This window comes from Parasteatoda tepidariorum, chromosome 9 (genome assembly GCF_043381705.1).
Source record: "Parasteatoda tepidariorum isolate YZ-2023 chromosome 9, CAS_Ptep_4.0, whole genome shotgun sequence".
Taxonomy (NCBI): Eukaryota; Metazoa; Arthropoda; class Arachnida; order Araneae; family Theridiidae; genus Parasteatoda; species Parasteatoda tepidariorum.
The window spans coordinates 15,129,865-15,195,170 of NC_092212.1; the positions used below are offsets into that span (position 1 = coordinate 15,129,865).

At 32.0% G+C, this 65,306-nt stretch overlaps 1 protein-coding gene, 2 long non-coding RNA genes and 1 other non-coding gene across 4 annotated transcripts in view; 2 read left to right on the forward strand and 2 right to left on the reverse strand.

Moving 5' to 3' along the window:
• Window positions 1-4,482: 4,482 nt before the first annotated feature.
• LOC122270121 (U4 spliceosomal RNA) lies at window positions 4,483-4,623 on the reverse strand. Its single transcript, XR_006225615.1, has one exon. It is a non-coding gene; the product is annotated as a U4 spliceosomal RNA (small nuclear RNA).
• A 3,107-nt stretch (window positions 4,624-7,730) lies between these two features.
• On the reverse strand, window positions 7,731-16,097 carry LOC122270118 (uncharacterized). The gene is made up of 2 exons (XR_006225612.2): window positions 15,979-16,097; window positions 7,731-7,958 (listed from the first exon to the last, which is right to left on the reverse strand). It is a non-coding gene; the product is annotated as an uncharacterized lncRNA (long non-coding RNA).
• On the forward strand, window positions 13,077-54,479 carry LOC139426405 (uncharacterized). Its single transcript, XR_011637676.1, has 2 exons — window positions 13,077-13,243; window positions 54,146-54,479. It is a non-coding gene; the product is annotated as an uncharacterized lncRNA (long non-coding RNA).
• Window positions 54,480-60,901: 6,422 nt separating this feature from the next.
• Window positions 60,902-65,306, forward strand: part of LOC107438758 (epidermal growth factor receptor) — a 94,648-nt gene continuing 90,243 nt past the window's right edge. Inside the window, exon 1 of the mRNA XM_071185189.1 lies at window positions 60,902-60,985. The gene's annotated coding sequence lies outside the window, so the exon portion shown is untranslated. The remainder of the gene's footprint in view (window positions 60,986-65,306) is intronic.

Sequence of the window (65,306 nt, forward strand, 5' to 3'; positions counted from 1 at the left end):
TTTTGGAGGGTTACCCGGAGAGTCAGAACTGTCGATGAAATCTGCGAGTTTGGCGAAATTTCGGCTGGAGAATAACGTTTCGCACTAAACTCGTGATTTTACTCTTACCCATAGATTACCCGGAGGTAATCCGTGTTGGTGAATACTGGCGTTAGACTTGGATATAAATTTGGCCGAAGTACCTGCTACATAAGTGAGGTGCCCGCGAATGCGGGCACCTCACTTCTTCATCTGTAATTCGCCCTAAGGTAACGGTGACTATTGGCATAACAAAAGTAGCATTTTCCACAAGGGGGCTGTGGACGTCTTGAAAAAACAGGTTTGGCTTGAGGGAGATCTCTGGGTCTAAGGCTTATCTGGCAGCAGAGATCGGAGTGAATTCTGCAGATCTGGATCCTTGAGTAGCTCTTGCATTTCCTTGAATGACAACAGAAATCTGGTAGCTTTGTCTGAGGCTTTGCTGGGCTGGGTGGATCTTCCTTTTGGTCTTCTTTTAAGTCTTGCACCACAGCCCGAAAAACAAGCTGGGTGCTCACCTAGGCAGTTTACACACTTAGCAGGCTCGCTTGTTGGTTTTGTACATGTGTACGCGAAGTGTGCATTGGCACACTTCATACAAGCAGGCTCAGCAGTGCAAGTCTTTTGTGTGTGTCCGTATTTTTGACATCGGTAGCACTGTATGTCGTGGCTCCCGCCACGAAATTTCTCAATCTTAACAGGAGTGTCTAACAGTCTCTTGTCTAACAGTCTCCATTTTGACAACTCACAAATCAGCTAGAACTTGCCACACTTTACTGGAATCGGAAATGTACTTAGAAAATTTAATTATACCTCGAAAACACTGAAACACTGCACACACAGGAATCGATATACACACACTATTTATTTTCTCAAAGGTCAAAGGACAATTAAATTGGGATGAACAAAGCGCCATCTGTGGGCTTTAGAATTAAACATACCACCCCCTTGAGACACAGAGGGGTTTCAAAATTAATGAATTTAGTTAAGCATAATAAGTAACTTCAATTGACGCTAAAGTACACTTTTAAGTTAATCAAATTAAGCAACTGGATTTACAGATGAATAGATGACTTCTACAATGATTAAATAGGACATAAATTAGGCATAATTACAAATGTTCAAGTGTTCCTCTTCCTAGCCATTCTCAGAGTTACCACCAAACATCGAGAGATCTTTAACATTGAACAGCTCCTGACTACACCAGTTCGGAAGGAAAGATTTCGTGGCGGCCACCACGAGATTCAACAGATGTCAGCAGTTCGGCCACACGTAAAAGTCTTGGAATGCCGATGCACGTTTTACGTAATTATGTACGAAACCGATATGCGAGCCGGCAAAATGTATCAATTGCCCTGGTTTGCACCCAGCCTATTTTTCAGGCTGCTGTGCAAGACCCAAAAGAAAGCTGAGAGGAAATCCAGCCAAGCCAGTGAAACCCACTGATTCAGCTCCTAGATTCCTGTTGATCTTCAAGGAGATGCGGCAGTTACTCAAAGATCAGGAACTGGTCTCCCTACTATGATCCCTACTCACCGGAAAACCTTTAGAAGTAGAGATAAACCTCCAAGCCTTTACTTTCAACAAGACGTTCACAGCCCTCCTGTGGAAAATTATTTACTTTTAAAGCTAATGGGTTACCGTTGTACTATATCAATTACAGATCGTCGTCGTCGTATAGTTAAGTCATGTTAAACCTTTTAAAAAGTAAACATAATTAACCAAATATCTGCAAATTTTAGTTTGTAGTTATTTACCGTTTTATAAATTATTTTGCCGTATCCGAAGCAGTTGTCCTCTCTGTATTTATTCAAAATAAATGCATGACGACTCTCGCTCGTCAAATGATACCAGATGGATAAAAGCTTTAAAACGAGAGATCACTTTAAAATCATTTGAATGTAATGAAGTGGAAAATAAGTTTAAATTAATAAAATTAATACATTAAAACAGTAACTTAGCTACCAGCAAATTAAATGACTAAGGAAGGCAGAGAAACTTATTAAATTTTCACTTCGTTCTTAACTTGATGCTTAATATGAGTGGAATCTCGGCATTAAGCGCGAAGCACTTCTAACCGATTCATCGATTCTGTTTTGGCATAAAACTAGTAGGTCATATGCAGTTCAAAGTTCTAAGTTAGGAGTTCAAATAAAAGTCCATGATGAGGTGAGGCAAGAGTTGATTGCAGTAGTACATCAGTTGGATGGGTATTCCCTGTATTAATGTCGTCGTGAGCAGATGTAGCACTTCTTGATCTTTCAGCAAATCTTTAAGTTCACTGATGAGGCTAACAAGTCTATGGGCACTGGATGTTGGAGTAGAGTTCCTTTTACTGGGGCGTGCCTCGCACCCAGTAAAGTTTGCAGTATGATTTTCCAGGAAGTTGCATCTCCGGTCATACAAGGTCATTTCCTCTCTCTGCGAGCATCCATATATGTAAAAAGGGGGGCCACTTTTTATAGTACTTTGATGGTATGCAATCTAAGAGCAGGAATGCAGTTATGGGGTTCTTCATATCCACAATTAGTTCTTTATTTAGCAGGGTGTTAAAACCACCTGGGTCTTTGTTTTTTGACTTTGGTGAATCCTTTGTCACAGAAGGGCGATCCTCGACTCGCGAGCATGCCACCCCTAGCTTTATACCTAACTTTTATATTGTCACTTATTTCGCATCGTAACTTTGTTTTTTTCACCTCTATCATATCAGTATTTCACTCCCGTGAAGAAATTGAGGAATTGTATACATCCCCACTATATATTAGGTCCTTTCACTATTAGTATATAAAAACTAACATTTAATCTGTTTATAAAATTCATGATTGGGTCTATTTTTAAGTCGTTTTTAATGTTAATATTTGGTAGATAGCGAGGTGCACTAGTGATGCGTCACAATATTTTGTTTTGGACTTTTTCAAATTTATTTATCTGGGTATTGTTAATTATATTAACCCAAGGGGGGCATGCATAAGTAAGGATAGGCCTTAGACATTGTAAGTACAGCAAGCGTTTTAGGTCTATCGGGAGGGATGAATTAGCATTAAGGCAGTTGTATGCTGCATAACTAGAAACCAAAATAAAAATACAAAATTATTAGAATTTTTTTTTTATTTGCTGGTACGAATATTTTCTTCTGGTTGCTCATGTTTCTTTTTACATAATTACACTCGGGAACAAATTTTTAGTTGCATTTCTAGAAGTACTTGATCTTACTTACTTCGTTTGTGAATATAGTGAGTTTAACACTAATTTCGTTCGGAAAAATACAAATGTATATTAAAATTATTTTAGTTTAGTTTTTTGGATGAATATTTAAAAACATATGACGTTAAAATATCGCGACATAAATTAAAATATAATATCGCCCTTTTCCTTACCCACCCTACGTACTACAAAAATGGAGACACTTTTGTAGTACGTATATCACTCGAATGAATTAAAACAACAAAAAAATCTGGTTTAAAATTGAATATGCTTCACTTAACAAGTGGTTCATACACATAAAAAAAAATTACATCATTTGTACGTAAATGGTTTAAAAATATATACTCATTGAATAAGATAATCTCTATTCATTTCTTCCCTAAAGAAAATATTGTGAACAATAAAAAAAATTATTGGGATTGTTTAAATATATTTACCAATCTACTGATGCTACTTTCGGACCATGATTAAAGCAAAATATCGAAATTGTTTTGAATGATCTAAACAGACAACATATGGATTCTTTATATTTTATACATTTACAGTGAAACAGTATTTTACACGAATCTGCTGTTCTCAGAAATGTCAACTTACTCCATTTTGTAAAAACATATACAAATTTTTCAGCGTTTTTAATGGTTTAATTATATCGTCTTCACTTTTTTTTTGTAATAACACATAAAATAAAAAATATTGGCTCATACATTAAATAGATATTGACATTTTTAACATTCGCATCGCCATATGTAGTTACGCCCTTTTCTTAAGTCGAGTCAAATTTCGTAATCCGAAAATTGTGAAAGAATTAATTTAACTTTTTTTTCTTTCGATCAAAAACTTTTCCACAAAAATTTTCTTCAAGAGAAATCGGTGACTTGAACTCAAAGAGTTTTGATTTACTACGAAACGCAACTCTCACTTTCTCAGAATACTAAATAATCGTGCTATGAAACGTAACGCCTACTAATCTCTGCTAAATTTCAAAGAGCATCAATTAGTAAATTATTACACAGTGGAACCATTTTTTTGTTCAATTTTACAACTCTATCTCATGTTTGCATTTTCGCTCACGACGTCGAATGCCTCTTCATGTTTAGTGAGCTTCTGCGATATAATATAACGATGAAATCAGACAAGATATAAAGTGGGCGGATCCTTAACTTACGATCCCAAGCCATCAAGTAAAATATTTGAGCCGAGAGGAATTGCGGCAGTCAGCATCAACCTTCCAACTAACTTCCCTAGTTTTATTAGTATAAACCTCCGAAGAGGTTCCCAAAAATTGCCTCTGCCGACGGTTTTTCACGTCGACATGGCGGGGTATTGGGAAAAGTTTTCAACTAGCAATAGTCACGCCTCGGTAGAACCTCATTGGCTATGACACTGCCTCTGCGCAAAGCTGACGATCCTTGTTCAGTGCAATACTTCAATAATAAATTAATCATTAAAAAGTGGTATTGCTTTCAGTTATAAATTTTTAGATTTGATTTTTTTCTCAATTTTTCTTATTATCTATATCCTACTAGTTAATTGATAGGAGAAACCTCATTTGAACATGATGAGCTATTTGTTAAAGATCACAATAGATCTTACAAATGATGCTTTGTTCATTAAATACAATTTTTACTGACTTTTTCCTTCCTTCTTTCCGAATATGGTGCCAAAGTTTATTTATAATTTTTAATATAATTGCAATTATAAAAAAGAATTTTTAGATTAATTTACAGCTTTTTCTTTCGATTATGATATCGAAATTTATTTATAATTTCAACAAGATTGTAATTATAAAAAAAGATTTATTTTTAGATTATTTGATAGCTTTACCCTTCCTTTTTAATCGAATATAATGTCAAAATGTATTTATAATTTTAACTTAACTGTAATTATAAAAAAAGATTTTTTGATTAATTCATAGCTTTTTCATTCTTTTTTTTTTTCAAATATAATGTCGAAATTTATTTAAAATATCAACATAATAGCAATTTTTAATAAAAATTGCTGGATTAGGTAATAAATAAAATAAGGAGTCGCAAATAAGAAAGAAATTTTTTAACGTTATTTTTGCATTGTATAGATATTTGAAACTAATTATATAACACTGTAATTTGACATATTTTAAAAAAAATTTGCTTTAAATATACAAAATAAAAAAAAAAGAATTTTAAAATACTGAGGTAAAAAAAATATGCGTTAAGTTTATTACCTCATTGAATGCCAATTTCTTTAATAAAGCAGAAAAATGCAACAAGACAAAATTTAATGATATTTTAAGCAAAGATTTAAATGAAAATTTTACACATAGCATACCTGCCAATTTTTAATCCCTTCCATTATGATTTTTCCCAGTGGTATAATAAAGGAATTAAAATTTTAATTTTGAGCAAAAAAATACGTTGTTTTTGAAAAAGCTTAAGCTGACAACTATGATAGTAACACAGATTAATATATGTGCTTAATTTTCTTAAAAACATTGGTGATCAAAATCATTTAAAAATTAAGTTTATAAAAGAACAAATAGTATACATTTTCTACCACTTTAAATATGAAAATAAAATTTTACGCCAAATGCGTAAGAGTTGGCAGCCTTTTTCTTATCGAAGGGTATTCTATCCAAGAAATAATGTAAATATTTTATCTAATTTTGTATCCGTCGTTGAACAGCCGACCCAATTTTGGGTTCACTACTACTAATCTTCAACTCCGTAGCCTTGTAATTTTGAACCAATCCAGAAGGTAAGGAAACTCCTGGATCAGTACACCCAGAGGTATTGGGAACATGGAGGACTTTGCGACTCGACAGATTTAACGTGCATCAGTCACCATTTACTACACGGGGAGTCTTCGGCCGGCTGGAATCGAACCATATTGTAAATATTATACTTAACCCTTTTTTTCATTTTATTACCAATCATATATAACAGACTGGTGTAATCGGTGAGCAACTCACCAGAAACTGCGCACAGTCACGGGGAAGTTGGGCCATCCAAATACACTATACCAGACAATATGCCTAGCACAGAGATGTCAACTTGCTCCGGACAGAAATTATATATATTTTCAAACGGTAGTTTATCAATTGTGATTCTTGGTTTAATAAATTCAATTCAGTAGATTTTTATCCACCACTATTTCTAAATAATTCGTAGGCTTATACAATTCACCACTTTATAATAATTATGTCATGCTATACCTTTTAAAAAGCAAGCAAAAATTGTCAAATATTTTCAAAATTTACTTTGTAGTTATTTACCGTTTTTTTTAATTATTTTGGCGTGTCCGGAGCAGTTAGCATCTCGGCTAGCATATTATGTTTTTGAGTCATGTCAGATCCGATGAATCAGAGAGTGTCTACCAGGGTTGATAGTAAGTAACCAGAACAATTCTAAGTCTAGATAAATATGACTCAAATTAATATTCTAAGAGAATGAAATATTTTATTTCATAACCGTCATTGAACGGTCGATCCAAATTTGATTTAACGGCTACCAATGTTCAACTCCATATCCTTGTAATTTTGAACCCAATCCAGGAGGCAGTAGAACTCCTGGTTCAGTACCCCCTGTTGAGAAATGTAGTAGTAAATTAGGTTAATTTGAAATGTCCCCACTAGAGCGCTGATATTCTGTGCAATAGAATCAGTCTACCATTGAACCATCAAATGCTAATCATCAGCTTGTATTGGTTGTATTGTAATGTTTAATATTTAAATAATCTGAACTAGAAAACATGAAACTTGTTTTGTTTAAATAAAAACTTGTTTTGTTTTCGTTATTGATTACCCTTCCCTTTTTGTTACCCCCAGAGGTATTTATTTGAAATTGGAACTTGGAGGACTTTTTCACCACGTCAGATTTAATATGCACCAGTCACGATTTAAAGCACGGGGATTCTTTGACTAGCTGGATTCGAACTCCCGTTCTTTCGAACCAACCAACCAGGCTATCTCGGTCATTAGAATAAAATATTAAGAAGAATTACAAATTCGAGATGATTCGTTAAAAATGAAACTATACACAGAGACTTCAGAATTGAAGCAATAGACCGGCATATAGCTGAACTCAACGTAAAATTCAAAGAAAAAAACATCTGTAATTTCAAAGAAATATTTTCCTTTTAAAATCTATATATAACAGAACAATGCGGACAATTGGATACCTGCAACTTACGTAGTGAGGATATCTCAATCTTGATTGGTTGTTGAAACATGGCTTTGTTTACGTTAGCAACTGTTCTTTCCATTATATTGTGAGTAGGTAAAGCCCGTTTAGGATTAGTTCTCTTAAGTGACACATTCTATATTCTTTCACAAAGATTTCAATTCTTTCACTTTATATTTCTTATTTAACACAAAAACAGACGCAAAGCTGTCTAGAACATAAATAAATAAATTATGCTACGAAGATGCCAGTTACACAAGACAGAAATACACCCCGGTTACAATAAAATACGTAAAACAAATAATTAGTTAAGTAAAAGACGTACACTAGAAAAAAATATATTTCAACAAATTTGCAGGGCGATATGGCACTCTATTTAATTGACTTCAAGTTAATTAACATTATAATTAATGTGGAGAAAGTTAGTTCGAGTTTAACATACCACTTAACTTATAAATAATCAGCTGCCGCTGTAGTTATAGGTCACACGTGTGGATATCCGTTATCTTCTTCTCCTTGATATGCAAGTACCCAATTACAGCATACTACTACAGTGATGATGCATCTGATATAAAACATCTGTAACATATAAAAATAAAAATCTTTCTTTCATCATACAAGTTGTATCTTGATTGAAGTCGAACTCTTTATTCAATTAGAATTTTTATATTATATTATGTATTACCTTATAATTTTAACACCACATGTATATTATCACATGTATCATCACTCATTTTTCTCTATTCCTTTGCATCACCATCGAACTGCCATATTGGATGAGTAAAGGGCCGCATCGGCAGCAAATAGTCTCAAGCACCCAGACAGATTTGCACAGTTTAGTTTAGTAATTTAAGAATCTCATACGAATCTGAAAGTGAATCTGAATTCGTGAACTAAAGCAACAGAAAGATTTGATTTTTTCCCCCTTGATGTCATTTTATTAATATTCTTCTGTATGCACAAGTATAACATGCAAATTAATTTGCTAATATTGCTATATTCACCATACTCCTTCAACTTAATGTGTTCATTATTATGCAATTTAATGTGCACTTTTTCTGCAATTACTACATTGTGCAGATATTCCATATACTTTTATATTCTAGTCTTGCCACGTTACTACACTTCTGTCAACACAAACATCACCTTTGATATTATTGGTGATGTCATTTTTTAATGTTAATACTACTCTGTATGTACAAATGTAACTTCTTACTCCATTGACAATGTCGGCAAAGCAGTGGCCCAATATTATTTTTTCTACCCAAAATATTTTCAGATACTCCATTGACTTCACCTCAATAATACAACTTCAAGATGAGCAGGATATAGGCCTCTTCTAGACGCTTAGTACCCAGTTAAATATAAATCATGGTCCCATTCTTATAGATTAATTAGGTCAAAAAATCTCAAATACCATTGAATTTGGAATAGAGGACAGGAAAATTTTTGTGACTGAAGCAGCCTTGATACTCAAAAAAGTAACGCCTACTTTTGTTAAAAGCTTAACTTGATGTACAAATAGCATATGACAATCCTGCGTTCGAAACGAATTGTAGTATGCGTTATTGCTACTTTATTTAAATGAATTCACTAGTAGAAAGACTAAATAGCACCGCAACAAAATTATTATTTAAAGCAGTAAAGAAAATTAAATAAAAAATTTGAGATCCATTCTGAGTAAGCCCCATTCAGTTAAGACACGATCAGTCTTGCTTGCATAGCTTAGCTGTAACAATTTCCCACTCCTTTTAAAGCTCCTCCCACTCAGGCATAAGCCTTCTCAGTTAGAGAGAGAGCGAGAGTGGGACAATGCCGATTGCGACACGATCACTCTCTGTCACGGGTTCGGGGACTTTCCCCAGAGCATAGTATGTCACGATGGACACTTACGTAGCTCCGATGACAAGCCTTGAACGAATCTCATAAACACTCCCTTAAATTTTACATTTATATATATGGGTTTTTCAGAGACTACGTATTGACTGGTAGATACAAAATTTTCATATTAATAATTATGTTTCGATTATGTACTATATTGCTTCGTATGATTCTTTTTGTTCGTTCAGAAGTTTGAACGAACGTAGTTCAATGCAACACACTGAAAATTTCATTATTATTTATATTAATTGAATTTTAAATAAACATAACAATGTTCACACTTTATTATCTGGTATGAAAAAAATAAGCGCATAATATAATCTTTTTAATCCGGAGCGGGGGACGAAAGGGTGGAACGTAATATATTATATTCTTTCTGCATGAAATATTCTAGTAGAAAAAGAAAATAATCAAATTATTTGAACATGATTAGCCAGATCTAGATTTTTTTTTTTCAAGACGGTTTATCTAAATCACTGTACTATACATGGCTCAAGCTATCTTTAAAACTTTCTAAAAACACCGATTCAATTTCAGTTATCACCGATACATTCATTGCATCGAAACAAAAACTCGTTTCATCTAGACAATTTTTTCAGCTCATAATTTAATTAATTTTATTCCTCACATAACCTTTTTCACAATGTCGTTATTTCTATTTTAATGACATTCTATTGTTCTATTTCATATTAAAGATGAACTACAGGGCAGTGTAAAAAGTTTTAGAATGTATAAAATAAATTCCTCTTAGCAGTCCCCTTGAAAATAAATTAATAACTTTAAAATTAATAATAAATTCTATGTTTTTTCAAAATTAAGATAAATCCTTATCAAGAAAATGAGTTACATTGAGGTTTAATATAGTAGTACGTGATCTAGTTCAGTTCAAGTTTATTGAATAAATTCATTCTCAATTGGTTAGTCTGCGCAATTTTATTTGACATATGAAGGAAGTTTTAATCCTGAAATCTCTCACATAGAAACAATTATCGTCTATCATATTAACTGAAAAATAAATTTTATTTTTGTCCTTAACTGTATGCAATCATTAAGGATAGATGGCAGCACTATTTCGGAATCGTGCAGCAGAAATTCAACATAAGCGATAAAAAAAAAAATATTCGGAATAGAAATTTTATATAAAATGTATTTATGAATTACAAGCTACATTTTGCAACAAAAGCATTTTTCAGAATTCCTGTTTTCTTATCAGTTATCTAAAATTATTTTTTAATAGGGGGAGGGTAGTATAGTAGCAAGGAAAAGTGCTTTTTTTTCGCTGTAAGCAGGAAAAAAATTTATCCAGAATTTAAAATTGAAGAATCCTTATTATCTTTTTTTCGCTCACAGCATATTTGTTTTAAAAAATTTAAATGCTATTAAAAAAGTCAGTTTTTAACTAAAGAGAAGGAAAAAAAAGAGTTGGCTTAGAAGCTTTAATTAAATTATTGGAGTTTTTATGGTATTTATATCTGCCGGTTAAGAACTAATTCAATGTCTAATTTTTCTTTATGTAAACTTTACTTGTTCTATGGTAATTTCTTCTCATTTCATTCATTTTATTTCATATTTATAGCGTACATAAGATCAGTTTCTGTATATATTAATGGCATTAATTAAGAAGGAATATGTTAAATAGAGGAATAATAACAATCATATTTAGAACAATTACCTTGTAAAAAAGGAAAAGAGTAATATTCCCAGAAAATTTTCCTATTTCTATATACCTGCACACGAATTGTTTTAAGAAATTCTTAATAAGAATAGTTAAATATACTTAAATTTATACATTAATCTGTCAATAGCTCCAATTTTTCTGGTCTGTTTTTTTTTTTTTTTTTTTNTTTTTTTTTTTTTTTTTTTTTTTTTTTTTTTTTTTTTTTTTTTTTTTTTTTTTTTTTTTTTTTTTTAACATATTTGTATTACTTTACACTGCATTCCGCCACTGCTTTGGATAGTTTAATGTTCTAAATCAGCCGGGTTATTAACAAAATAAAACTTGTTTACAATTACAATAAATATAAATTTTGGTACCATATTTGCAATAAATTAAAAAATTATTTTTAATTTATTTTTAAAAGCGAATTAAAAAGTTATTTTTAATTCGCTTTTAAACTAACTTAAAAGAAAAATTAGTTTTTTTTATTAAATTATTTTTTTACTTCTTACTAAAATTGGATTGTTGATTTTTCTTTATTTATCTGCCTGGTAATCAGCAAGATGACGAACTTTCTTTATTGTTTTTATTAAAACAAACTGAAAGATAAATAGCTTCATAGTCAGATTTTCATGGAGATGCGAAGCGTACTAGTACTTTTGTCCACCATATGATAGTAGAAAGAATATTAATCTTAAAGACGATATTAGTAAATGATTTTTTTAATACTTGATGTTTAGATAACTTAAAACTTATAGCTAAAAATAATGTAAATACAAACATACCGTATATAAAAACAGGGTGCGTAGTCAAATTATTCAACAAAAAATAAGCACCTTTTAAGTACTTTTTAAGCACTCAAAAATATTTTTAAGCATTATATACATTAACAAAATGCAAAATAATTTTCAAAGACTTTACACGATCGTGATATAATAATTAGTTTTTGACAAAGAACTCTTTCCTTGATTATACTAGTCATTAAAAAATGATCAAGAGATTTTTCGGTTCGATTTCAGAGGGTGGAAAATGAAGCTTAAAATTGAGAATATCTTGCAAAATGCAGCAGAGTTACACGTGAGAGTGCAATAATCTCACCAAACCCAGCTCACTATACGCACATGCAGATTCGCATGTATTTTATCAAATCTGTAAAATGATTTGGAGCTTTCATACGCTATGAACCGACGGTAAGCTGAAATAGATTGTGGTTGAATGAATTGTGAAAGCTTTGAATAGAGCACTTTTGCGAAATACATGGCGAAAATTCGAAAAGAAAAAAATTTCATTTTCGAAAAGGGAAAATTAAGCACTTTTTAAAACATCCAAAGAAAAAAGCACGTTTAATGGCTTTTTAAAAAACGAAAATAAGCACCGATAAGCATTTTTTAAAAACGCTACACACCATGAAAAAGTTTAAATATCGCTTTATTAGTGCTTGAAAATTCGCAATATCTAAGTTGCACGAATTGTTTTATAATGTTATTTGTTAATAAACGTACATTTCTGCTCGTTTTTTTAAAATTTAGTTTATGATATTTAATTTATTTTATCAAGTAGGTTGCGCCCTTTAAAAAAAAATTTCTGCAGACGATTAAAGACAAAAAAAGAACGAAGCAAGAGCCAATAAATCCTTTCTTTCTAAACAGATAAAATATCAAGCGTCATACAATAGCTTTCTTAAAAAGTAAAATCGGTTTACTCTAGATGTAGATTTTATTCGGAATCTAGGAAAAAGAAAATCGATCTATTCCGAGATAACCGCCAAATGAAAATAAAGAGAGCTTTGCAATTTTCGTCAAGCATAACGCGTGGACAAAACAATGAAACAGGGTATCTCTGGAATGAATTATAAACTTTTTGTTCTTTTTTTTCGAAAGGTGTATAAATCATCTGCAACATCACAATCGCAGCAGTTGAATATCGTTTGGCGCTAACGTTCGTTTTATATATACAGGTTTTTTTTGGAAGCAATAAGTGAAAACCTTGAAGATTCGACGACTGCTGCAGGTGTTGGTTAGAAAAACGTTCGAAATTCGCCAAAGTAGCGAGAGAAAGCTTCTTTTTTCATTCTCATTGCACCTGCCTTCCCCCCCCGTTAAAACAGTTTCACCCCTCCCCCTTTCACCTGTCCTCGTCGAACTTGCGAAATGCCTATTGATTCTGACGAAGTCAGAGAACGGTAAACAAGTAAAAAGCTTCTTTGAAAGGAAAACAAGCAGCTCGTTTCGGAATCATTGCCTTTTTTTCACTTACTTGTGTGATCAGGTGATCCAATAGTTTTCTTTTTTTTTCTTCACCCCCATGGAGATAGATTTTATTTCATGTAAGTGTTCACTTTGTTTTAAATACAGTAAATTTAATGTTTACAAAAAAAAAGAGAGAATTCTTCCAATTGTACCACCCATAAACATTTAAATTGTAGTAACAAATGCAGTTTAACCTCGCTATAAAGAAACTCGGGATATAGTGAACACTTAGTTAAAGCAAACATTTTCAGTTGTCCCATCGTCCCATCCGAACTGTTATTTAATTAATCAGGGTGCGTAACCAAATTATTCAACAAAAATAAGCACCTTTTAAGCACTCAAAAACTATTTTTAAACACTTTAAAAAAATATCATAATTAATAGGGTTGTGAAGTTTTTGATAATTGACGGTTTTCTCTTGTTTTAACCGCCATGTCAAAAGAAAAAACAAAAAAAAAACAAAAAAAAAAAAAAAAACTTTTGGCATTGTTTTTGACATTTGTCAAAAATCATGAAATTTTGAATCATGGTAAACGAATGACGTTTTCATACGCTACGGATTGACAATACGCCGAAAAAGATTGAGGTTGAATTAATTGAGAAAGCGTTGAATAGAACAATGTGAACTCCGTCATTCTGTATAATTCGTAGCGAAAATCAACATAATAAAGGAAGAATCTCATTTTGAAAAAGGGAAAATTAAGCACTTTTTAAAAACACCCAATGAATAAAGCACCTTTAAGGGCTTTTAAAAAAGGAAAATCGAAAATAAGCACCTTTAAGCACTTTTTAGAACATCCTGTAACAAATACAGTTTAACTTCGCTATAAAGAAACTCGGGATATAGTGAACACTTGGTCGAAGCAAACATTTTCAATTGTCCCATCCGAACAATTATTTAATTAATGTCATTTCATATGTTTATAGGGAACAGATTAGAAATTGGCAATTTATTTATGGTGAACACAAATTTTCTTTTTTCCAAGTATTTAAATATATGTTACACAATTTTTTAGTCTATAAGTTAATTTGTAAAGTTAAAAAATGAAGTATTTTACGTTGAACAGATAAGCGAATTGGTTTGCACAAAAATTCCAATTTTAAGCGGCAACTTTGTTCAAAAATGAAAGAAATAAGAAATATGAATATCTAAGTAATTCCAAAAACGGCGAAAATTGAACAGATAAGCACTTAAAAAATTTGTTACAAGGAAACTTCTACTTCGTTATACGGAGAATATTTTGAATGCTATTTACTAGGCCGATTAAAAATTCCGTTATAGGAATTCGCTGTAAAGGAACTTCTTTGAAGAGGGGTTTAACATAAATAGTTATTAATTCATTTATAAAGCATATTATATGCATATTATTTCCAACAATATTACCACAAAATTCTAAAATTATCTTTTTTTAAATTTTGGATATATTAAACCATTGTTAATGATTAATTTATTACTGGTTCTACAAAGGATTATCTATGTATATAATTTACTATGGATATAATTTNAATTTTTTTTGGCTACAAAAAATAAGAAATTGGGCCCTTAATTTCAGTCATTTGGGGGCCCCCCTAGAATTTAAAAGGGGAAGCACTTGCTTCCTGTGCCTTTTCGGTAATCAGGCCCTGGTGCTACAGACGGTTATCTATGTATATAATTTACTATGGATATAATTTACAAATATCAGTTGATAGAGTCTTGTTTTAGCTATCGAATTTATGTCAAAAGAACTTGAAACTGTGATGGGTATTTTGTTTCTTAATTTTAATATATTCTAATAACCACTGTTTTATTACACACCATGTAGTGTTATATTGTTTCCATTTTATTGCTCTTTCAGAACCCAATTTAAAGAGTGTACATTTTACAGCATTTTTTTTTTCCAGAATGACAAAAATATCAGAATTTTTGTAATTCAAATTAGGGCTCTCAGGTACTAGTGATAAGGATAAAATATTTCTATTTTCATTACAAGGGAAGCATCATATCAAAGGTTCCAGCCAGGCCCGTAGCCAGGGGATGAACCGTCGGGACAAATCCCCCCCCCCCGAAATTCTGGGATTCAAACTATTTAGTAAAAAGAAAAACAAAAACTGTGGAATCAAACCTTTTATTAAACTAACTTTATTAAGCATATTTCGGAATATTCCGGTTTGTCCTAAAAGAGAAATCGAAAAATTTTCTTCAAATCCCTGTCGCATGTCTTTGTAAACTTTGTTTACAAATTGATTATAATTATTATGTAATACTTTTTAATTACTAGTTTAACTTTTGCAAACAACAGAATAAACAATATTTGTTACAATGTTTTTCCCCTACTTTGCATGTCTGAAACCGTCCTTGCTTCTTACCATATCCCCCCCCCCGAAAAAAAATCCTGGATACGGCCTTGGTTCCAGCTATAGCGGATTCTCCGTACTTTTGGAAAATATTTTTCATAATGGTAGCAAGGGTAATGCATTTATATATTTAATTAGAATCAAAAGAATTTTGTCCACAACTAAATTTAAAAAGTAATTTAAACAGATACATATAAGGTCATAAAGACAAAAGCTTAAGTTTCAAGAAGTGAATATTTTTAAAACAGTTTATTTCAAAAAAATTCTGCTTCAGTTCACAACCGCTGAAAAATAAATTCACAAAAACCTCAAATAGTTTGATTAAACGGTCAACATGTTCAGCGATCCAAATAAAACTCTGGTAGTAGAGTTTTTAAAAGGATATTCGAAAACTCATCATTTTGTATATTTTGTATTAGTAATATTTATGTTTTAATGTAAAATTCATGATTTATTAAACCTAATTTAAACTTACTTTGTTTTCCACTACGTAACGTGTTTGAGAAGTTCACGTGAGACGCTACATTATTCTATACTCCATTGCAAATTAAGAAAAGATCATTGCGGTGTAGGATTTAAGTAATCATTCGCGACCGACTGCATGTAGTTCCGTTTTATTTCGTAATCAAATTAAACGAATATGCTTTCAAAACAATTTAAAAAGATTTTAAAAGTTAAACACGTCAAAAAAATTTAATTCTTGCTATCTTTTACGATATATATCATAGAATTATTTTTTTAAAAAATGGTCAGTTGTTTCGAAATCTTATTGGAATCCTAGACTTGGCGACATATTTTCATAAACAATTAGAACATTCGTTCTTGAAAAAGAAACATCTATATGACGTTGCAAGAGCGTTTGAGAGATTTGATTGGTGCACTAAAAATTGCGCGTCTTATGATGCTGACATGTTCACATGCTCAATGACAAATCAGATGCGAGTTAAAGAATTTAAACTTTTGATTCGCTGTTGAAGAAAATCGTCTGCAAGAAACATATATATAATTCTTCCATCAGTTTCTTTAAATGCTAACAGAAAGGCGAATATTTATTACGATTTTTAGATAACATTTTTATTAATTCTCATTACTTTCTAATTGATTATTGTTGAAAAAAAGAAAGCAAGCAGAAAGGACACTGTGCAACGTCGTTTCAAGATTTTGCGACGTTGATATTCGTTAGCGCTGCGAGCTTGGGATCTATTTGACTTGAGCTTTGATGAGGGAAATGGCGCTTTCCATAGGGATAATTGTATTTTTTCTTAACTTGCAACAGAGTAAGTTATCTCTGGGTGAGTCTTTTAAAGAAGTAACAAAATTAACCATAATTTGACAACCTTTTCTAGAACAGCAAATTACGGTTGAAACTTTTAATCAGGGTATTAGCAAGCACGATCTTAGACAGTACTTTCTAAGTGAAACGACATACAATAGCTCTTTGTTGTTTAACATGTTGAACGCCATGTGGGTCACCGGTGACAGGCACTGAGTTTGTTCGTAGCACCACGGCGGTTACCGGTGACCGGCGAAGCCAAGATTATTAGAAACACATAATTCGAGTAAATTTTTAATTTTTTATATTATTATCGTTACTAAAATGGTTTGAAGAAATTAATGAAATATAGAACACGCAAAAATAGTTCTATTTATATACACAGAAATGCCAACTTTCTCCGGACAGCGAATAAATATTTTCAAGTGGTAGTTTATTAATTGTGATTTTTGGTTTCATAAATTCAATTTAGTAGATTTTTATTCACCACTAATTCTAACCAATTCGTAGGCTGATATAATTCACCACTTTTTTATATATGCCATGTTAAACTCCTAATACTAAAAAAGATTCAGTGGTTTTAATATATTTTTGTTTTAAAACAGCTTGATTACGTTAACTTAAAGTGCATAACAGTACATACATTTTTATTTTATAACCGTTGTTGAGCAGCCAACCCAATTTTTTGGGTTTACGATTGCTAATGTAAAATCCATAATGTAAAATCCATAATGTTTAGCCGTGTAATTTTGAACTCAATCCAGAAGACAAGGGAACTCCTGGATCAAGCATTGAAAGAAAATTGCGTTCTTGGAGGACTTCTTACGTTACAGATATTGGTGATTTGAAGAAAAAAATTAGGTTGCCAGATCAGATTTCGCCCACCGTTTATTTGTACCACATATTTATTCAAACAGCAGCAAAAAAATGCTTGGAGAAATTTTAAGTTAAGTCACGTCTTCAAATTCACCATTATTGGGTTTACGTCTGCCAATGTTCAACGTCGTAGCCCGCATTCGTGTTACATATAGAGGAAAAGCCTTAGCCTTGCAATTTTGAAACCATCACAAAATCCATAATGTTTGGAACAAGCAGTGAGACAAACTAGCTTTCGTGGAGGTCATTTTGATAGAACTAACGCATTTACGCTTCATGGAAAGGAAAACCACGAAAACCTCCCACAATCTGATGGCAAGGGGGATTCTAATCCATTATTCATCGAGCAATGGGGATATTTTGAGTCAGCACTGTTGTCGTTGCGAGCTGGAAGCAGAAGTTCGTACCGACCAACCGTCTCTCGGATTCGTACCTGAACTTTCTGTGAATTGATTTTTATCTAGTAGTAATTCCAAACACTTAAAAAGAACATCTGTAAATAATTCTAAGCCACAGCTTGAAACAAAACCTTTAGAAAGAGTGTGGCTTATCATTGCATTGCTACTTAACCTTAAGCCTCTTTTTCGGAAAAGATTCAATCCAAACATGAAGGTAATAGTGACCACGTGTTCATGGAACTCTGTTTAGCATAAACATTCAAAATGATTGCGTAGGCGACCAAAATTAACTGGACAATGATCTGCAGTAAATGATCGAATCTTGATAGGAAGCCCACGCTTGCTGTAAAACAAATTTGGTTGTAATAGTCTTATTATCATAATCATACACACATCCCACTTAAGTTTTATTTTTGACAAAAAACGTGGGAAAAAATCGTTTCAGATATATGCATTGCTTAAAACAATTAAAGGATAATGTAAGTCTTGTACAAAATAATGGTATAAGCAGTTTTTTTTCCCCTACATAAAATGGAAGAAGAGAGCCATAAATACAAATTTTTTATATATTTTTAAACTTTGCAGTTTGCAAATTTTGTGTTTGACGTCGAAGACGACGCTTTAGCGACTGAGAATTTATTTTGGCTTTCAATTTAATCTAAAAACAGAGCCTAAAATTCGACATTCAGTAAGCGTGTTGTTTCCATGAGTGCGATGTCTCAACGAAGTCATTTAGCCAAATCAAAAGTTTGGAGAATTGTTGGCCGGTTAGAGGGGGGCCAAACCCAAATCTAAGTAGCAGAAGCCATTGAGGTTTCACAAAGAGTCATTTCCAGGATTTGGAACCCTTTTTTGGAAACTGGAGATGCAGGCCCCAGATCAAGGCAAGGGAGTAGACGTGCAAGAACGCCCAACGAAGATCGTTATTTAACGCTAACGGCACGAGGACGCCGAAATATGTTGTTGTAGTTCATTTACGTCACACTAGAGCTGCACAATGGGATATTGACGACGGTCTGGGAAACATCCCTGAGGATAATCCGAAGACATGCCATCATAGTTATGATCCTCTGCAGAGGGGATTTCACCTCCGTTTCGGTGCCCCGACAACCTGCAAGCGAAGTCGTGCACTTTACGGTAGAACAGTTTAACGAGAACCAATACCGCACAACCTCGGTCCCTACGCAGACTAATCCAAGTGATCACCCACCCGCNTTTTTTTTTTTTTTTTTTTTTTTTTTTTTTTTTTTTTTTTTTTTTTTTTTTTTTTTTTTTTTTTTTTTTTTTTTGTGGTTTTTTTTTGCATAAAATGGAAGAAGAGAGCCATGAATGCAAATTTTTTCTGATTTTTAAACTTTGCAGTCTGCAAATTTTGAGCAAATTTGTCGCTTTAGCGACAGCAAATTTAATTTGGCTTTCAATTTAATGTAAAACAAAGCAGAAAAGTCGACATCAGTAAGTGCGTTATTTAATGAGTGCGATGTCTCAACTAAGTCATTTAACCAAATCAGAAGCTTGGAGCCGACTAGCCTCCTCAACTTCTGTGACGCCACACGGCTAGAGAGGGGAGCCAAACACAAATCAAGGTAGCAGAAGCCATTGGAGTTTCACGAAGTGTCATTTCCAGGATCTGGAACCGTTTTTTGGAAACTGGAAATGCAGACCGAAGATTAGGGCAAGGGCGTAGACGTGCAACAACGCCTAGTAAAGATCGTTATTTAACGCTAACGGCACGGGGACGCCGAAATATGTTGTGGTTGTTGTTCATTTACGTCACAATAGAGCTGCACAATGGGCTATTGGCGACGGTCTGGGAAACATCCCTGAGGATAATCCGAAGACAAGCCATCACAATTTTGATCCTCTGTAGAGAGAATGGTACCCCCGTTTCGGTAGCCCGACGACCTGCAACGAAGTCGTGCACTTTACAGTAGAACAGTTTAACGAGGACCAATACCGCAGACCCTCGGTCCCTACGCAGACTAATCCAAGTGGTCACCCACCTGCACACTGACTGCAGCCAGTGATGCTTGGCTTCGGTGATCTGCTGGAAACCGTGTCTTAACGATCAGTCCTCTGCGGGACTACGCCGAAATATGAAAGCCACTCTTCTCCAACAACGCCTTCGTTCGGCTACTGGCACCATAGTTTCGACACTAACTGTCCGAAACCGCTTTCACCCTGTAGGTCTGTATGCTCGCCGACCATAGGTGTGTGTCATGTTAACAACAAGACATTGTCGTGCCCGCTGGGAATGGGCAACGGAGAATGTGAACTGGTGGGGAAATAAATGGCGCAATATTCTTTTTCTGTTCATCCTGATAATAGGCGTATTTCCATCTGGAGGGAACGCGTTACTAGAAACAACCTTGCGTTTGAGCACGAAAGAGTAAGATTTGACGGTTGGAGAGTGATGGTCTATACTGGGATCTCCATTGATGGGTGTACCGATCTCCATATCATTCAAAATGGAGCTCTGACCGGTCGCGGATATAGAAATGAGATCCTAAGTACATATCCTAAACATATTGTAGTCCTTTACATTGCAGTAATTGTATATGACTTCATGCTAATGGATGGCAATTGCAGGCTACATCATGCTAACTTGATCAATGATTTTTTGGAGGAAAGGATCATACGAATGGATTGGCCAGCTTGTTTTCCGGACATGAATTCAATCAAGCATGTTAGGAACATTCTAGGTAGAAGAATTGCTGAACGCCTACTACCCCCCCAAACTCTCCAAAAACTGGAAAAAGCTCTTCTGGAGGAGTGGGACATAATGCCCCATCCCCTCATTGATATCCTCATTGACTCGATGCCTTAAAGGGGTTCAACGTTGCTGGTCATCTAGGGAAACCATACCCTCTCTTAAAAACGATTTTCTTTTAAGGAAACACCTTTTTTTATTTGTTTTTCTCGCATGCAGAAATTGTGTTGTTTTTTTCCTGACCGAATGCACAATAAAGCGCTTTTCTTCCTGGTTTAATTATCTTTTTACAATCACTTTCTAAAAACAAAAATTCAATAACAGTACAAGATAGTAGTTATGCAATTACTTTTTTATCTTCCTGCATAATGTTTAGAGAAATAAACTAAAGAACCTTTGTTGAAAACCTAAAGATATGGTATAAACAAAACTGTTTAGCACACAATGACAGATCTTAACTCAAACATTAGTTTATAAAAATCCATTAGTTCGTCATCTATGCCTGAGGGATATCGAATTAGATTAATGTTTTAAAAATTCTTCTAGTTTTAATTATCTTCCCGTAGGAAAATTTGCCATAGGTTTGCTATAAAAAAATGCCATAGGATATTCCTATGGGATTTTGCCTATGGTAAAATTTTGCCACACGCGTATGGCAAAAATTACCATATACGTATGGCAAAATCCATCACGTATATGGCAAAATTTTACCACAGGCAAAACCCCATAGGAATATCCTATGGCATCTTGTTATATGGCAAATTTTTGCCATAAAACTAAGGTGTGGTACAACTTATGAAGAAATTTTTCTATAGGCTATGGTACACCTTTACCATACAGCCATGGCAACATTTCCAAACTGGTATTTTATCATAGAGTTATGCATCAAAAAATAGTTACCATTTAATTGCAACAATCTTTTGCATCAACCACTTTCTAAAATTTTTTCCAATAACCGTATAACAGCCGCGATGGCTCAGGGGATAGAGCATTCACCTTCCAAAGAGGTGAACCGGGGTTCGATACCGGCGATGGCTGGTCGATACGAATTCCGCCTCCGGCTTACACCGACCACAGTGCTGACTGTGAAATATCCTGAGTGGTATACGGATCATGTGTTAGAGTCCCCTTGCCGCCAGGCTAACCGTGGGAAGTTCTCGTGGTCTTCCTCTTCATGTAACGCAAATGCGGGTTAGTTCCATCAAAAAATCCTCCACGAAGGCAAATTTCTCTCAATATTTGATCTAGGAGTCCCCTTGCCTTTTGGATTGGGTTCAAAATTGCAAGGCTAAGGAGTTGAACATTAGTAGTCGTAAACCCAAAAATTGGGTCGGCTGTTCAACAACTGTTATTAAAAAAAATTTTTAAAAAATAATAATAAACGTACAAGATGGCAGCTCTGCAATTGCACTAAAATCCTTCTAAATAATGTTTAGAAAAATAAATTAAAGAGGAAAACGTTAAAGATATTGTATATTAATTAGAGTTGAATAGATAGCTTCAGTTGATTTATTCAGCAGAAAAGAAGGTAAATTAGTTCACCTGTTTCAACGTAGAAGCGCTTAAAATCGACATTTATGACAATGGCAACGAGAAAGAATGTTTGACTGCTGCGGTAGATAATCTTTAAAGATTAACTGCAGATTTTTATCTTTTATTGTGTAGAATTACCTAAAATTTATTTTCAAATGATATTCTTTCAATCTTCTGTTAAGATAAGGAAATGCTACATTTCATTCAAGGATTTTAATTGGATATTGTCGATTAAAAGCAGGGCCTAATCAGGAAATGAGGGGGCCCTAGGCACAAAACTATCAGGGGTCTCCTGGTCGCTACTTAATTTAAATTTATATTGTTACTTAATTATGTGTTTTTTAAATTATTTGTAGCGTAAGTAAATTATGATATGCTAATAAATTTGAGCTTATATTTATTTTAAATTTTGTCAAGTCATAATTCTAATAGACAATTTTTAAGGAAAACTATGAAAAGAAATTATTTGTAACATTTAGTGGTATTATTTGTAACATTTAGTACCCCAGGAATGTAAGGGCCTTTGGCTTGGGATTCTAAGGGATGAATAGAAAAAGGGTTCTAATTTTATTTATCTATTTATTTATTTATTTTTTTTTTTTGTCATAAGTCCATTTTTCTCTATTGCTATCTGCTACACTTCAAAAATATTCTGATACATTTTTTTTCTATATATTTATTCTTTATATTGTCGAACAGCTGATCCAAAATTTTAGTTTAAAACTACCAATATTCAACTCCATAGTCTTGTATTTTTTAATTCATTCCAGAAGACAAGGGAACTCTTAGATCAAGTATTGGAAGAAATTTGCCATAGTGGAGGACTTTTTGATGGAACGCGTTCTATGGAAAGAAAAACCTCCTAGGGTTAGCCTGACGGCAAGGAGACTCCGTCTACCACTGAGAATATTTTACGTCAGCACTATGGTCGGTGCGACGCTCATGCGAAATTCGTATCGACAAACCATCGCTGGGATTCGAACTTGGGTCACCACACTGGGAGATGAGCTTTCGATCCCCTGAGCTAAAACAGCTCAGTGACACATTTTTATATCTTTGACACTTATAAAATAATGGGAAATGTTATATTCCTCATCTAATACTAATTGCTTAAAACGATCGGACCCATCAAGAAGTATAAACGGTGGTTCATGAAAAAATATTTTTTAGCATATTGCACTAGTATTCTTGAAAATAGCGGCTCTGCAATAGCTTCGTTACAGCGAATTTTTTTTTCTGTCAAGTAATTTTTTATCGGAGAGTTAAATAATATTTTCTTTACAACGAAGTAGTTTCGAACTCTCGTTCAGTCGCTTGTGGAATTGACTGACTCTCGTAATTCAATTCCTGAGAAAACTATTCGACTAATTTCGGTCAGATTTTGTATTTTGTCATGTAAAATTACATTCTTTTAAATGATGTAAAAAAAATTTATACCTTACAATTCCAAATTTCTTCAACTATTATTAAATAAAATAATAAAAAATAATAAATATCTACCAAAATTTATTTTTTGCATAAAATTATTTTTGGACAAACAAATTTTATAATTGTGTGCAAAAAGTTTTCAACTCGCTTAAGATGTTTTCAAAATACGGCGAAATGCGAAGCAACGTAAATAAAGGTGTCCAAACTTTTCTGATAAAACTGATATTTTGGGAGTCAGAAACCCGAATCCGTTGAAAAAAAGTTATGTTTTTGTGTCTGTTTTCGTAACTTAAAATATCGTCTGCAATTATTAATTAGAATATTTGAGATCACTCCCTCTAGCAATTAAGATTGAATTCTAGAACGTGAAGATGCGATCATTAGATCGAAAGTTATTCAAAGTAGTCCGTTTTTTTCCGCACTGTTCGTTAATGCTAATAGAAATTACCTCTTTGGAAACTATTTCAGCGTTTAGAGATCTTTGTAGGATAGAGTATATTTTTTGTGCACCGACCACACTGCTAACGTAAAATATCTTCAGTGGTTGGCAGATTATGGGCTAGAGTCCCCTTGACGTCAGGCTAAGCTTGGAAGGTACTCGTGGTTTTCATCTCAATGTAACGCAAATGCGGATTAGTTTCATCAAAAAGTCTCTCAGGAAGGCAAAATTCCTCACAATACTTGATATAGGAGTTCCCTTGTCTTCTGGATTGGGTTCAAAATTACAAGGGCACGGAGTCGTAAACCCAAAATTGGGTTGGCTGTTCAACGACGATCATGAAATATAAAAATAAAAAATCCCTGTACATGAGCCGCGGTGGCTCAGGGGGTAGAGAGCTCGCCTTCCAATGAGGTGAACCGGGTTCGAAACCCAGCGATGGTTGCTTGATATTAATTCCGCACCCGGCTCGCACCTACCACAGTGCTGACGTAAAATATCCTCTGTGGTAGACGGATCATGGGTTAGAGTTCCCTTAACGTCAATATCGTGGGAGATTTTCCTCTTCATGCAACGCAAAACGAGGGTTAGTTTTCTCGAAAAGCCCTCCATGAAAAAGAATTTCTCCCAATGCTCGATCCAGCAGTCTCCTTGTCTTCTGAATTGTGTTTAAAATTGCAAGACTTCAGAGTTGAACATAAGTAGTCGTAAACCCAAAATTGGGTCATCTGTTCAACGACGGTTATAAAAATCCCTATACATTGAGCCGTCGTGGCTCAAGCGACTGAGCGCTCGCCTTCAAATGGGGTGACCCGAGTTCGTATCCTAATAATGACTGGCTGATGCAAATTCCACATCCAGCTCTTATTGACGACAGAGCTGACGTAAAATATCCTCAGTGGTAGGCGGATCATATTTTACAGTTCCCTTGCCCCCAAGGCCGTAGGAAATTTTTGTGGTTTTCCTCTTCATATAACGCAAACGAGGGTTAGTGCCATCAAAACGTCCTCCACGAAGGCAAATTTCACCCAGTACTTCCTTCAGGAGTTTCCTCGTTTTCGGGATTGAGTTTAAAGTTACAAAGTTACGTAGTTGAACATTGATAGTCATAAACTCAAATTTGGGCATGCTGTTCAACGAAGGTTATAAAATAATAAGAAATCCCTGTACTTCTTCTTCATTAAAAAAAAANAAAAAAAAAAAAAAAAAAAATACCGTTGCATAGTGTTAGTCACAAATCTATTTATTGATCGAGCTTTATTTCATTTTCGTTACTGCTGTCACATTTTCCCAAAACTCGTGAGAAGTCAGTTATTACTCATTTATAAAAATATTGAAGAATGCACAAGAATTACAATTTATCCTTGTACTAAAGTCATTCTAGAATTCAAAATAGAAAGAAAAAAAAAAGAAAAAAAGAAAAGACGCAATCACTTAGATTTTCTAAGACGTAACACAAAGTTTGCATGATTATCATATCACACTTAGAGACCATTGAATTAATTGTTTAATAAACGTTAAGATTTAAAAATGTTAACATTCGAAGTGGTAGGTAATTGAAAAGCGTTAGAAAAGCACCCTCAAATACAAAAGGTTAACTGATTCTCATTTTTTTTTTTTTTAGAACAATTAATAGTAAGAAACGGGTCTAAAAAATCGAACAGGTTCAGTTATAAATAATTATCACTATCCATCGAATCAAGTAGGGGCATTCATTTTCTATGGGGAAAATAAAAACCATAACTCTCTTAGCGGGAAAAAACTTCTCATAAGGATAGTTGTCAAAATAAAGAAACCGCTTCTTCAGGTTTCGCACGCAAAGCAACTTCAAAACAACTAAAAGAGGGGCGACCGAAGAGAGAGGGGACCTCTTAAAAGAGGCCTTTAAGGAAAAACACGCCCCATTCTGTCTGGCTTTGGGTTAATAGAAATAAAAAAAAAAGTAAATGAATGTAAAGAGAGAAAAAACTGATGCGTCAATACACCCATAATTATCGGATTCTGGTGTTTAATTGGAATCATTTAGGTGTCGATTAATTTTGGGGCACCACGCGTGGTGACAGTTGCTTGAAAAATTACAGGCTAAATAATGTGAAAAAATGGAACTAGGTGTTGATGCAAAGCTAAGGGAATTCTATTATTATTATTTTATATAGTTTTAAAACATAAGGATCTGGAGGTTTTTTTTAGTAAAAATTTTGAATTAAATATACCACCCCTCAATAATGTAGAATGGAAATATTAGTTTTTGACATTGATTAATTATTTAATGTTTTTTTTTTTTCAGATCGGATTATTTGTGTTTAGTTCATGCGATTTTTAATACTTAGCAATAAGATTTGAAGCTTTCAGAGGTTTGAGGGACTGACAATAAATTACGAAAGAAAATAAGTATTTTTGAACAACCTCTACCAGCAAATCAAATTGTAAGCTTGTAAATGGTAGCAATTACTTGTTATTTGCAATATCTGTATGAAATTTTGTAAATCTAGCCTAAATATTTATGGAGATATGGAAAGAAAATAAGTATTTTTGAACAACCTCTACCAGCAAATCAAGTTGTAAGCTTGTAAATGGTAGCAATTACTTGTTATTTGCAATATCTGTATGAAGTTTTGTAAATCTAGCTTAAATATTTATGGAGATATGGAAAGAAAATAAGTATTTTTGAACAACCTCATCCAGAAAATCAAGTTGTAAGCTTGTAAATCGTAGCAATTACTTGTTATTTGCAATATCTGTATAAAATTTCGTAAATCTAGCTTAAATATTTAGGGAAATATGGAAGGAAAATAAGTATTTTTTAACAACCTCTGCCGGAAAATCAAGTTGTAAGCTCGTAAATCGTAGCAATTGCTTGTTATTTGCAATATTTGTGTAAAATTTCGTAAATCTAGCTTAAATATTTAGGGAGATATGGGAAGATAATAAGTATTTCCTCTGCAAGAAAATCAAGTTGTAAGCTTGTAAATCGTAACAATTACTTGCAATTTGCAATATCTGTATAAAATTTCGTATATCTAGCTTAAATATTTATGGAGATATGGACATTTTTATATGGAAAAAAACTAACTGTTTTGGTCTTACGTTGTTTTACTATAACTTCAAAAATATTCACTGTAAAACTAAACAAAATTTTTGGAGCAATTTAAAATTAATAACAGAATTATTGACTTAAAATTTGAAAAAAATTCATTAAAAACTGCTCATGATTTGAGTATTTAAAATAGTTCTTTTATACTGCTCATGTGTGGGGGAAAAAATTTTATTCATAATTTTGTAGTTAATTGCATTTGGCAACTAATGAAAAAAGTCTGATTTGAATATCCTCAAAATTTAATAAATTTCAAGAAATTTTTTTAGAAGTTTTGAAAAGAAAGCTCAAAATGATAAGGGGTTTTCCACAAATTTTATTTTGTATCATAACAGAAAATTTAATGACAAATGATAATACCTTACAATAATCCTCTGGTAACCAACATGTGATGGTATAAGAAAAGAAAACATACATTTTGGGGGGATGATCCTCCACAATGGTGGTGTCATTTTTAATAAATCTTGTTTAATAGTACAAAATAAAGTTCAAGGAAAACCCCTTTTAAGTTTGAGCTTTCTTTTTAAAAATATAAAAAGTACTTGCTTGAAACGCTTACATTTACAATACACAATACAATTTACAATTTACAATAGACAATACATTTTTTTTATTAGTTGCCAAATACAATTCACTACAAAATTATGGAAAAAAAAGAAAAATTAATAAATGAATGAATAAATAAAATTCCGGCACATGGGCCGTATTAAAGAACCACTTTAAATCGAATGTCGTTGAAATTTTAAAACAATAATTTCGTAATAAGTTTTAAATTACTCCAAAAATTTCGTTTAATTTTAATCAGGTAGTTTAAAATTATAGAAAAAAAATATAGGACGAAAAAATTTGTTTTTTATAAAAGGGTTCATATATCCATGAATATTTAAGCTAGATTTACGAAGTTTTATTCAATTTTGAAAATAACCAAAATAATCGATATAAGTTACAACTTTCTGGCTTGATTTTTTGGCTGAATGAGTTGAAAATTTTTTTTTTTTCTTCCGTAATATATTGTCGATCCCTCAAACATCTAAAAGCTTCAAACCTTATTGCTAATTTAAAATATCGCATGAACTAAACACCTCTAAAGTTACAAAACAATCTTCTTATTATTTCTTAAGAAAATTGAAAAATTGGAAATGTCTGTTCTACAGTGTAAAAGTGAATACATATACTTCAAATTCTCCTTATTCTCTTATATCTCTTATTAATCATCGTCGCAAAATAACGTTCACCACTTTTTACGTTTTGAGCTTTTTATACGAAAGATACTTTCAAATTTTATCAGGTCTTAAAGGATTAATGTTGGCAAAACCAACCAAAATTTTGTAAGTTTTGGATTTTTAACAGTCATTTCGTCGTGATCTTTTTTAATGTTCGCAATATTCAGCAAGTTTTTTTTTATTTTTATTATTAATTTTTCTAATGTTTTTGTAAGTTGATGTTTTGCACAAATCGGAACAATTGGAATTTTCGCAAATTAAAAAGTTTTTTCTCTTCTTCGCTGATGTTTTTTTCCTTACTCTTTTCTTTCCTTCTTTTCTATCATTAATGATGCTTTGTGACTTTTCTTAGCATGTTTTTCTGAGCCCCCCCCTTCCCTGATAATCAAAATGAACATTAGAAATTTATAAAGCCAATTGAAATCCTTGTTTATAACTGTGTGTTAAAAATATGCGATCAAGACAAATAACAGTAAAAAGGTAAAAGCAAACAACCCTTACTATTATTTTGGATAGTATAAAATAAATAAATTAAAAAAAATCATCATATTCGACATTTTATCGCAATTCATTGGACTTGCCAAAGAAATTTTTAAAATCGTCTGCGATGAATCACTCAACGGAATTTGATAATGCATGGTTTTGTTTATCATTTCTTACAGAACAGATAATGCCAACTTCAGAAACGGAAAGAAAGAAAAAAATCGTCTTTATAGAATAAAATAGGCCCTTAACTATTTATGTTGATTGTAAGTATTCTGAAGAGAGCCATTTTTGTCTGCGTTGAGAGCTTTTATTTGCTCTTTAGATGATGAGCTTCTAGAACATTATGAAATAGCCTATAGCATCGATATCGAACATTTTAATCAGAATTCTTCAGAAAAATGAACCTGTTGTCTGAAATTCCTCTTCTTTATCGTTTGGTATCTTGGCAGAGAGTTGAAGGAGCATTTATCACCCCCTCAGTCAGAGTCTTCAGTTAGCCACCCCCCGAATATTCGGGTCAAGGGGAGGTCAAGGATTACAAAACTGGTCCCCCATACCCTCCTCTTTAAGATAAAGAACAAGGGATGAAAAAATAAACTTCAAACCGCAACCGAAAAAAGCGAGAAAATATGGATTTAAAAAAAAAAGAGAAGATTTTTGAAGGAAAAAGAGGGATGGCTGGGGCTAGGGGGGAAAAAAGCTGTTTGGTTGTCACGATCACGGAGCCAAACGAGATCTGACTATCGAATTATTCTGCATATTTTCGTGACCCATGTGCACGATTGTTCGCGCCCTCCATCTTCTGCGCAAGCCAAGGCCAGATTGTTTCCCTTTTTTCTTTTCTTTCTTCCACCTTGTCTTCTTCTTTCAGCTTCTACTTCATTAAAGATCGACGTCTTCTAGAATAATGGGTTCTATGTGAGGAGAAAAACACATTTTGGGCATCGGGGTAAGACGTTCTGGGCTGACGTGCCACGTGAGCAACTATTTTCTCTGTGCCAGTTCCCTGTTGAGAGCCATCAGCCACACACGTCGAACCGAAACGAAGAAAAATCTAAAAAAAAAAGCATGTATTAAAATCCATCATTAATCGTGACATATATTGGCAGCTTTGATGTGCCACGTATGCGTTGATACAGGTTGTCACAGTTTAATGGTGAACTGCGATAGACGTCACGTATCTGGTAAAAATCTCATTTTCTAAGGTTTTGTTCCAAATGAATATGTAGTATGGTACCCACGCAAGGCCGGATTNAAGAAAAATCTAAAAAAAAAAACATGTATTAAAATCCATCATTAATCGTGACATATATTGGCAGCTTTGATGTGCCACGTATGCGTTGATACAGGTTGTCACAGTTTAATGTTGAACTGCGATAGACGTCGTCACGTATCTGGTAAAAAATCTCATTTACTAAGGTTTTGTTCCAAATGAATATGTAGTATGGTACCCACGAATTAACTGTTACGTTATAAAAAGTGAATACCATTTTCGAATTTTCAAAAAAAAAAGATATTTTATTTATTAATTACTTTTGCGTGTTCCGAGAGAAGCCAGAGACACGTGAAAACATTGTTCTAAAAGTTACCATTTTTGAATTTTCAAAAAATGAAAGATCTTTCATTTATTAATTACTTTTGCATGTTCCGAGGAAAGTCACAGACACGTGAAAACATTGTTCTAAAAGTTACCATTTCGGAATTTTCAAAAAATAAAAGATCTTTTACTTATTAATTACTTTTGCATGTTCCGAGGAAAGCCAGAGACACATAAAAACATTGTTCTAAAAGTTACCGTTTTGGAATTTTCAAAAAATTAAAGATCTTTTATTTATTAATTATTTTTGCATGTTCTGAGAACAGCCAGAGACACGTGAAAACATTGTTCTAAAAGTTTAAATCGAATAAACTCAAGAGTAATATAAATGGAGGGTGCAATTTAAAATGTATTAACTTGTCTGTGGCCAAAATAGGTTTCACAGAATTTTATCTGTATTCGGTATTTATGTAGTCTTAAATATAAAGAATCTATAACTTGTTCACAAACTTCAATCAGATTTTTAATGAAGATGTGATGAAGCAATTAAACCCTTTACGGAACATCAAATTTTGATTGAAAATTGTAGTTAGTCAAGACATTAGCATGTACGACTTCAGGCGGTTCGTTCTAAGTAAAGCGATAAGCGTACCTTAGCTCTTTGTGGTTTAAAGAATAGTGGTTGTTAAACATTTAAAAGCAATTAGTTTTATATTTCTAGCAGTTGGTGATGTTTGTTGAAATAGTGTTGCCAAACTAAATTGGGTTGAAAAAAGGTTAAAAAGAGAGAGAGAGAGAGAACAGAGCTTTTTGTTCTGACTAGTGTATTTATAAACAACAGCGATGTCAACTTTTTCCAGATTACGGTTAAATATTTTTTAAACTTAGTAAAATTTTTGTTTTAATGTATGGTTCTTGAATTATTAAATCTGATTTAAAGGGTTTTCATCCATTATTTACTCTGACTAATTGAATGCCACTTTCTTACAGTCATTTTCATGTGTAGCGTTTTAAAAAGTTGACAAATTTAGCCCAAAATCTGCAAATTTTGGTTGTTAGTTCTACTGCTTTCTTAACAAAAAAATTTTTAGAATCCGTAGTCGAAATGAGACAAAAGAGAATGCTAAGATATGTATACTAGTGTCCTCAGAAGCAGAAAGTGCCTAAAACTGTGACGTACTAAATAAGTGACAGTGTTTTCCTGCCCACCTGCCTCTGGTTGTCTTGCAGAACAATCCCTAACCCTAATCTCATACATTCTTCTGCAGACCATAATGACCCGAAGGTTTAAAAGCTTCCTCTCATGGTCTTGCAGAACATTTCATCCCACCTCAGTCAGAAAGTATGCTTCAAGGAGTTCCTCAGCCCAGAGCCGGATTATACCTTTCGTAGGCCCTAGGCACAGCCGTTTATGGGCCCTCCCCTTCTTTCCCCACTCCTCCCCTCTTTTCAAAATAATATGCTAAAATTTTCTTCGTATGGAAACGTATTACGCCATTTTAGATGTATTAATTTCAGAAATGACTAAAAGGCGTAAAGCTTACAGTGATTTGTACGATAATTTCGGTTTTCTTGTTCACAAAAATTTGTCAGAATCTGAGATTAAACTAAAAGCGCAAAATTTGGTGAAAATTTACTCATCCGATTTAGAGGAAAACTTTGTAGATGAATTTTTACTATTTTCAAATTTGTATGAACATAAATCTGCACAAGAAATGTTGAAGGCTCAAATTAAAGATAAACTTGTGAATACTTTTCCTAACGTTCACATTGCATTAAGAATATATTTGTCGATTCTTGGATCAAATGCAGAAGGAGAAAGATCTTTCTCCAGATTAAAATTGATAAAAAATTATTTGCGTTCAACAATGAATCAAGATCGTTTGGCATCGCTCGCACTTATGTCTATTGAATACGACATTTTGCGTAGTTTGGAATTCGACAGCATAATACAAGATTTCGTTGAATCCAAAAATCGCAAAAAAGTAATATATTAGATCATAAGATTCTGCAAAATAATTTATTACCGAAAAATATTATATTTTTATTTGTATCTTCATAATTTTGTGCAAAATACACTTGTTGTTTTTAAAGCTAAATTATTTTTGTCAACAAATTTTTTTCTCCCAAGTTCTTCGTAGGCCCCTGAATTTCGTAGGCCCTAGGCACGTGCCTAGTGTGCCTATAGGTTAATCCGACCCTGCCTCTGCCAGATTCGCCTGTTAGCTTCAAAAGACAACACTCAGTCTTAAATAATTCTGACCTTTCTATATTTTCCTCAGATGCAATGCAAATGTTAATCTACATTGATTCCATGTTGGAGCAGCATAAAATATATTTTGAAAAAAAGGAAAACGTTAATATTGTCATTAAACGAATGAAAGTTCTCTTTAGCTTTGACCACTTGCTGTTTACCAGGAATGATGTTGTTTTAGAAGAGGAACATTTGACATCCTGCACAAATTTCAGCACATTCAGCATATTATCAGTAATCTCCCTCTGCCATATCTTTGCCATTCTGAGAAGAAAATTAATGAATTAGCTTTTGGCTATAACATTTTTATAAAAGGGGTGCATCAGTTTTTAACAGACAGCAGGAGAAATCGATCATCATTTTTATCAAGAGAGCTTCGAAAGCAAGCCGTAAAAGAATTAAATTCAGAAATTTCTAATTTCATAAAGTTTTTGACTTTTATTTTTACCATTCCCATTTCAGAAGCAATTTGTGAATCGCGGGGATCCATGATTGACAGAATTGTTTCTAAAAGGCCAAATGCTTTCGATGGAGTTGAAGAAGTTGTTGGAACAACAGACCAGCGAATGTTTGTGTTTGCAAATGGTGCACCATCCCTTTGAAAGATTTTTAAGGCAGCCTTTGTCTTAATGTTCGGACCTTCATATCATAGGCATTTTATTAATAATTCATCATCATCATTGTCATTAACAAAATTTTGTACTTCAAAAGTGATTGTAAAAGTAACAAATCAAGAATGTTTGCCTTGGTTTAAAAAATATGTATCTGTGTATGATCCTGTATTTTAATAAATGAAAATATAGTATTTTAACGTAAAGTTGACTTTTTTTTCGCTTTGAAATGCTTGCAGAACATTTGCATAAATTAATAAGTCCTGTTGCAGAACATTTGAAAATATTCTGCTTATGGGCTAGTGTCATAGATAGGTAGCTTCGAGTGGCAACGAAGGACGAATAATGCCACTTATGGTTGTCAAATCGTATTTTTTATTGTTTTGTTCCACACAAAAAAGAAAAAAATATCACGATACTCACTGATTAATTGTTATGTTGTTACACCTTTCGTTGCAGCAATCCGCTCCTCTTAATTGACGCATCTGAACGGTGCACAGCGCTCCCGCAGTGTGCACATTGCATGTCGGTAAGCTGATGTTTGAATTTTCTTACTTAGTCCCATAGCAATATATTTGGAAATTTTTTTTAAATGCATTTTACCCTGATTTACCTTTCTCGGCTACTGCGGTTTCTCCAGCTTTGTTCTTTCATATTTATTTATATTTCGTTTTCTGTTAAACTCTCGGCTACTGCTATATTTCTAGCATTGTTTTTCAGCTTTATTTTTCTTTTCTTTCTTTAACGACTTTATGTTTTGTGTTTCAAATAACTTTAAAATTTTTTGGGCGAAGTTTGAAATGGGTGCCTATTTTTGAGCACTTGAACCATGTCGACTTTTATTATCACCTACATATTTTAAGAAGTAAATGAAGTTTTTTTTTCATCATTAATTATAAAAACTAAAAGTGTCAATTTTGTTATTACGATTTCTTTATGAGGAAAAATGTAAAACTTTTCTAGTATAGATTGATTTTCTATTGATTTAAATGAAAAACAATGAAAAACAGTTCTTAATGAAAAACAGTTCCTAATTATGAATTTTCTGCTATGTCAGGAATAACACGGGTGCCCGAAAATGTAAAAAGAAATGACTAATAAAAGTAATGAAGAAAATAATTTTTAAGAATTATTTATTACTATTTTGTTTAGTAATAGTCTATAACATTTTGAGTTGTAAGATACACAAATTTTTAAATCATTTTAAAGTATGTAATTTTAAATGTCAAAATTTAAAAAGAATCAATCGAATAGTTTCTGGTCAATTCGAAGGTCAATCGAAGGTCAATTGATCACTATATTCGAATATTCATCAATAAACCATTTTTAATGGATATTATAATATACGAAAAACTTATAATATAGTACTTATAATAAACTAAACAGAAAAATATATGTGCTGCTGTCAAGTTAGGTGATAGAATGAAAACGTAAGGAAAATATGAAATAATTAACTGCTCTGATGTAAAACTTATAAATTATGCAGCTATGTTTATAAATGTTGCGAACTTAATTTTCAGAAAATTCTTCCTATTTTAATTATACTTTTACTTTCAATTAATACAATTTTAACCATTGATCACACACAAGTTGACAGCTATGTAGTAGAAATTTTCGTTACAGATATTCAAGGAATTAAAGTTTAAAAAATTATTAACTATGTAATTTTACTATCGAAATCTGCAGAAAAAGTTCTAAATATTATATCTATGCATTTATTTGATAACAGTTATGCCTGCGTTGACTCTGCTAAAATATCCATTGTTTAAAATATTTATTAGCTTATTTCCTGTTAACCTAAACATTATTATAAAAGTCCTCCTATATTTTAAATGAGCCAATTTGTGGCATACTTCCAAAGCGTTTTCCAGTTATTAATAAAAATTAACAATGACTTTTCAGACCCAATTTGGCAGATTTTGAGACAATTCTATTCCATAACGTCGTTTATTTGTCTAGCTGCGGTGGCAACAGTAGCGTACGCTGTAAATTACTAATATCGTTCTTTTACTAAGTATTGTTTAGTCATTCATGTTGCTCACGTTTTCTAAGCTACTGTTTTAATTTCTTTTTTGTTTTATTTCTTCTTTCGATTAAATAGAAAACATTTCTGGGAAAACGTTGTTTGCCACAGCAAGAAACGGTGAATGTACTGTAGATTCGTGAGATTGTCCAAAGGAAAATTGGGTTGAAAATGGAATAAAATTACGGGCGCGTTCGTTACAATTGTAATAGAATGGTTTCTTTTCGACTTGGTAGCTTATTATTATTTTTTTTTTCTTCTTCATTATTATTACTATGCCTGCAGTTTCTGTTTGTTTATTAAATGGAAAACAAACACAGCAAGATCTTTTGTACAAACTACTTTGCAAACGGATGTTTTCTTTGAAATCTTCGTTTATTGTATTTCGCGAACAAATAGTTATTATTATATAGTATTTGTTTCGATTCTTACTTTATTTCCTTCATCAATTCTTAAATATGTTTTGTAAATAGCGAAACTAAGTCTTTTTTCATAGTGTTTGTTCACATTTATAATGTTGTGTTCTCTAAATGTAATTATAGAGATATTAAAGTGTACACATATTAAACTAAACATATTAAGCGTACATCACATATTGAAATGTTAGAAGGTGAATTAACTAAGCAATATAACAAAAGATAGTCAGTTAGGCAATATAGTGAGTGATGATTAAGCAATATAATTAATTTTCTTTGATTATGCAATATAGTAGTTAATTAATTAGGCCAATAAGTCAAAAATTGAAAAGATTTTGTGAAAACTTGCGTAAGAACTTGTGTTATAAAATGCTTTTCTCAAATAATCCCCCCCCCTTTTTTTTTCAGTACAGACATCCTATGTAACTAATAAAATAACTTCGTATAGATAAATTTCTTTTTGTCCTTTATAACCCTGCAATATTTTTCAAAGTGTCTTAATTTTTCAATAACGTGAAGAGTTAAAGAGTAATCGATTTGTATATTTTGAGAAATTCAAAAACTGTCTAAACTCTAAAATATCCAGGAATGTTGGAAATTTAATACAATATAGAGCAGTCACGTATTCAAAACTGAACACTAAAACTAAGAGCAATTTATTTTAATCTTTAATTAACCCCCAAAGAAAGAGAGCTCGTATTTAGTAATTAATTTATTTTATATTTATTATTTTTATATTATTTATATTTATTTTTACATTTATTTATTGTATTACTTTTATTGTATTCTTGAGAAAGTAATTATTCTATTTTATACATATTTAGTAAAGCGCAGGCCGACTCATAACTTTTGAATTACTGGTACGTCTTTTGAAACATTTTTCTTAATATACATAACATATTTTAAAATATACATAATTGTCTGTATCACCGTTCATTTTAATAATCATGTTTGAGCCGTGGTGGCTCAGGGTGTAGAGCATTCGCCTTCCAATGAGGTGGACCGGGTTCGAATCCCCACGGTGCCTGGTCAATACGAATTTCGCACCCGGATCGCAGCGAACAAGATGCTGATGTGAAATATCCTCAGTGGTAGGACGACCATAGATTAGATTCCCCTTGCGATCAGGCTAACCGTGGGAGGTTTTCATGGTATTACCCTCCATGTGAAGGAAAATTCAGTTTAGTTCCATTAAAAAAGTCCTGCACGAAGGCAAATTTCACCCAATACTCGATTCTTGAGTTCAAAGTTACAAAGATACGAGTTAAACATTAGCAGCTGTATACCCAAAATTCAGTCGGCTGGTTATAAAAATCGACGATTGTAAAATAAAATAAAATAATTATGTTAAGAAAAAAGCCATACGTTTAATCGTAAAGTCAACAAATATAGTGGATAAAATGATAAAAATGTAAAGATAAAATCGAAATCATAGCAAATTATAATCATTCCGCCCCCTACTCGCACCGACCACAGTGCTAACGTAAAATATCTTCAGTGGTAGACGGGATATGTGAAAACTTATCATGAGTCCCCTTACCATCAGACTAACCGTGGGAGGTTTTCGTGGTTCTCCTTTCCACGCAGCGCAAATGCGGGTTAGTTCCATCATAAAGTCCTCCACGAAGGTAATTTTCTACCAATACTTGATCCAGGAGTTCCTTTATCTTCTGGATTGGGTTCAAAATTACAAGACTACTGAGATGAGCATCAGTAGTCGAAAACCGAAAATTGAGTCAACTGTTCAACGACGGTTATACAGTCATTATGTTTTAAAATGTGCCAACAGTTTTGCCTTGTGAAATTTTCTCAAACATTTGTTTCTAAAAGAAGGATCGTTCACTCAGAGTAAGTATGGATGTATTCGTATTATTTTGTCATCCATCTGTATATTTATATCTTTTGATCAATAAAAATGCTCACAACTTCTGCATTTGTAAAAATGAGTGCATGTAGTTAAAAGTTCTTAACAATGTGAAAAAAGGAAGTGATCTTTAACCCGTTTTGTCCCGAATTTATATATTGAAAAGATGCAAAAAGTGGTTTTATGGAAAAAGTGGCATAATATATTATCGAAATTAATTGGTTTTTCTACTGTTAGAGCTTTCAAAAAGTCCTTGATAGATCGAAAAGTACTTGCTCCTTATAATTCTAGATCTAATCAGAAATAACTAAATCATCATGATATCTGAGAATCTTTTAATTCACCCTGAATAATGAAAACACTGAAAAAAGATTCCCATCACAATCAACGTCTTTGAAAAAAAAGGAACTGTCCTAAATATATGACGCTGGGCGTTAACCGGTTAATGGAAAATTGACGTTTAAATGATTAAACTTCTGGGTAAAATGGAAATATTTTCAACGCATGAAAGAAATAGTGAACAATAAATCAAAGACTTTAATATTTAGATTTTTTATACTTAAAAAGTGGTAGTAAACCCTTAGGGCCGGACCTACACTAGTCCAGAAATTCAAACCATGAGCGAAAGACCTAGAAGAAAAAATTAAAAAGTGGTAGTAATCTTTATGTAAAAAAAAATATATTTTATTATGTTTTTCACTACAATATTGTTCTAATCTTTTGTTAACTCGGTAGTGAAATCTAATTCTATGAAAGATAGCTTTCTAATGTTGTAAGACATCAACTTCAAAAAAATAATAATATTAATAATAATAATAAATAAGAAATAGAACATCAAATTCTTGTATCAAAAGATTTTTTTTAAATTGTTGTAGAATTAAAAATAAAAACTGTGGATACCAGAGCCCGAAATGCTTCCGTTTAAATGATTAGTCAAGTTTAATAGAATAATGGTATATTTTATGGAATAAAATATATTAAGAACTATAAATATTCTATTATAGTTTTTCAATCAGTAGCGCCCTCTTTTGACGAACTATGTAACTAAATGTAAAATTTGGTGTGACAATCTAGTTACCAATGCAGAAGGCGGCAAACCGTACGTTTCTATCTCATTTAATTTTTCTTTGCTTGACATTTCAAATTATAAGTCGTTTTTGTGGGTCACGTAGTAAGTTATACTGTATCCATACAAATTCTCCAATTTTAAGTTGAATTCAGACCTGCTAACAAAATTTTTTAAAGTGGTAGTACAATTTATATCATCAAGTATTATTATTAAAAATTTATTATCAAATGTTTTTAATCATCCTATTGTTTTAGACTGAATCAAATGACATCCAAGCCAAGTCAATAGTAAGATTAAAAAGTTTTTACTGGTTTAAATGTTAAGAGAGTTTCAAATATTAAAATTATATTTTTTCACTTATAGTTTTTTACACACATAGAGCCCTTATTACTTCAAAATAGCTATATCAACCAATTTTTGATGTTATTGAATTCAGTGCAAAATGTACAAGTGGCAGAAAAGCCTCCTTTATCTAGAGAGCAGATTTTACTTTATGGTCAAAACCTATTAGTCTGATCCACTTTGTTTTTGTTTAACTTAATTTACTGTAATGAAATACATATAGTTTGTCGAAAGAAAGAACTCCCCGCGCCACGAGGTCTAATGCCGTCTGCTGCTATGGCAGCAAGAAATAGCGCATTTCAAAGAGCGGAGCTTCTCTCTCCTCTGATTCCCTTTCTCTCACAGACCCGATCCAAAACCATGACCCAACACCCCTACTTGAAATAGCTTAACCTCGTAACCATAATCACCGCCACTACTCCAGACGAATGGCTAGGGGAGTTCTTAACAAAGACTTGGATTTAACACAGTAAATGTATTAATGAAAAATAGCTTGTTGCCTCTTTGAAAGAAATGGGAAAATTAACGTAATTCTGCAAGTTTTAGTTTATAATACTCTACTACTCAATAAAAACTTGTACAAAAAGCGTAACTTTTCACTTCTTTGATATCGTAATTTAAAAAAATATAAATTAATATGGAATTTTACTTAAAAATTACGATAATGGGTCAAATATTCGCGTTCAAAACTTCGCAGACACAACTTCACGTGTACAAGGCTTCACGTGGACAAAACTTTCCGTGGACTAAATTCCGCAAGGGCAAGACTGCCCTTGCATAAAATTTCACGTGACTAAAATTTTACACTGACAAATTCTAAAGTTTTAGTAAAAAATATTTTATATATTATATAATTTTAATGAATTCAAATACATAGCAAACGTAATCTTGCTAAAATCAAAATTAATAAATAAAATATTTTTTTTTTAATATTTTGTTACTTTTATTTAAAATATAGGATAAAAACGCGTTTGTTTAATTTAGAAGAAAACTGAATGTTTTAAAGGTTTTAATTTATAATTAATCTAATTTTAATAAATGAAGAAACATTAAATTAATAAATTTTTATAGTTGTTCTTTTTTAATTTAATTTAACAATTGTTAAAGAATTTTTATACAGGGGGAGTTGAAAAAATTTTTAACTTGTAAAGTGAGTGGCAAGCTAAAAAAAAGTTGGAAACATTATTTACAAGAAGCAAAATAATTTATTATTAAAAATTTGTTCGTTAGAGTGTTTAATTCGTTCCAGGAAATCGCTGAAAAGTAACCTTAGCCCCCTGCAAATAAATAATTAAATAAAATAAATATATAAATAAATAAAANATGCAATATTTTTTGGTTTGTTTAGCAAATCAAGTTCGCTTCGGTCGTTACCAAGTTAGTCTTGTTCAAAATGTGTCTTTTTATTTGGCCACATAAATAACGCTGACAATAATTTTTTTTCTTCTGTTGAATGAGATTTTTGAAAGGATCTTAGATATTTTCGCGTCGCTAATTTCACGTCTGCAATAGTTTTCTCTCTACAAACCACTATTTTTATGTTGCTGCTGTTTCTAATGCTATTTGCCACACGGGCAAGCCTGCTTGGTGAAACCGAGCAAATTTAAGGCAGAGCGTGCATTTCTTGTTTCTCAGTGGCGCCATCTATGGTCAAGAATTCGACTTCTGCCACACCATACGTCGCACCCGTTTATACGGCGGATCCATTCTTACATCCATTCATTCATCCACAGATCGTAATTTTGACCTGAATCAGAGAACGATCGATCTCCAATCCAGTACCCCCAGAGGTTTTGATTTGTTATAGGAACATGGAGGACTTTTGCGACTCGACAGATTTAACGTGCATCAGTCACTTTACTACACGGGGAGTCTTCTGCCGACAGGGTTCGAACCAGCGCCCTACCGTAGAGGCTATCCCGGCCCACTATTTTTATGTAATCCAATAATATATTCCTATCCAGGATATTTTATTATTCATTCAAGTGAATAGTAAATGCCCCCACTTATCTGCTACGTAAAGAGTGGTAGGAAGGAGGCGATTTCAATTTCTGATACGATAATGAATGGAGACACATATGAGGTGCTCGGGTTCAAATCCCAGAGATGGCTGGCCGATATGCATTCCACCCCTGCTCTCACGGACAACGTAACGGACACCCTGCTAACGTAAAATATCTTCAGTGGTAGACAGATGATGGATCTGAGTCCCCTTGCCATCGGACTTAGCGTATTAGGTTTTCGTGGTTTTCCTCTCCATGTAACACCAATGCGGGTTAGATCTATCGAAAAGTCTTCAGATCGAAGGTCGTTAGATCCAGGAAAGTAATTTTCTCCCAATACTTGATCCAGGAGTTCCTTTATTTTCTGGATTGGAATCAAATTTACAAAGCTACAAAGCTGAACATAAGAAGTCGAAAACCCAAAATCGAGTTATAAAATAAAATCATAATGTTTTAAATTGTGCTTACAGTTTTGCCATGTAAGATCTTCCAAAACATTTATTTCTAAATGAAAAATCGTTCAATTAGAGTAAGTATGGAGGTATAAAATTTTAATAAAAAATATTTTATATATTATATAATTTTACTAAATTCAAATACATAGCTAACTTAATTTTACCAAAATCAAGCATTAAATAAAATAAAAAAATTTTATATTCTATTATTTTAATTTAAAATATAGAATAAAAACGGTTTTGTTTAATTTAGAAGAAAAGTGAATATTTTAAAGGTTTTAATTTATAATTAATTTAATTTTAATAAATGTAGAAGTATTAAATTAATAATTTTTATAGTTGTTTTTTTTTAAATTTAATTTAACAATTGTAAAAGAAAGTTGAAAAATTTTTTAACTTGTAAAGTGGGCTAAAAAGAAGTTGGAAACCTATTATTTACATGAAGCAAAATAATTTATTATTAAAAATTTGTTCATTAGAGTGTTTAATCCGTTCCGGAAAATCGTTGAAAAGTAACCTTACCCCCCTGCAAAAAAATTAATAAATAAATAAACAAAATCAATAAATAAAATAAATAAAAAAACTTTCTAACTACAGCCTTGCCTGCTAAGTTCTACATTGGTAAAGTTTTAGATCAGCTAAGTTTTGTAGTTATGGATGGACGAAGTTTGAGCCGAAAAGTTTTGTCTAGCGAAGATTTGGCAACGAAGTCTTGACCCCGAACCAAAATTACAAGGATTGAACTTCAAATCCGATTTCTGAGCTGTTATTTTTGAATTCGACAAAATCTGTCTTATTGAAACGGGGTAAGTAATAATTTTATATAATATCTACTAGGAAAAGATATGTTCGAAACTTGATTGCATTACGAGATAGATTTTATAAGTTTGATTCTAAGAAACGCTTTATTTAATTCCAATATTTATTCCCATTTCATGATATGTTTTCTTCTTCCATTTTCTTGAAATTGTTAAAAACCAGTTTTGAAAAACACGAATATTTTACTTTATCTTTTACAGTCTCTTTGGAATAAACAGAATGTAAGCGATTTTCTTTTCTTTTTTAAACTCCATATTATATTTATCTTTTCTCTTCTTAGAAAAATCATCAAAATTCCTATCTTTTTACTTCACTTGATTCCATTATATAGATTGTGAACTACAATTCATATCTGTGAAGTTGTTGTTAGTGTTTCTTACTAAGCATTTCTGATAAAAATGAAAAGCTGTTATCGGAAATTTTTTTTCTTTCTAAACGTGATGTTGAAATGTTTAAAGAAAATATTAAAATAAATAAATAAATAATAATAAAGACAAATACGAAAAAAGATTTTAAATTAAAGGAATTTGAAGATTTTGATTTTCTTATACTAGTTCATACCTGCCTAATTTTACGAAAGCTATATTCTATTGGGCGTCAATGTTTTGCTTTAATATATTACACTGGATTTGAAAGAAGAAAAAAAATTAAATTACATATATAGCCGTGCACGGCTATATATGTTTTTAAAACAAACGGCTATATATGTTTGGTGGGTCAGGGAATAGAGCGTTCGCTATCCAATAAAGTGAACCAAGTAAGAATCCCTGTCGATGACTTGTCGGTGCGAATTCCGCACCCTGCTCGCATCGACCAGTGCCAGTGCTGAAAGTCCATATATATCAAGACGGTAAAGAGTAAAAACTGGTAAAAAATAAACTTCTTTTTTAGCTTTTTTACGGGAATAATAAAATATCTATAACCAATTTTTTTTCACGGCTGCAATACATTTATTGAACTACTTCTTAACCGAGAAAAAAATTTATAGTAATGAATTGTTTATTGTTAACAATAGGTTTACTCCACCCGAAAATTATCTATTATTGAAATTTCTATTATTGAGAACGAGATTTTTCTCTTTTCCGTGTCGCTTTCAGGCCTGACCAGTGCTGACGTAAAAAACATGGGTTCGAGTCCCTTTGCCGTCTGGCTAACCGTGGGAGGTTTTTCCCCCATGTTGTAGAAATGCGGGTTAGTTCCATCAAAAAGTCCTTCGCGAGGGTAAATTTCTCCCAATACTTGATCCAAAAGTTCCCTTGTCTTCTGGATTGGGTTCAAAATTACAAGAGTTGAATATTGGTAGTCGTAAACAGAGCCGAATTATACCTTTCGTAGGCCCTAGGCATAGCCGTTTTTGGGCCCTCCCCTCCCTCCCCCACTCCTCCCCTCTTTTCAAAATATATGCTAAAATTTTCTTGCATATTTTTTTTTACATTTTTATTAATATGGATTTTAATTTACAAGTTTTCAACAATGAATCAAGATCGTTTGGCATCGCTCGCACTTATGTCTATTGAATACGACATTTTGCGTAGTTTGGAATTCGACAGCATAATACAAAATTTCGTTGAATCCAAAAATCGCAAAAAAGTAATATATTAGATCATAAGATTCTGCAAAATAATTTATTACCGAAAAATATTATATTTTCATTTTTATCTTCATAATTTTGTGCAAAATACACTTGTTGTTTTTTAAGCTAAATTATTTTTGTCAACAAGTTTTTTTCTCACACGTTTTTCGTAGGCCCCTGAATTTCGTAGGCCCTAGGCACGTGCCTAGTGTACCTATAGGTTAATCCGGTCCTGGTCGTAAAACACAAAATTGAGTCTGCTGTTCAGCGACGATCATAAAATAGAATAAAAAACGTATGTAAGAAACCTGAAAATTATGCTTTAAATGTGTAAAACACAAAATTTAAAAAAGTGCTAATATTAGATCTACCGGAAAGTTATGAGCAGAATTACTCACTCAATTTTACAATAATGGGAAAGGTTATTTTGTAAAAGAAAGTGGTATATATAGGGTATTTACCCTTTAACTCAATGATAATGTTCTAGCTTAAAAAAAACACGACATATTATAAGGCGCTAAAGAGCATGTGCTTACATATTCAGACTTGTAAGTATCCGACAAAACTAAGCGGTATATCTGTTATATATTTAAGAGAAAATGCTCTACCACTTTTTTTTATAAAGGCACGCGTGCAATAATTATATAATGTAATCATGTTCAATCGACGACAGAGCATTTCGATAGACCCAATAACTCGTATGATTTTAATCTGTTTTTCAATTGATACTATGAACTATCTTCATGAAAAAACGGTATAAGTTATCAGCTATGTTAGTTACTAATTAATTAATACATTGAATTAAATTTTTCCTACATAAGCGCGGAGGCTGAAAACGTAAAAGAGAAACCCTGTAAATTTGTAGCTGGTTTTCGTAAAGAATAAAATAAGCTTTTACTAATTTAATTATAAACTATTCATCACTATTTACTTTTTATCGGATGAAAACAAATCTTACATGAATGTTGTAACTCTAATAAATCAATCAGTCTTGGTAGTCATGAATATTTAAATCTTCCCCCCGAAAATAAGTTACAAAATTATGATTTGTATAACAGTTTCTACCCTTTTCAGAATTGATGTATGCAAACTTTCCAACCAGCATTTGGCAAATAAATGAAGCAACTTTATCCCCATTTTTAAATATAAAAACACAGTTCTCATCAAACGGAACAATTTCGAAATCTTTTTGAACGTAATGAATTTTTTTATGGATTTTTTACAATGCGCAAAATCGTAATATCTTAGGGGTTATTTAGAATTTTCGTGATCAATGATACACCTATAGATGGCCTTCAAGATTGTAGCTCCAGCGTGGCACGCGTGCCACACTAAAGAGTGGCAGTTGTAATAATGACACGCAAAAACTTAATGAAAAAAATAATATTGTCACCTTCAGGAGCTTTGTCAGATTAGGCAAAATGAATACTATTCAAATCTGATACAACTTTAGAAATTTTAATCCACAAGCAATTTTTCCAAATATTCACAATTTTTTAGTCAGATATTTTATAAACGTCATTGAACAGCCGACCCAATTTTTTGGGTTTACGATTACTAATGATCAACTCCGAAGCCTTGTGATTTTGAACCCAATCCAGAAGACAAGGGAACTCCTGGAACAAGTATAAAGAGAAATCTGCCTTCGTGGAGGACTTTTCGATGGAAGTATCACGCGTTTGCGTTACATGAAGAGGAAAACCACTAAAACCTCCACGGTCAACCTGACGGCAAGGGGACTCTAACCCATGATCCGTCTACCACTGAGAAAATTTTACGTCATCACTGTGATCGGTGCAAGTAGGATGCGGAATTCCTCTCGACCAGCCATCGTTGGAATCCGAACCCTGTTCACCTCATTGGAAGGCGGACGCTCTATCCCCTGAGCCATCGCTACTCTTAATCAGATATTAGGAGTTTGGTCAAAACATAATTATGAACTAAATTTCCTAGCTTCAAATAGAACAAAAAATAGCAATTTTTGAGAGAAAAGTGGTGGTATTAAAGAAAACGGTCAACTGGCAATGATGTTTGAACTCGAAAATTTATAGAATTTTCATAGCTCGACATATCAAATTTGTTAAAATTAAAAAAATGAACTTTGTGGTGCTTATATCGTCAGAATGAATGAAAAAGATGGGGATTCTTTTTTTTGGTAATTTTTCTTAGAAAGTTTTAGATTTATACTCTATATTAGCTAAATTGGTCGCTAGGATTTGTTTAAGCCCGGTCAAAGCATGAGTAAAATTGGGCCTTTAAATATTCATTTTCTACATTTATTAGACACCCTCCAAAAATTTGATTTTTATCAAGTTGCTGTAGTCGGCCATTAAATCAGAGGGGTAGCCATAGTCCTCGTTTTCCAGTGGCGCCATCTATGGCCAATAATTCGATTTCTGTCGCATCCATACGTCACACCCGTTTATAGGGCGGACCCATTCATTGATCCACTCGTAATTTTTGACCTCAACCAGAGAGCGATCAATCTTAATTCAGTACCCCCAGTGGTATTGATTTGTTATGGTAACATGGAGGGCTTCGTGACCCGACAGATTTAACGTGCACCAGTCATCATTTTACTACACGGGGAGTGTTCGGCTTGCTGGATTCGAACCCCCGTTCTCACAAACGTGAGTCCTCTTCCTGCCAACCAGGCTACTCCTGCTGCCATTTTTATCAAGTAAAATATACATTTAAAATTTATACATAGTTAAATAAAGTGAATTTCGGTGAATAAATTCAAGAAATTCAATGTTCAGCAGGTATTAAAATAATATCTAAAAAAAAAGCGAGTTTATAGCATTATTTTTATGTGTGCACTAGTTCTTCAAATGGGATATAACAAAATGTAAATTATGTAAATCGTTATTAATCACCTATACGCAATCATGAACAAAACTGAAACGCCGATGCCTCCACAGTTAAAAAATAATTTAGTAATTCTAATTTTTTTTCTCTTCTTTTTACTAATATTCTTTGGTTTTCTCGTTAATTTTACGTTGTAAAACAGATTTTAAGAATTTTAACTTTTCAAAAGAAAGATTAACTATACTCAGAATAATTGGGCACCGAAAATTATGCTATTGCCCTCAACCAACTCAAGTATGCAAAAATTTGCAACAACCAGGTAAGTTCCTCCATTAACTTTGGATTCCTAACTTAATTTTGTCTTATTTTAAATTGCCTGTAATTTAACTAGGTACCCTCTTTGATTCTCGCTCAAATTTTAGAAAGATACAAGAATTTTTTTTTCTCTTTTAAGTTTCATACCATTCATAAATTTTTATCAACCCTATATGGGCCAGTGGAAGTGAATTGTAGTGCATTTTAACCATCAAAAAATGTTAACATCTTTTTAATTTTTTTAAATCTTGGTTTTTGATTTCTAATAATTTTGTTTTCTAACACTTTATTTCTTTGTGCTGGACCTCCAGAAAACTGTGAACCATGCCTAGATTCTCATACATCTAATTAAAAATTAAAACAAATCCTTCGAGTATTCAAATTCAAGAATATTGTTTCAACAAATCGACATTATTTATAAGTAATAATGATAATAAAAATTATTAATATTATTAATATTGAATCTCTGTGAATCTCTCTATTTAAAATCTCGCGGATCTGGTTCAATGGCTTAATTGCCCCCTCCCCTTACTTAGGCTCTGCTATTACAATATATTAAAATTAGTATTTTGGAATATTTTTTATGTAATTTTGTTCTCTGAAGTGTGTCTTAAATTTATAATGGATTTTAAACTAATCACTGCCCCTTTCAAAGCAACGCACAGTCATTGCAGATATTTAAAACTGTTTGCAATTTTAAAAAAAAAAAAAATTTAAATTGCAAACAGTTGCAAAAAAAAGAACATTTAAAGAAAAAAATTTTTTTTAATTATTCTTTTAAAATAATGAAAAAAAAAGTCACAAACAGAGAAAATATCCAATAAAGAAATGACACCTAACGTTAAAACAAGTTCCAAAAAGCCAGAAAATGGGGGGGGGGGATATGACGTGTCCTAGTCCATTAGGCGTGTCCTAGTGGTTTAACGTGATAGTGGATTTGAAGTAATTGGCCTTGTTTATTGCATTGCTTATTATTATATTATTATTTTGAGATACATTATAATAATGCCATATTTTAGGGTTGCAATTATTAATTCAATATTTAGGAGGTATTGTATTTTGATTTTATAACTTAATCAATAACTTTTTAATACTCACCTCTCGCCCCCCCCCCAACATCATAAAAATAAAGGGTGATATTAAATACTGTAACATTGAATCTGGAAAGATCGTAACTGTCTGTTCATCAACCGGTGCCCCAAACCTGGCATTGGTTATCTGAAGGATTGAATAATGTTTTCGGTGATGTTATAAATTGTAATTTATTAAAAAACATAACAATAAACAAGGAGAGGAATGAAGGAAAGTATTAGGAAAATACTTTAATGTTGAAAAATTCCCATATGATGCCGTGTTATAAGCAAAACACCCCCCCCCCTCAAGAAGATAATATCCCCAGTTGTTTACTGTAACCTAATAACGCTTTTGTAACAGACTATCCATTTAGAATCAAGACCTTCGATTAAATAAACGATTTTTATGAAAAGATATTATTTTAAGATTTAAGATATCAGTTAAGATATCACTTAAAATATTATTTAAGACATTATTTTACCTTAAATTTTATTCAATTTTTGACGAATAATTGTCATATTTAAGAAACATAAAGCTGAAAAAGAAGCTCATTGAAACAACGCGACAACAGAAACAGACTCGACAATGAATGAAGCAGCAAATAGGCGCTTCAATCTCATCTTCTCATTTCAAATATTTTTCCCTACACCGGTACCTTTTTTACCGGAACCCTTTTTACCGGAACCTTTTTTTCCGGAACCTTTTTTCCTGTACCTTTTTTTCTTACATTCCTCGTGATCGTGAGGGCGATAAAGAATCATGTCTAGTATGCACTCAAAGACTAATTACAGGGCCTTCAACGTTCGGCATGTGAGGAACAGAGCAGGGACTAATATAGGGGATATAACTGCCTTTATATCTATGGAGGGGTAAGAAATTCGCATATGGGGAAATATATATAAAACTTCCAAGGGAGTCTCCTAGTAGGCCCATGGGTGAAAGCAAGACGGAAAATAGGAAAGGCTGGTAGTAAAACCATTTTAATTACAGCTAGTTTTTGGGAGGAGTTTACTTATTCTTTTTTTAAGCTATTCAACAATATCTACTTTATCTTCGAATAGATTTTTAAGCTATTCAACAATATTTACTTTATCTTGGAATAGAAGTAATCTTATACATATACTAAAAATTATGAAAGAAATTTGGATAGTTACAGATATTTTATTTTTCTCGAGGGGAAAAAAATGCTAGAATAAAATGTCTTTCGTACCAGCTTTTCCCCTTTTTTCCGCCTTTTTATATAAGGGCTTTCAGCCATGAGTAGGCCATGCTCGGTCACCTGAATTTGTTTCAAGGATTAGTTATTATTAATTTATTTATCTTTTTTCCAGTTATAAATTTTTGAAAAACATCCATGTAATTTAAGATTGTCCGAGTTTAGTCTCTATCAAACCCTTTCTTCTATAGATACTATTTATCGATGTAGAATGCTTAAACCAAAGCATTTGCATGAAATAACTTGATTTCTGCGATGCAACTACATGTTCAAACAGATCAACTTTTGCTTGCATTCATAAATAAAAAAATATTAAAAAAATCAGTTCGCAATTTTTTTTCTATAATTACCGTTTATGTTGACGACCTGCATAAGACAATAAAGATAAATGCAGGGAAATTTCGAGAAAATACGCTCAAGGTTGTTTTGTCCAGCCTCTTTTGTTTTGAACTAAGTATTGTGATGCTGCATCGCGTGTTGTGTGGGCCGAAGTTTCAAACAACTAATAGACACAAAAACAATGAGCGTGATGTGGAGATTAATTAAGAAGTTTTATAAGACATCTAATGGAAATTTAATAGTATCATAAACCTTTTTTGCGGGATTTCAAACCGTGGTAGATTGTTAACTATTTTGCCTTAAATCGTTTCCAAATGAAAATGGTATGGTGATTTGAATTTATGGAAATAATGAATCAAATTCATTACGAAATACTAAACATTTTATGCATTTAAGAAGGAATGGGTTACTATGAAAAGGCTTTTTTGGAAACTGATAAAGCACCGCATTCATGGAAATGAATTGTGATTTTTACTCAATTGGTATAAAAGAAAAACACAAAATCTAAGAGTTTAAAACGATTTATCCATTAGAAACAATGTGACAATTTTCAAATAAACATCACTGAATATTCCCCTGCTAAAATTTAAAATCTCGAAGATTCAAGAAAAGAAGTCCGTTTTTTTCTTTCTTTTTTTTAAAAATATACTGAACGTAAAGAAATATGAGACCTGAAAGTACGGAGTACAGAATTAATTATTACTAACCCAAACAATAAGAAGATAATCATCAAACATGGCTTCCGACACAGATAACAGCAAGTGCAATCGTGGAATTTCAGAGATATTAGAAATAAATGCTTGATTATTAATTACTTTTTGAAATGCACAATTTCTATAGAATGTAAAAGTTACTCAAACTATTTCTTTAACCAATGCAGTGTTTGTTACGAAAGGAGTATGTCCGGTCACAAAATCTGGAGCAAAAGTGGCACAAGCTCAGATATCTTTACTCATAAACTGAACCGAAAACGTTACGAACGAAGTATGATCACAAAATCTAGTGCAAAAGTGGTACAAGCGGAGATATCTTTATTCGTAAATTAAACCGAAAGCGCTACAAAAGAAGAACGTCCGGTCACAAAATCTAGTAGAAAAGTGGCACAAGCGGAGATAAAAAGAAATAAATAAAAATAATTTCTTTTTTAAAAAAAGTGAAGATAATTGTTTTTATGAGACAGTTAGTAAGTTTACAAGCTTTAGTTATAGAAATTTAGTTGAGTTGTTTTAATATCTAGATATCAACATTTCCATAATTTACAAATACTTTTCCGTGAGAGAAATCGCTAAAAATAATGAGTTGTCTCGATATTTTTCTCTCACTTTTCAAATTTTTATAGATTGTGGTTATCCGCCTTTAAAATTTAAATATTAAATTCAATATGACGCACAACAAGCATACGTTATACTTATTTAAATAAATGAATAACATTTGAAAGCAAAACAGTATTTTAAGTATACTGTCAAACTCGCTGTAACGAGTACGAAGGAACAGCAAAATTTGCTCATTAGAGTGCTCGTAAAAAAAAACGGGTTCGTGAAAAAAATCACGAAAGTTCATTAAAAGTTATTAAATTAGAAATATAGTACTTAGTTCATTAATTTTTTCACTTCTGTATAATGCAAAAGAAGTTAATTTGCTTTGAGAGTGTCTTATTGTTTCTTTGTTGTGTTATAATATTTCGGATGAAAACCATAAGACATTAAGTAATTTGGTAGACCCGAAAAACATTATAAAGGAATTTTTGTAAGAAAAGATTAGCTGCACTAGAGATGTATAATTAAGTACAAATTTAATAAAACACAAAAATATTCAATCGCTTAAAACTGGAGTTTGCTCGTTAAAATCGAGCTATCCTCCTATAGTCATAGCATTGTACTAACCAAGCATTTCCGATTTCTTTTTTAAATCCGTCTCTCATTAAATCAGGGCCCGTTATAACTGTATTTGATTTCCAGGATGGTGCAAATGCCCTTTCTCTCGACCTTCTCCCCTTTTGCGCGTACCCATGCACTTGCACAGTGAAAATCTGACCCAGCTTACGATACTTTGCTGGAATTGGACGTTCCAGAATATTAAAATGGCTTAAAAACATTTAACATATTAGCTGCGTTTTTACATAAATTACATATGCGGAAAACGCATGCAACCAGGACCTGATTATCGCCTAGTCCCAATAGGCATAGGCCTAGGGCCCACAATTTCTGAGGGGCCTCAAAAATTAGTAAAAAGTCTAATGAAAGATGGGTCAACTTTGGGTTGGTTTAATTACTAAATAAAAAATAAATACAGCTTACAATAAAAAATAATTCAGCTAATTACTGACTTTTAGCAAAAATTACTGATTTTTAATTGTTTTTGTCCCCAAACTATTTTTTGTTCTGATATAATATCGTTTTGTTGTTTTATATTTTGCTTTAATTTATAGATACGCAAACTTTATCTTAAAAAAATAATCTTCAATTGTCCGCTTTCAAAATTTCCTAGAATGTGTCTCTTATGAATCACGCAGTTCAATAGATTCTTTTTTATTGCTTCAGTAATTTAATTTAAAAATATTTTGTAAGGGGCCCGGAAAATTTGGTGGGCCTTGGGCCTGAATTTGTCTTGATCGGTCTCTGCATGCAACGAACGATATCAATTCTCTCCGAATTTTTATTGATTTTTGTCTTTTTTTTTTCTGTCCGAGCATCGGAAAGTTAAAAGTAAGTGTACTAATCCTAATTCTACACAGATGCCTTGTCTCTTTTGCCATTTAAATTTACGAGCACGACATTTTTCTAACTAGATCCATCACTGCCGATGATCCATTTGCGTTTTCTAAGTAAAGATGCCTTTTTACAAATACCTCAACTTGTCTTATCTTATTCGTCTTGGAGCTTGAAGCTATCCTTTCCATTTTATTCCAAGCAGCTGACCCGTGGACGTTCCCTCCCCCAAACATACGACAAAAGAAATAAGCTCGGACTACAAGGCATCCAGCGTGGCCACACCTGTGCATATACCTATTCTACTCTACAGGGTTCAATTTTGCTTTCATGTACCCGCTTTTGAGTCATTTTGTCCCTCTTTTCGGACGACATGCTGTTTGGGGGCCCATTAGATATACTACCACACAGGAATTCGACGCGCCGAGAGGAATTTCCCTTTAAGCTACCTTGCACAATGTTTGAGCAAGACTGATGAAATGTTTAGGACGCCAAAAAAGCCAGGGAAATAAAGGGTAAGATTAGTAATGGTTAAGTGAAAATACAGCTGGCTCCGGCGAAGTGGGAAAATAAAGTGCAGCTAAACTAAACAAATATTTAGTCTAAATATATATTTGAGTATTTTAGGAGTAGCCAGGGACTAATACAGGGCCTATGCTTCTGTCTTTATATCTAGGGGGGTAGCTGTTTAGATAAATCAATACAGTTCCTGTTTAAAATTAAAACTAGTGATAAAGTTGTTCCATGATATGTCTGTCATTCAGAAGATAGCCATATTGACAGCTAACAAAATTTTTAAAGGATTTATAACAAGGAAAAATCTATCTGATATGCTGATTTAGAAAAAAATATTGGCTAATATAAGAAAATCAGAATAATTTTCCTTAATTGCTAGCAATCACTTTTTATTTTGAAAAGCACTAATTTATTAGGACATTTGGGAGACATTATAACGACCCCTCAATATTTAAATATGTAAATAAGGACATTTTTTTAAAGCTCACATATATAACATTTATATTACATTATTACATATTACATTATTACATATTACATTATTACATATTACATTATTACATGTTACATTATTACATATTACATTATTACATATTACATTATTACATATTACATTATTATATTTATATATACTAATACATATATTACAGATGCATTTTTTAATGGAAGATAGCTATTATTCATAAACCTGAAATGATATTATAATATCATGGTTGTTTTACTGCTAATAAACTTAAAAATTTTAGTTTAAATTCGTTAATTAAAGAGCCCGGGCTGCTTAGTGGGGAACTAGGTATGCTCCGTGTATGTTAAAAGCTTGCGCAGTTTCAGATCGATTGGTACCTTCTTGCCTGGGAAGTAAAGGCGGCCGGTGTTCAATTCGGGCCACATAGTCACCATCATTCATATTGTTACGAAATCGGAGAGTATTTAACTTTCTTGATACCTCCAGCTTCCAATGAGCTGCTGTAGGAATGCTTAACTTTTACATAATTTAAAATCATATTTTAGAGTGTCATATGTTTTTTTTTTCTTCCTTCCAATTATTTGAATACAAATTTAGATCTAGATTTTATGAATACTTTTCTTGAACAATTTTAGGCTTGTGGGATTATACCTGCCTCCCCCCTCCAATTATTTAAAATTGCAATGTTCTTTTTTTTCTCTTAACCAACACGATCTTTATTAACAACTTTAGCTATCAAAAAAGCTAATTATAATTTTTGTTTTATTTCTATAGGCATGATTAAAAGACAACTACAGTAATAAATACAAAGAACTATATAAAGAACAAACACAGAGAGAACAAAACATACAGAAGAAGAGCAGCGCTGTTCACATTGTCTGCAGGGACCGACTTACAGATTTGGGGGCCCCGGGCACAGATGAATTTGGGGGCCCCAGTTAAAGAGCCGATAAATTTTAGTTAACATGCCGGTCCACAAAAGAACGTTTGGTTAAAGGTCGGAAAATGCTGAGGTGGTCACCAGTTCCCTCCTTATACGCCACTGTTTGCTTGTCAATCTATTTGTTTGATGGAATTAAAATAATATCATAAATATATCAAAATTCAATTGGAGATATTGTCACTTATTTCTCTCTTACTTTTATTATAACAAGAATTTCATGTATTTTAAAAATGCAAATCGATATTTAAAAACACAATAAATCAAATAAAAAAAGAACTTCAATTTAAATTAAACAAAAAATAATAATGCTTTTTGTTTGATTCTAAAAAATATATATATATATCACAGTGATTACGAAATAAAAAATGCATGAAATCAGAAGTCAATTTTTTTAAAAATTTATTTATTTATTCATAAAATAATGATAAGTGAGTACAAAAGAAAAGCAAAAAAGCACCATGCTAAAATTGACAGATGAAAATGCGATTCTCGTATTAAAATAATTTTGGCCAAAAATAAACAGATTTTTATATAACAGAATATTATATGATATTTCAAAATTGCATATTAATGAAATCAAGTTTGATGAAGATAGTATTAGTTATCAATCATATTACTATTTTTACAGTAAAAAAAATCATGTATAAAGCAGTTGAATTATGAAAAATATGAAAATAACGATCAGTTGTTATGTTTATACTTTTTCATTGTTTTCTTCCTTAAAATTTTCTATTATTTATTTTTACGTCATCTTCATTTTACAATTACAGCGCCTACTTATATGAAATGAAATGCAACAGCCTGCAAATCAAATTGGTGCATTTTTTTAAGGAAAATTCAAATCTGCAATAACGAATCGTAGTCAGTATTTAAGATTTTGAATGTGTCCCTGCCTCAATGGATGAGTTTCGTATCATTAACGCATCTATGCAAAATTTCTAGATCTAATCTAATGTACGTTTTTCCAGATATTTTGATCTAATGTACGTTTTTCCATATATTTTGATCTAATGTACGTTTTTCCATTTATTTTGATCTAATGTACGTTTTTCCATATATTGTGATCTAATGTACGTTTTTCCATATATTTTGATCTAATGTACGTTTTTACAGATATTTTTTTTATCTAATGCACGTTTTTCCAGATATTTGGCCGTTTCCATTCAAAGAAATCATTCCATCCAAAGATTCTAGAGAAAGAAAGTGTTTAAATGATTTAAATATTTTAGTTTATCTTATATTTATTTATTTATTTATTTTTTGACCTCAATGCACCATGGTCAAACTGGCTAAATGACAATCGTTTTTTTTTCTTTCCTTTTTTTTTTTTAACTTACAGCTTATATGAACAAACTTAGAGAAATAAAATTTTAAGATGCCAACCTTATCGTTATTCTACTTCTCAGTTTATTTATTTAGCCATTTTGTTTTCGAACTATTTGCAATTATTTGCTTTTGCATGACGTTTGTTTACAAAAGTTCTTAAAGAGCTGGTTTGATTTCTAGAATTTAATCTTTTTGCGCACATGGGCAGTCAAACATAAGAAAATATACCCTCCAATCAGGCAACTTATTAAAGTTCAAAAGGGGGGAAGCGGACAAGCAAATCTTAAATTTATTTTTTATGTTAACAAATTTCAGTTTTCTTTAAAATGACATATTTGAGTTTCTGAAAATAAATTTAATTTCATATGTGAAAAGAAATTTTTGCTTCAGTCATTTTAAAAAAATAAAAAATTATTATATCTCTCAAGATCAAGAAATACGCGACGCAATCGCCGTTGTTTAGAGTTTTAAACGCTAAATTTTGCTTTGCTGCGCAAAAAAATGCAAGACTTAAAAAATTTAAATTATAAAAACATTTAGAAAGTAGTGCACGGCGTACAAATGTAAGGAAAAAATTAAACTTTCGATAATTAGTTGAGAATTTTCAACTGTTAAAATTCTCTTAAAAAATATCATGTGGTTCACTCTGCAGTCTGCAGAAACGCTGCTACACAGCATAAATTAGACAAGATGGGAGCATAGTTATTTGTAAATTTACTGCGAATTTCAATTCGTTCGGAAGTTATTGAAATTATACGTGCTTTTTTGAAAAATTCTTTCACGCTTTTTCTTTTTTTTAAATAATGATCAGTTATCCATTGTTTGCGGATATTTATTTATCTCTCTCGAGATCTTTATTTTATCAGATCGCACATGCGTTGATGTCAAGAGAGACATTAGATGTTCATCATCATATCTGGCTAGACAGCCCAGGGTGGGCCCGTGCCTTCCTTTGAATTCGAATCCACTTTTCTCTACTTTTGACACTTGTTCGCCAGTTTTTCTCCTTTAGAGTAAGGAAATCAGTCTCAACTAAATCCAGCCATCTCAGCCTGGGTTTCCTGTTCGTTAGGGGTTTGTGTAATAGGATTTTCTTTAAATTTGAGTCATCATTCCTTCTGAAAATGTGAGCTGCCCAGTTCATTCGATTTATTTTAATGAATTTCACAATATCTGGCTCTCTGTAGATTTTATACAGTTCAGTATTATATCGTCTTCTCCAGGAATTATTTATTTTTATCCCACCAAGGATGGCCCTCAAAACTTTTCTCTCAAAAATGGCAATTTTATTTTCACCAGCTTGAGTTAGGTTCCAGGTCTCAGAGCCATAGGTAAGTATTGGCCTAATTAATGTTTTATAGAGTAAAAGTTTTGTATTTTTTGATAAAAGAGAGGATTTGAAAAAACGTTTTAAACCATAAAAAGCTTTATTTGAACAAATTAGACGACTCCGAATCTCATTGTCTTTGTTATTGTCGGCAGTAACTATTGAACCAAGGTAAGTAAAATTCTGAACAGTCTGAAACCTGTGAGAACCAATCTCCAGATAGGATTCACAAGAATTTAATTTAGCAAGTACAGGCATGTATTTGATCTTATCGGTATTGATGATTAGTCCCATTTCCCTCGCAGCAAGCTCCAAAGAAAGGAAAGCTTCTTTTAATGCAGGAACAGTTCCTGCAATGATGTCTAAATCATCCGCATACGCCAATATTTGAATAGATTTTGAAAATATGTTGCCTCTGATATTGATTTCAGAATCTCTTATAACTTTCTCTAGAGCAACATTAAAAAGAAGACAGGATAAGGAATCTCCCGACATTAGATGTTGCCAAATCTAAATCTTTACATATTTCTTGCAACTTCTAAAAATATGAAGAAAAGAAAACTCTATTCAAGAGAGATAATATCAGTTTCCCATTTGAACTATTATAATGATATAACTTTTGGGTTAATGAGTAAAATTACTCATTTATTTCTTTTCATTGAGTCCCACAATATGTTTTTTCAAAGTTTTTTTTTTTTTCATTTACAGTTTTTTATTTTCAAATTAACCTAAGCGTTCATTTAGTTATGACAAGATCATTAATTACGATTTATTAATAAAATGTTCTTACATGAAATTGTAATAATTATATATTTTCTTAAGATTATGCTCTTGTGGAAAGTGTCGAGTTTTAAGGTAAAAATAGAACAAATAAAATGATAATAGAACAAGTTAAATGCAATCATAATACGTAATATGGGCATTATTATTTGCAATAATACAAATGTTACCCAGGCATAATGTAATACTTTATCGTAAATGTAAAAATATAGCTATACATAATATGTCATCAGTTTATGACTTATAGAGAAAAATGTCTAAGCGTGACTGTTGTGGACACCATTAAATTCTAAGAATAGCTTATCCAACAATAAAAATTTAATTATGGTTGTAAAGAATTTTGAAAAAAGAGAAAAGATTCAGCTGTGTTTTTCGAAGTTATTTCGCCGAGAAAAATAAAAAAAGCCACAATTGCAGTGCCTTCCACTAATTTTAAACTATTAATACCATCTTGTCGTAAAGATAATTATCTGGTCCTTAGAACAGGCAAATAATTTAAGGGCTCTAGAGTTTTCTTGACAAAATTTTAAATTTTTTAAAAAAAAGAATATGTGTTATGACCTATTTTATTCATAACAATTTGACATCAAGTGCAAGATTATGCACAAGAAACTTCCAAAATTGCAGCAAAAATAATGAAACCCATTAATTAAAAACAGAAAATAACACGTTCGTTTTCAAAAATTATCGTCTGCAAATTCAAGTATTTTGTTCAAAATTATATATTCAAAGTTTTGTCTTTAAATCTGTTTTTCTCTATTCAATTTTTTTCATTTTTTCGCACAAGACAGCTCGATTTCTAATAAACCTATGTTAAAACTGGGTTATTGGTTTGAGCATGTCGCTTAAATTCAAACTAGCACTTGCATATTGGTTAATCTTTCATATTTTTTGTGTATAAAAATAATTTTTTTACATAAAAATCCAAATTAGTTTTTCTTAATTCAAAAAATGCTTTTCATTCTTCAATTTCTTTGAGCTAGTATGATTTTAAAAAGAGCATATTTAACTGCAAATTAAACTTTGTTTGAAGTCATTAACATGGTTTTTATGATTTTTATCGTGAGCACAAGACATCATGGAATCTCCCCCCCCCCCTTTAAATATAAGCGCTCTAAAGAAAGTTAAATTATGAAATTTCTTTCAATAGCCAGGTTGGTACTTTATTTACGTCGAATTAGAGCTGCACAATAGGTTCGGGAAACATCCCTGAGGATGATCCGAAGATATGCTATCGCAATTTTGATCCTCTGCAGAGAAGATGGCTCCAAATTTTTCCGCCTAAAAGAAAATCATTAAAATCATTGAATAATAATTTTTATAAGCCTAAAAAATATAAATAATAAGTATATAATTATTTCATTGGAGAAAACTTCCAAACGTTAAAAAAAATGGATCAGAAATTTGAATTTTTTAAATTTTTACAAAATTATGCCAGATTCAGATTTTGTGAAATTTTCGTAAATAACATTGAGGCTGGGTGTGCAAAACTTGTTATGAAAATTTTTTAAGAAAATATAAAAATTGCATATGCTTAGCAAAAGAGGATTGTCGTATGGCGACAGCCTTAAAGATATAATTGTTGCAGAGTAATAATAAAATTAACAAAGTAAGATAAAGTAACAAAATAATAATAAAGATATAATTATTGCTAAGTAATATTTTATATTTTTAGACATTTTCTCAGTTATTTGGTGGGAAAAACATACATAACATTTAATATATTTTAATATATTACATAAAAAATAATAATTGAACTGAAAAGCACTGCGCATGCGTGGTCTCGTACATGATATTAAAAATGTTGCGCACTAACTTACGAAAATCGTTCGCTTTTTTTCTCTCTTCAACAGTAAAAATAAAAGTCTAATATTATTTTCAATTATTCTAAAAATTTCGAAAAAAAAAATGGTGCTTTAAAATATTTGCTTTACTGTATTTCATATGTATACGAAAATTTATCTCACATAAGAAAACTGCATATAGATGAATTTTTAAAAATTAAATCTACCGACTATTTAACTTGAAAAAGAACCAAAAGATAAATTAATTAGCTTTGAAATATGTATCATACAAAAATTCTAATATTTTGGAACGTTTTGTAATTTGAATTTTTTTTTTTAGATTAAAATATTGGTTTACCCAGATTTTGAATTTGTTTTCCATCTTAACTTTATTAATTATTTAAAGGAAATGTGAGGCGAATTTCATTTAATTATAACCCTAATGTAGGTAAGATATTTAAAATTATAGTTCTTAAAACAATTTCTAGTTTGCTTGTTTTTTATCTTAATATATACAAGTTTTTCGCTTTAAATCGCTTATTTATTTTTGTTTAAAAAAATTTGCACACAAATACCTCTATTTCGCGTTGTTTGAAAAAAAAATTACAGGGGACGTTGGTTAAAAGGTAACTAAAAAATTAAATAAAAAAAGTATCTAAAAGAATGGTTCGCCTTGTAAACATACAATAGTAAACATGGTAGCGGTTTAATTGTTAACCAAACTTCAATGTCTTGAATAAAATAAATAAAAACCTAAATGGTTCAAAATGGCAGAGTGAAAAAACAAAAGAATAAAGACTGGAGAAGAAGAAAATTTTCTTCGAAAACTACAGTCTCTGGCACCCCGAGAAGAAACTAAAAAAGAAAGAAACATAATACTCTGCGATACTAAATTTTAACCATCGTATCATCCGAAAGACAATGCGAAGATTTTTACCTATACACGAACACTGCCAGTGATTTAAAGAGCCATTTGTTATTATACTCTTCTTCATGAAGAACAAACAAAACGAATAAAAAAGAACATCAAATGAATAAATAAGAAAGAACTAAAATGAGAAAACGAATTTGTGGCCGAATTCCTACCCAACAGGTCTTTTCCCCCTGTCCGCTGACCCCAACGAACAGGTCAGATGATAAAATAGAAGTCAGGAGGGGGGGGGAGGCAAAATGTTCGGAAAAATAAAAAGTGGTAGAGTTAGTGAGGCGAGTAAACGTCAAGCTAGCAGTCTTCTTTAAATCCCCCCTTCACCTTTATCTTTCTACCTGGTAGAAAGTATTTTTTTAATATTTATTCTTTTATCTCCCCCCCCCTTTTCTGCCATACCTTTCTCAACTCATATAATCTTCAACTGAACAGGCCCCAAGGCGGGTCCGGTCCTTATATTCCCGTGATTCGTTTCTTTCGTTCCTCTCAGCAATAACGATCTTTTCTCTCTTGCAGCGCCAAACAGGTAAGCAATGCCCTTGTATTGCGTGATGTAGAGAGAAGGGTTGCCATTTATTGGCAAGATATCGTCCTAAGTTAAATTCCTTTTTTTTTTCTTTTTTTTTTTTTTTTTTTTTTGAAATGAGAAGAATAAAAAAATTGCGGAAGGGTGGTGCTTGTTAATTTAAAATATTAAGACAGACATAATTATTCTTGTTACTTCGCTCTGATTTTAGTGTTTCACCTTCGATAATTTTATAAATACTATGTTTTTTGTAGGTTTCTAAGATAAAAGAAAAAGAAAGTTTGTTTTATTCTTTCTTTTAAAACTCATATTTCATTTAGTAAGTCCATTTTTTTTTCCTGTTATGAATTGCAAGTTAATGTATTTCAACTATGTGAACAGCTTTATGACATTTCATAATCGATAATTATACATCGAATATCGGCTCTCAATAAAAAAAAAATAAACAAAACTATGAACTTCGTTATGCTTAATTAGTATCAGATAAAAAAAATATATAATTTTCACTTTAATTTGCAATACCAAAAAAATTTTATCTGGGAACTTACATTGTTTTAACAAGCATTGAAATTCAAGATCCTCCAATGACAGAAATTTTTGTTGGGAAAAAATATAAATTCTCGATTTTACATTTTCCTTCTATTTTTCCTAGTGTACGATACATTGCTAGTTTTTTTCTTTTCTTAAATAATACTAGGGATTTTTGATTTCTTTTTCTGGCACAATTATATTTCATTTGGCAGTGCAATTTGTTTATTAATATGGTATAGTTACTAGTTATACCAATTTTTTTAAAATACCTCTATCTGCACTTCAAATTTCAATTCTGTAGTTGCAGTTCTCTAGTATGCGGAGCTATTCGCATGATACTTTGTACTATGAAACGATTTTAACAGTTCATCAATTTAAACATAATTCTCGAAACTAATTACCAAATGTTAAATTTTTTTTATATCATTCTAATCTCTGTACATTTGTATTTATTCCTTTATGTATATTTTTTAATTTTATTTATTTATTTTTATTTATTTAAATATTTGTATTTACTTCATATTTTCAAACTTCTGAATCACAAAGGTTTTCTTTGCTGAAAAAGTTGTAGAGTATGTAAAATGTAACACTTAAAACACACGCGGGCAGCTTTTATGATCTTTTAATATTATATTTTATAACCATCGTTGAAAAACCTACCCAAATTTGGGTTTACGCCTACCAATGTTCAATTCCGTAGCCTTGTAATTTTGAACCCAATCTTGAAGACAAGAGAACTCCTGGAAGAAACTTTGCCTTCGAGGAGGACTTTTCGATGGAACGAATCCTCATTTTCGTTACATGGGGAGGAAAACCACGAAAACCTTCCACGGCTAGCCTGACAGCATACCTGCCAACTTTTAATTCCATTATCATTTTTCCCAGTGGTATTAAAATGAAATTAAAACTTCAATTTTAAGCAAACAAATACGTTGCATTTGAAAAAACTTAAGTTGACAACCATGATAGTAAAGCATAATAATATATGTGCTTCATTTTTGTAAGAATAGTGGTGATCAAAATCCTTTAAAAATTAAGCTTATAAAAGAAAAAAATAGTATATATTTACTACCACTTTAAATATGAAAATAAAATCTTCCGGAAAATCCGGAAGAGTTGGCAGGTATGTGACAGCAAGGGGACTCGAACCCATAATTCGTCTACCACTGAGGATATTTTATGTCAGCACTGTGGTCGATATGAGCCGGGGGCAGAATTCGTATTGAACCCGGTTCACCTCATTGGAAGGCGAACGCTATATCCCCCGAACCACCACTGCTCATCTTTTAATACAGAGAAAAAAAGAAAACTGCCATAATCGAATTCTAAAAATAGTTCAGGAAACAAGCCAAAGAACTTCTTATTTCTACAGCGGAAGGATTTTCCAAAATTAACAAAATAAATTCTGGTTGCATTCGATTAAAGAAAATTATCATATCCGTCTCTTTAACATCCTTTTCTTTCTTTCTTTTTCTTATCTTCCGTCTTCTTATAAACGAGAGAAGTATTTGTCCTTCAGTTTTGGTCTTATTAATTTTGATAAAAAGTATATGTGTTGAGCATAGTTAAAAATAAAGCCATAAAAGAAGACAAGACAATAGACTAAAATAAGACGATTCTGATATAATATTTAAAGAACGAAAATTTTAAAATTAAGATGAATTTTTCTTTAAAAAAAATTTCTGATATCTACCAGCCCGTAAAAATGTATCCTAACCACTTATAAAACTACAACACATATAAAACTACATATAAAAATACAACTGACATTTCCAAGGAAAAAAAACTGTTAGTATTGTTATTGTTTCGTACTTGAAAAAAAAAAAAAGAAGAAAACTTCTAGTCAAAAAAAAAAAAAAAGAAAGGAGGAAAGTTATTTCAATATTGTTAAAAGAAAACGCGGTTAGCTTTTTATAAGCTTTCATTTTTAAGTGGAAAGTTTGAAAACCGGAGAAGAGATTAAGCTTCTATATGTATCGATTTTAAGTTATTAAATTGCTGTGGTTAATGCAGAGATGATAAAAAAAATATTTGTTTTCTTAACTTTGCTCCAACTTTTTAAATGTTTTAAGGGGCGTTAGAATCCAGCCTGTAATTATTGAATTTGGAGTTGAAGTTTAATCTTAACTGCTTTTTATAACTATTTTGCAGTCTTATCTATAACTATTTCTGCAACGCAAAATTTCCCAAAATTAACAAAATAATTTCTTGTGTCATTCCATAAAAGAAAATAATCATATCCGTCGGTTTTACATCCTTTTTTAAATGAAATTTTTTTTTTAAATCTTCGTTCTAAAAGTAAGAATTATTTGTCCTTCCGTTTAAATCACATTTACTTAAATAAAAATTTTATGTTCTCATAATTAACCAAGTGAGAAAATTTTATTTTGAGCACAGCTCAAAATAAAGCCATAAAGCAAGCATAATAATACATGAAGCAAATTATAATGAATAAAGAAAACGTTGCTTAATATGCGGGTTACAAAATAAATAAATAAAAATTGCTTGAAATGCGAGTTTGAGAAAATGTATATATACTCAAAAGGTGTATTATAGAAAGTAAGCATAGCATTATATTTGCGTTTAAAAAATTAACTTAGCTCACAATGTGAGTTTAAGAAAATTGACAAAGCATAAAATGGCACATTTGAAAAAATTGCTATGGCTCAAAACGAGCACTAATAGAACTGAACATAGTCCAGCAGTGTTTAGAAGCGGTTTCCAGTAGAACACCGAAGTCAAGCATCACTGGCTGCGGTCAGTGTGCGGGTAGGTGACCACTTTGATCAGCCTACAAGGCAGGGGCTAATATATCTATGCTACAAGGGAACGGAGTGTGTGCGGTATCGGTCCTCGTTAAACTGTTCTACCGTGAACAGTTACAGCAGTTTTCGGTTCGATATCAGAGGGTGGAAAATGAAGCCTGAAATTGAGAATACCTTGCAAAATGCAGCAGAGTTGCATATGAGAGTGCAATAATCTCACAAATCCCAGCTCATTCGACGCACATGCGGACTCGCAAGTGTTTCATCAGACATGTAAAATAATTGGCGCTTTCATACGCTACAGATCGACGATAAGCCGAAATGGACTGCTGTTGAATGAATTGTGAAAACGTTCAATAGAACACTGTGAAAAGCACGCTTTTGCACAATGCGTGATAAAATCTCATTTTCGAAAAGAGAAAATTAAACACTTTTTAAAAACACCCCATGAAAAAAGCACCTATAAGGGCTTTTAAAAAACGAAAATAAGCACCTTTGAGCACTTTCTAAAGATGCGACGCACCACGAGTTAAATGTTAAAGAGCAATTGAAGCCTGCAGTGTCATCAGACGCTGAGTTCCAGTAGATAGACTGAGTGCTCTGATTAGTGAAATTATTCCCTAATAGTAAAGTGGTCAAAGCCACGATGGACAATTAATTGCCTTTCGCGATAATATTGTGATAAATTTTGTTCGTAGCTGTTAATTGTTAAGTAGCGATTGAAGCTTGCAGTATCATCGAACCATGAGCTCCAGTAGATGTCTGATTGCTCTGATTAGTTATATGCAGGGCTTAACTCTTTAGCCCTGAGTTAAATGACTCCATAGCCCAGGGGTTGCCAAACTTTTCTGATCATCGACCCCTACATAATTTTTCGAAATCTCCATCGACCCCCATAAAAGTAATTTTCTGCTAATTAAAATAAAACTCTATTAGATACTGTGTTTGTACATTTATTTTATGATTTTGAACATTTATTAAAGTAATAGTACATAGTGTAACAATAGTTTTATGAAAAATATATT